The 72,089-nt window shown below is 44.2% G+C and overlaps 2 protein-coding genes across 2 annotated transcripts; one reads left to right on the forward strand and one right to left on the reverse strand.

Moving 5' to 3' along the window:
- The first annotated feature begins 15,435 nt into the window (after positions 1-15,435).
- On the forward strand, positions 15,436-17,104 carry ttc36 (tetratricopeptide repeat domain 36). Its single transcript, XM_084466636.1, has 3 exons — positions 15,436-15,677; positions 15,927-16,115; positions 16,622-17,104. Exons 1-3 carry the CDS (start codon positions 15,569-15,571, stop codon positions 16,885-16,887), a joined length of 564 nt encoding a protein of 187 aa, XP_084322762.1. The 5' UTR covers positions 15,436-15,568; the 3' UTR covers positions 16,888-17,104.
- A 132-nt stretch (positions 17,105-17,236) lies between these two features.
- Positions 17,237-56,674, reverse strand: LOC311341540 (F-box only protein 40; the record flags this gene model as incomplete). Its single annotated transcript, XM_084466368.1, has 3 exons — positions 17,237-18,349; positions 19,773-21,735; positions 56,547-56,674. The coding sequence occupies 3 exons, from the start codon at positions 56,672-56,674 to the stop codon at positions 18,161-18,163; spliced, it is 2,280 nt and encodes a 759-aa protein (XP_084322494.1). The 3' UTR covers positions 17,237-18,160.
- Between the last annotated feature and the right edge of the window lie 15,415 nt (positions 56,675-72,089).

Consider the following 72,089-nt stretch of genomic DNA (forward strand, 5'->3'; position numbering starts at 1 on the left):
CCATTCCCTATTGGCTACCAATACCGAACCTTCATCCCCCATTGGTTACTACCGCCATCCCCTCCATTCCCTATTGGCTACCAACACCGAACCTGCATCCCCATTGGTTACCACCGCCAACCCCTCCATTTCCTATTGGCTACCAACATCAAACCTGCTTTCCTCCTGCAAGATCATTTTCACAAACATTTGGCGACAAGGATGAGATGGCTGACCCTATCCACTGATGTTTCGAGAGCCACAAGTTAAACTGAGCATGACTAGAGTGTAGTACTCTAGAGGTACTCAACCTCCTTCTATAGTCTGAGTTTTAGAGAATGAGAACACCTGGAAGCTGACAGAGGCCTCAGTGGATACATACGCCATCTTGAATCAAAGAGGTGTATTTTGTGGATGGCAAAGAAAAGGAGTTATAGTCTGGGTAATAACTTTGTTATCATAGACTTCTAAATCCAAGTCTGGGACTTGGTCTAAGTTAGGGACTTAGTAGGCCAAGCTAGTTGACATAGCTGGGTAAAGTGTATATTTCAAATGCCTCTCTGAAAAAGCACCAGTTTTCTTCTGTTTATTTCAGTTGTTGAATTAATCAGCTGCCCTGTATAAGTAGGATATGAGGAAAGTAGAACAGCAAAGAAAAAGTTGATTTTGGTAAAGGAAAAGGGAAGCAATGTTGGGGAACTGAAAAATGGGTAGAATGGGTAGGTGTCTCAGAAGTTGGAAAATCTGTGGTGAGTAACCAATTTTTCTAGTAGCAGCTGAATTTGAAAAAATAAAATGCTTTGCTATAACAACAAATATCAAATATTTCAGTCCCACAAGATAATTTCCTCTACACAACCCCCCATCTTCATTGTCTACACACGCCAACCCCTCCCCCGTATTCAGTACTAGTTCATCATTCAGGGTGTGATGGACACCATTATTGCTGATTTGCTCTGAGTGTACACAACACAGTGAAATGTTTGTGGGCGGCTGAAGGGTGCTGGTTTAAACCTACCTGTGGCATCCAGTGAGCAAGCTGTCCTTACCTCTACCTGCTCGTCAATGGCCTGTATCGTAATTCAACATACGTCTCTCAAGATAAATAACACCTGCTAAATGACTGAATAGTTAATAGTTTACATATGAGACAACGAACCGAAAGCAAGGGTCGGGTCGACGTTTCTTTCGCTTGTCCTGAGGCCAACAAATAATAATTATTTGGTGTGCAAGCACTTTTTAACGTATTGCTGTGAAGCGCTTCACTTGTGCAGTTTGCCTCTGCACCATCCGACACTGCAAGATGCAGGTAGCAGGCAAAGGGGTTTAAGATTTACCCCCCCCCCCCCCCCCATCCCCCCACACCCACTGCCATGAAGTGTGCATGTGGGAGTCATGGAAAAAATTTATTCAAGCCTTTGTGCCGTGCATGGGAGCCACAGTAATGGCTGTCACTGCCCGGGATGCTTCAGCAAACCGAGGACAACATTTTCTGTCTCACTTGCTGCGGTTATATAACCCTGCAGGAGTCCACAGATGAGAGGAGATCACGTGGGACCGCTGATGTAGTGCTTTATTCAGAGGCCCGAGCCGAGGAGCACAGACTCAGTGAGTTAGAAACCCTCATGTTGACGCTAATCCAGCCTGGCTCTTCAGGAGATATTATAGTATATTATATTATAGATAGTCTTATATCTCTTGTGGCACCCTTTGGGAATGGTGAAAATAGGGTAGGGGTAAAAACCCACCTAACCAAAAACCACAAAGCACAGAAGGATAAACAAATAAAAAAAATGGAGGTTACCACGGCGACGTGGCGATGATGTTTCCCCCGAGGGGGCGTGGTCTGACCTTGATTTAGTGTCCCTGAGATGCCGCTCAGGGGGTCTCATATGGTGTCCCCGCTGTGGTGTTGCATAATAACCGCCACTTTTAGTTCTCAGTGTGAGACACTGCGTTACTACATTGGTAAGCTCACCCTCCTCTCTTTTAGATGTCTTTCAATGATTGTCCTTTAAATGTCTTTAAAATGTGATTCATGCCTATGTAAAGCACACTGAATGGTCTTTCCATTTGAAGTGTGCTACATAAATAAATGTGCCGTCTTGCCTTTAAGAGATGCAGATGCTGTAGAAATTACATGGAGGGATTTATTTATAACCTTTCTGGTTGCATTAATCAGAGATAGAGAAAGTCAAGCAATGTCAATGGAAACTCTTGGAGACCCGAGAAAGATAGCTGGAGCGTTTTCATTGGACCATTACTATAGCTTCTGCAGAAGGGGCACGTCGACAGTGGGGCCCAAGGAAGCTCATGGCTCCAGAGATGTTTTTATTGGCCCTCCCTGTACAACCTTACTAAATCTTCCATATAAATTAAATAGGCGGACAATCCAAAGTAGTACAATTTATCCACACCGCTTTGTGAAGTCTCGGTGTCTGGTCTTTGGTCCTTCTAGTGTCTCTTCTGATCTGGGGTGGGGGGGGGTCCTCCAGAAAGGTCTCAATGGTTAACCAAGCTGAGGATACTAAACTATAGTGTACTGCATGTGATAAGATGTACAGATGTATACTCACATATGCTACTTGAAGTAGTCTGGTTAATGCCTCTCTTAGACATGCTCTGGTCGGATGGTCACCTCCTGCCAGGAGTTAGTTCTCCAATTTACAACAACTCATAATTCGGACACTTATTTTCCAACGTGATTTACAGGTGAGGCTGAGAAAAAAAAATCAAAGCTTCCAATCAATATTGGAGCAACAACAACAACACATCCAATTCTTTGTGCTGCACAAGCATGTTTCTAAAGAACGACTGGACAATAGGCTTTAGGTCATGAAAACTTAAACTGTAACTTATTATCAAGAAACCCTCAGTGATCCTATTAAAAAATATATCAGCATGATATTCAATTCTAGTCACATACCGTAAGTGGGGAAGAGGGGGATTTTTGTGCTCTTCAACCTAAGACCAAAGGACTCGGTTGGATAAACAGGACTAAATGTAAGAAAATTGAATGCAGAATATTATTAGCGGAACCAATACTGCACAATAAAATCCCTAAAATATACATGAATGGATGATTAAATGTGTGCTGCTCCATGCAATACTGTCAACCACTTCTCTCGGTTATGCCTAAGTACACTACACACACTATAGGAGAGATCAATTAGATTGTCTGATCAAAGCTTCACTGACTCTACTGGAATCTGCTCATTATCCAACTTCCTTCGTTATTCTGTTATATAATATGAGCAAGACTATGAACAAAACATTCAATAGAAAAGGGTTGGTTTCTGTACATTTTGAAACGCTGTTTGTTAGGGAAATGTGAAAACACAAAATATTGAATCAGTGCAGAAATACAAAACAAACAAATCCTCTACAATAAACCATGTTCTGCTTGGCTGCTGTTTTTAAAAAAATGTTTGTTTACAAAACATACCCAGCATTCTACTTTGTCTGACAGCTCAGAGCTCAGTATTTGGAAGCACTGAAGTGCTAGTTTTTGCAAAGAATCAAAGCAATACACTTCGGAAATGGTTCGGGCATATGTTTGGTGAAGTTACAGAAGGGATATGTCCAGCGGCCCCTAACAATATTAGGGAATATATCAACTGTTATTGTTGAGATTTTTACCTATCACCAACTCAAATACGGCTTTGACAGCAAATTGTATCTCAGATGGCATCCCTATACAAGATAAAACCCAGGATGACTTTCTCTTAACCAAGCCTAAGTACCGTCTCAAATTATACTCTTTTGGGACAGCGAGGGCTTCGCTGTACAGCAAATAGATAGGTTTTATCCCAACATTGTTTAGTCTGTTCTTCCTTAAATTGGCAGATAACATTTTCTTATTGTCATGGTAGACAGACGGTGACATTTTGCACCGCCACAAACTTTGAACATAACAGCCGTCTCCTATTAGGGTGAAATTAATTCTGCTTTGATTATGTACTTATAAATCAATGAAAGGGTCAGGGCCTGACGTTGCCCCCGGGGTGCAAATTGGAAGGCCAGTGTAGGAGCATCTGGTCCCAGGTCAAACTTGTGGTTATTCGGGATCAAACTCATCACCTTTCGGCTTGGAGTTGAACACGATAGCCACAGCACTATCCTGCCTCCACCTATCTCTGTTGTCACTGTTTTCTCCATAAAAGCAAGTCATTATGTTACCTCAATGTTGGCCTGGAGGAAAGACAAGGAGATTAAACAGTTATGTGGTCAGTGTGTGTGTGTTTGTGTGCGTGTTTGTGTGTGTTTGTGAGTGTGGGTGCCCGGGGCTGGTAGTAATGATCAGTAGAGAAGCCCATTAGAAGAGATGGTTGAGGGGCAGTAGAGACTGTCTTCTTCTAAAGGTTAGCCTCAATCCTGCGCCTGACAGCAACCAAAAAACAGTCTCGGGAAGGGGGAGTGCAAGCGTTCCGAGTTCCGGAATGCTACACCACACCCGGCAAGCCTTGGTTCACATCAACGTTGAAGATCAACGTTGGAATGCAACACATTACTTTCTGTTGGTGAATATGGAGTAGTATTAAAAAGTGATGGCGGGTCAGAGCAAATCTCTCTGGTCTTCAACCGCATCCTCGCCTTATCTGTTATGGTGGAAAAACGTGTGCGCAAGGTTTGCAAATAGATTGATTTGGGTTCAAGTTCTACTGCAAAAAACGGTCGGTTTGGGGTCTAAGGAAAGTTCCACAACTGAACCAGGTTGGTTTGGGTTCTTTGGAAAGCTGTCCTATAGAACCAGGTTGGTTTTTTGGGTCCATGGATAGTTATACTGTAGAACCAGAGGGTTCCGGGTTCTATTGGAAGATCTTCAGCTCATCTTCCTAATTTATCTCAATGTTTCATTAGGCAAGGTGGCTTGCCACCATATTGCGGATGACTTATGCAACCTGTTACCGTGACTACCATGTTTAACGTTGTGTTTAACGTTGTGTTTAACAGCGGCTTAATCTCCCCATCCCTCCGTGAGGGATGGGGAGAATGCGATTACTAATCACTAACAATTTGCATGAGTTGTACACGCGTGGATGTATAAGTGCGTGCGTGCGTGTGCATCACATGCCAACCCTGGGCGACTGCAATATGAAAGCCTGAAGAGTATAATAATACAGCCATAATGAGCAGTCCATGGTATCCGTCCCTCTCGCCTGCCGACACCCTGTTGTTGTTTAGCATGCATCGAAGCTGAGCCATCTTATTGTCTGGTGCCCCCCCACCTCCCCCAGCGCCCTACCCACCCTGGCCATGGTCTGACAACGCTTTCTCTGGCTGGTAACTGTGTCACATTATACGGGGTTGGGTGGTGTGGTGGGAGTTTACCAAACTAAGTGTTGATTTGACACAAAAAACATCTCCCCCCGATAAATCAACACAACCCTCCCCACCCAAATGTCCCTGCCAACTTTCATAAATGGTGGATCAATTATAATTGATTTCATACTCCAGAGCATTTATTAAAGTGACATCCATTTATGCACGTGCTTACTTGTTTTGCCAACAGACAGTGGGTCCCAGCGGCTGAGACAGAAGGAGAGCGAGACTGGGGTGTGTGTGTGTGTGTGTGTGTGTGTGTGTGTGTGTGTGTGTGTGTGTGTGTGTGTGTGTGTGTGTGTGTGTGTGTGTGTGTGTGTGTGTGCGTCTTTGTGAATGAGAGAGAGAGAAAGACAGAGAAAGACAGAGAGAGAATAGGTTGACTCTAGGACACTTTGTAAAGAGGTATCACTTTCAGAATTTCATTCAATTTAAATTAAATTGCCAGACTGTCAAAGCAAATTTGACACAAGCAAAGAGCCAGCGCTACCTTTTAGCATTCTCATTGGTCCGCCAAAATTGTACGGCAGATGTGGGACATTTTGTTTTTGACAGGAAATGGATTTCCCTGAAGAAGAAAATTAATTATTTCCAGGGTGCCGTCTTACCCCCTATTGGTAACACCTGGCAAGCCACACCAAAATCAGCCAATCACGGCAGCAGAGGACCAGCATCGGCCAGCGCATTCACGAGCACGCCAACATGCTGAAAGGCATGATAGGAGCAGGTAGTTCCTATTGCATGCATGGGTATGTGTGCGTTTTTTTTTTTTTATATATATTAGGTATTAAGAGATTCATTTGGGATTATGTATGAACTGGTGTACCACCTGCATGATGTTTATTGTCAAACATCATGCACGTGGAGAACAATAATACTAATTGTAACAATACCCCTTTGGCATTAACGCATGTGTCACAATGATGTGTGATACTTGTTCAAACACTGATATGAGTGATGCCACAGAACAGAATTGTGTTATGCAGAGGCAAATTGTACAAACGTCACCCAGAGGAGAACAAAGGACCAAATGACCTTCACCTAGCCTGATTCTGGAATCAGACCCTTCCTGAATATGAACTGGATTCATTCTTGCTGTTTTTGGAATCATAGTGAACCTATTCTCACACATAGTAACTATGAGCCTGGCTCATCTAAATAAATGATACACAGAAAGACAGAGACTGAAATACAGAAATAATCACCAGATGTGTATGCTATGTAAAGTGTTATCGAAAAGGTTTGGCTTAAGTATTTATTAACTCATGCCTTTGGTTTGTAGTTAGTTTTGCCTCCTAGTTAATATGAATCTCTGGGAGCTAATGTATATGTGCCTGGCCCGTTAAGGGCTTTCCTGGTGTGCTAAAGGCTCATTTGGGCTGATTCATTAGAGAAGGTTGCTTCCTGTGACCTCCACTCGGAGTCTAGTGAAACAACAACGCATATTTATTTACATATTCCCATGTGGAGCAGTGATCTGGAAAGCCACAGTTCCAGATGGAAAAAGTGCACACTGAAACCCTCTGCCACGTGCCAATGTGTAGCCTTTAAAAGAAAGTATATGTATACTGTATATGTGTTTTTGTGTGATGTACATCACTATTAATACCATATAACCTAACTCAGTACCCAACAGGACAAAGCGTGCATTTGGAAGCCTAGCCGCAAATGATTTAGTATGAAAAGAAGAAGAAAAATGGGAATCAACATCCAAGCAACGGCAGAGGTATAAATTGTTGATGTTTGTTGAGGTGCTCAGGGCTTCAGAAGAGTCATGTTTTATTTAGTCCTCACGAGGAAGACTAGCCCGTGGTGCCCCGCCTGCCACCAAAGCTCGGCTGTCTCTGAGCTCCATCCCTTGGTCGGCGCGGCAACTGCATCAACAAACACGACAGTTTGGATGTTTGTACTGGGAATGTGTTTGGGGCAGGGTGGGGGAAACGGTGTTTAGGCGCTAAACTGTCATTCAGGCCTCGATTTGACGTTTATTTGTCGCCATTTCCCCCTGTATTCCGCGCTTGCCAGGTGCCCGTTCCCCACCCTGTCATACGTGTGAGCAATTTGAACGTTTGTCGCCCCGTGAAGATACGATTCTCTATGCAAAACGGACACATCAGAGATTGTGTGTGAAAACATTTAAAGGCGCGTATCACCGCGGCGGGCTGCACAGCCGGTGGGAGCGGCGGTGGTAATCTGCGAGCCTATTGGGTGATTAGATCCCGGCAACACACCGAGGGACTTTTCATTTTCCAAATGAGTTATCCCGCCTGCACAAACGATGTAGCCGCATGACGTCGAGTGTTAAATAAGCTCAGGAGCGGGGCCATCCATTCTACTTTGCAGGCTGCATTGTAATGCCTGCTCCACTGTAGAGAGAGAGAAAAATATATTGTATTTCACATCCAGTGCAGGTAAACGTTCTCTGGGGGATATTCGTGTGTGCTCATTTAACTTTCTAATATAGGGTTTTTTAAAGACATGCAGATAGCTTCTCTCAAAGGCCAGATAGCAGGCCCTCGAGTGTATCCGTGCGTGTGAACAGTGCACTCTGAAACATTCATGAGCGAGGCCACGCGTGGAGAGCAACGCCCGGCTTCTGGGGATGAATGCGAGCGCAGCCGTCCTTTATATATATTGTCGTTTTCTTATCGTAGTCAACCCGGTAATAACCATCTCATGTTTAAAATGCAGCTGTGCCTATACACACATATCCTTTATATAGATATATCGTATGTATCTGACCCTCTACAGTAGGCTATATATATATATATCTATGTGTCTATCCATCTAAATACAGTGCAATTTATCTATCGAAACAAGTCTATCTGCCAGTCGCTCTACAGTCTATATATATATATATACTGTATGTGTTTGCATGCTATTCTGTCTGAAGCACTGTGAATTTATGATAAGGGTTCTCAAGAAGAGCTCTCCATTCATTACCCTGTTCCAAAGTTACCGTGGCAACCTCTTTCAGGAAACGAGATGCAACATCCCTGATTACTGGGATGGGTTCACTGTAGGAGAAATGTCATTTTTAGAATAGCTAAATTAAATGTTTACGTTTCAAATCCAAGTGAACTGTTTAACTAATACTTACTCTGTTTAACTATGTCACTAATGTGTTATCTGTCTGACTAACTTGCATTGTAAGCAAAATAACTATCTAGCGAATGAGCTAGAAAGCACTGACTAGCTACTGTATCTGTCCAACTAACTTACTTGCTGTCTTTGACTAACTCCTTAGCTATCCTTCTCTTCCTCTTGGGATCCATCTTAAATAACTACTGCTATGAATACAAGTTAAAATACAACTAGCTACTAGCTACTGCAAGTAGTAATACAACCAACTAACGGTAATGCATGGGTCCAACTCACAGATGGTGAACTCAATACAAAATTAAATACTGGCCTCTTCTGGTGTAGGCCCATAGTATCAAAAAAATACACTTGTTGTTTTATGTTGTTAGTTTTGTGCTAAAAATCCCAAATTGTCAAGGCATTAAAAATTCCTTTACAATTAAAAACGTGTAAATGGTCAGACTCAATGCTATCTCAGCAAAACATTTTTCTAATGAGAATATAACTTTATGTATGCCTTGAGACATTTACAAGACTCAAGGCATAATTCATTTAAGGAATCTAAATTTTGCATAATATAAAGACATTTGAAGATTAGGCTGTATCATTTAAGAGCATTATAGGCTACATCACAATATTGCATTGTCTAAGCAAGCAGAGTGAACATTTGAATACACAAGTGTAACAACTATCCATTCATCCAAACAACTATCGTCATCCAATCAACCATCTATTCATCCAAGCCCTAAACAATGAGTGGATTACACAAAGCTGCATGCCTTTGGTGGGAACTCTTTGAAATTGTAATTTAACTGGAATATTCATTGATTGTAAGGTGCTGTTACGAAGGTTGTTAGAACCTGTTTTCATCAAATTACTCGAGATTTTGAGCCTCAAACAACGGTAACATGCCATTGGTGATCATGTCCCGGTTGCCTGGGCAGTTTCTTGTTTTATAGATGTGGTGTTGTGGTTGCTGAAGAACAAACCATTTTAATTCATCTTCCTTTGCTCAGGTGAGCCATAAATCATCCACGGTTCATAATGACAGTTCTGGCTACGCTCCGCTACATTACTTTAGGAAAACATTACAGCTTCTTAATGGACAGCGTATACCGCTCCTCGTGAAAACTGCTATTCTGTCTGTCTGTATTCTGTCTAGTTCCTTCTCCATGCGTCATTTGACACAATCATAGTGTATTTTCTGCAGCTTGAAAATAAAGTTGTTAAATTTCTTTGGGTGAATGCATTTTTGGGCAGGTGAGTGTGTGACTGATTGATGAGTGTGTGAGTGTGTCTGTGTGTTGTACAGGCAGCAGGTATGCCAACGCACACGCTACAAGGTTTTTAATAGGATTTCTATGCTCTGCGGGCTCTCTGCCGTGGCAGGATGAAGCTCCAGTCACTTAGCGCTCCTTCACAGAGCGGATTGTTTATCTGTTCCTTTGTTTGTTTAACCTCTGGCTGCCTCGGCCGAACGCCCCCCCGAAACCCTGCTGCTGCTCGCTCTCTCTCTCTCTCTCTCTCTCTCTCTCTCTCTCTCTCTCTCTCTCTCTCTCTCTCTCTCTCTCTCTCTCTCTCTCTCTCTCTCTCTCTCTCTCTCTCTCTCTCTCTCTCTCTCTCTCTCTCTCTCTCTCTCTCTCTAATCCGGCGATTGAACCCACACGCAGCATGCGATAGTCCCACGCCATGGTAACGGCCCATGTATTGACACACGTGCTGCGTGTTTACCTCTGCGGGATTGAAGGGGAGTTTAGGGTTTGATGGCGACGGAACCAGCAACTGTCGCGGAGTACGTAAAAATACAGATACGACCTCACCGTCAAGGCCCCCCTCCAACGGATGGGATGGTGTTACGGAAAATCAATATGTTGTTGGTTTTTCACTATTTTTTAGATTTGCTTTCCGATGTTGTATCATCTATCCCAACTGTCCCATATTAGAGTAACTGTTGGTGAATACATAGTAGTCATAACCTCCGGTCCTAACTGCCAGACACTCAAAAATAGAGTTTGCGAGTTTTGGCAAAGACGCAGGGGCCTCTTAACCTGACTCTCACCAGATGAATTTTGTTCCGCCTAGCTCAACTCATGATGAGTGGAGCTAGGTAAAACCTCTCTCCTTTTATGTAAGGACAATTGCATTGTGGGGAGGGGGTGTAACTATGATAAAAGGCTATATGAAACTGTATTCAGGGCTCGCACTGCTATAGACTGGTGTATGCATACATTAAATAAGTTATTTCCTCAACTTTTGTGTGCATTTTGAGATTTTTAAGTCCAAGACGCAATCTCATAAAGGGATTGCCTCAACAATTTTGGGGGCTTGTTTGGGAAATTCTACAAAATCGTACTCCAAGACACGTTAACCGTGCACAGCTGGAGACCCAGAGCTCTACCTCACCACCAGCTGTAACCAGCTTTTTTAAATATAAAAAATATTTAGGTAATAGTATAAGTTTGGTACTCGTTAAAGGCCTATGAAAAGTATTCGCTCAGGGCCAACAAGGTTGATCAATTGTATTGGTTAGATTGATCAAATAAGCTAAGTCCAAGTTAAGGAGTTGGTCTTAGTTTGGAACTTAGTTAGATCAATCATTGTGGTGATGAATTGAAAACCAAAAGTAATTAGGCAGGGATGAATTAATAACATAAATTAGTGAGAGAAAATGAATGCTATGATTAATAGTGTGTACGGATCTAAAATAAGAAATAATTCCGGAAAAATAGAAGTGAGGGGACCATTACCATGGTAATGTTGGAGAAACACGGTGAAAGGCACAGGAGGGTTTTTACAATAGGTTTTACTGAAATGGGTTTTTGTTTGAAAGAGTTGAAAGAGTTAAGAGAAAAGGTTGTAGAGTGCATGGCTCTTTAATCTCAACGTCACCCAAGATATAGACGCGGATCTGGACTGCACTGGCGGGCCGCGTGCGAACGCTCCACCGGCCTCAACCACCTCCACCGCATGACCACTCTCCAGCCGCCTCTCCATCGATCAACCCACTAAACAGACTCGGAAATCCAATAAGACATACCAACCCAGGGCTGCAACGGGGTCTACCAATCTCAGGCAGGAATAACTACACCAAGATGTTACCTCACTGGACAGTCTGGATTAGGGTTTGTCAAGATTGGTAAAGAGACATTGCATTGGTTGGTGTACTGCCGGACTCGGCGGGATTGTGAGTCGCGCCAGCCATGCAGATCGAAGCGATGACCAAGAGACTTTAACTCGCTCAACTAGAGAACCTGGAGAACCCCAATCTGTCCCGTCAGGGACTAAGGGGAGGCGGCCCGTCAAGAGGGAAATGCATGTGCCGTGGAGGGGACCCACAGGGCAGGAGCAACCAAAGAGCAGGGGTCGGGCACGCAGAAAGGCCTGCTTCCGTTGAGGCGCCGCGGATGGCTGGATCAAAGGTTTTTGCCAAATAGAGGAGAAAGACAATGTAACGAGCGGCTGGCAGTTCAAACCAACCCGCGGTGTGACGGTGCATCTTCCAAGAGGCAGAGGTGGATAGGGGCATCCGTAGGGACGATGGATCAGATCCAAGGAGGCTATGAGCGACATAACACACACACAGCACACGCTACAAACACTTGAAAATGTAGGCTTTGCATCAAAATGTACATCCAATCAGGTGGCCGGGGTGGCCCTGGCCACCCCCTGGCTCCGCCACTGGTGACGGGGTCAGTTGGGGTCAGGCCATGGCCATGTGTGATGCCTTGGAGTGGCCGTGCTAAATTTGAATGGTGGTTGGTTATTCAAAATACCCTTGTGGAATCCAAATCAACATATTGATTCTCCTCAACACTCCCCCCTTTGATGTTAGGAGAATTGCACTGCAGGGAGAGGAGGTGAAGCTGTTAAAAGGCTAATAACCTGGGTTGTTTTGGTTGTTTTCAACAACTATTGTGTGCATTTTTGCATTCAGAAGTCTCATCTATCCTAGATGTCTCATAAAGGAATTTCCCAGACAGGAATGCTATACAACAATAGCAAGGATGGAAAAGTGAGAGGAAGAGAACCAGAGAGAGAGACAGAGATCAATAAGGGTGAGAGAGAGAGAGACAGAAAAAGATGAGGGAGAGAGAGCAGGGACGGCAAAGAAAGGGGGGAGGAAGGGAGAGGGGGGAGAACAGAAAGAGAGAGAATCCCAGGAGACACAGAGCCAGTGTGAGGGAAAAGAAAGCGAGGTCACCAAACGGAAACGTACTCAGAAATGATCATGTGAAAAAGTCTTCCACACTAGGGAATATTTTATATTTATTATAATAATTATATTTCCTATCTTGGATTATTAAACTCATTCATGCATTCCGGAAAGCCTATGCCCGACTATTTATTCCTCCTCGGGGTTATAAATGTATGAAAAGGGAAATATCATAAATCGTGGAATTCTCTTTGCGCTGGTATTGTACTCTTTATTTGTTTTAAGAAGATTCCTAGGGAGGCCTTCGGAGAAACCTCGATTCATCACGCAGAGAAACACTTTCAAACTTCCTCACCTCCGAAGGGACCATATCTATTGTGTGTGGCCCCCATTCATTAACCCATTAAGAGGTCAGTAAATCTCCGTCAGGTTTAATGTAGAGCTATAGAAAACCCTGTGTACACTGTAACCGCTTAGCAGAAACACATTAAGTGTCTGCTCTCTGTGTGTTTCAGTGTCCAGTATATCAGTGCCTCTAACACCAAGGTCGACCTGCTTGATTATCTGCTAATTTCCCTGTTGGTCAGCAGCATCGCAAACTGCACCCCCCCCCCCACATTCCGCCATCCATTCTTCCGGATGATTTCCAGGCCTGTGCGCGCTGGCAATGTGTTTCCCCCATTGACATAATCAGGTCGAGTGCTGCAGCAGATGCACTGACATTTGCAGCAATAGGAGGCTGCTAATCCTCACACAATTGCTTATCCACTTTTCGCTCCATAGGGGAGTGCGCCACGGCACCACTGGGGACACACTGGGCTGCTGTCCGTCGACATGATGGACTGGACTGGACCCCACTCTTTACCTCTTCTTACCCTGTGGGACGTGAATAAGAGCCCCAGCCGCCGGGCGAGTGGGAGACGAGCCGGGCTGACAGATTTGCCGTGACGCGGGTGGAAGTGGTGTGAGCTCCCTCAAGTGGCCAACTGTGGAACTTCTCCCTATCTCGATTAACACTGTCTAAGGTTTGCTATGAGGGAACGGTATATGGACAAGATAAGGGAAGAATATAGATGGCTGGATATAGGAAATATATTGGTTAACAAGGTAAAAGATAATTTGTTTTACATAATTCCTCCTGCGGCTTCAATTGGAGACGCAACTTAAACTGCATTTCTATCCCACCATTATCAGCCCGTCTTCACTCCAAGACCACAATTCATTCCTTACAGCATCACACCATTAGGACAGTGCTGATTCACTTACAGTCATAGATCTGATTGTTGGTGCATGATTGCTCAATGGTCCAGTAAACAACTCTTGCATTTGTATTCTGTGTGTGTCTCCTCTCACAGCCCAATGTTGGGAACAAGTTAAACATCAAGAGGAGGCTCATTGTGTTCATTGGTCATCGTGAAGCCTCTGAGACCCTTCTGTTTGAGTGTGGGGTTTGAGTCCCCAAAAACACCTATTATTCAGATTTGATGAACTATGGATCTTCCCAGCAGCAGTCCTACCTCTCGCTTAATCTGTTGTATCAAAAGGCCCATAGCATTTTCAGGACTTCCAGTGGAATGAACAGAAGACGAAGTATAGGGCTTTCAAAAAAGCAAGGAAAAACATTTTCATCTTCCTGACTGTCGCTGCACATTTATTTCCCAACGTTGGACGTCGCTTTCCTGAGCCAAGTGACAGATTCAACCGCTGTAGTGTACCCTTGTGAAACCTTTCAAAGGTGTTTCTGTTCAGTTTTTTTTCCATTCGTCACACGTCGTCGTGACGGGCTTGGCGTCTTCCGGATGTCTGTTTCCCTCACTGCTTTCATACAAACCCACCTAGCCCTTGTACCGGTACTCATGGAAGCGATACAAAGCGCTGTACACTACCTTGTCAGTATGGCACCACAGTAAACATAGTATCACATAGTATCGCACCATAATATCACATAGTACCACGGAATATACCACGATCACGTCATTAACTTACAGCTCTACTCGTATTTCAAAACAAGGTGCTACCATCATTCAACCTCTGTGCCCTTTCCCTGATGTAAAACTGCTTTCATTCCCCCCGTGTGATATGGATTTCCTGGCTATACATCAGCACATCAAGGGTTATTTATAGGATAACAGAGCCTGGTATGTAAAATACACCAGGAAGACGACAACGCAGCAGCCTTTTCACAGGTGCCATGGAGAGGCGACCTTGAATTGCAAATGCAAGTGAACAGTGCGGAATGACAGAGGTATATGGTAATGTCCCGCGGCAGATGCAGAACAGAGGACACCTCCAAAGGATAGAGCCAGAGATTACCATGAGACAGAGATTAACATGGCCTCTGCGCTCCTAATTCCCCACATTCAGCAAATTGTTGGAGAATGGGAATAGAAAATAATGAAGGGGAAGCAGTCTCTCTCTCTCTCTCTCTCTCTCTCTCTCTCTCTCTCTCTCTCTCTCTCTCTCTCTCTCTCTCTCTCTCTCTCTCTCTCTCTCTCTCTCTCTCTCTCTCTCTCTCTCTCTCTCTCTCTCTCTCTCTCTCTCTCTCCTTTTCACTTACCTCCTCCCCCTCTCCCTTGCTCCCCGGCCTCTTTTTCACTGTCACCCCCCCCTTCATCTCACTCTCTCCCTCGCCTTCTCTCCTTCTACACCCCTCTCCCTTCATCCACCTCTCCCTTGCTTCCTCTTTTTTACCATTATGCTCTCTCTCTCTCTCTCTCTCTCTCTCTCTCTCTCTCTCTCTCTCTCTCTCTCTCTCTCTCTCTCTCTCTCAGCTTGTGCTGTGGTAGATCTTTAGCCTAGCCTAGCACTGTTATGCCTGTTACACTGTGTTGCTGAGTTAACCAAACACAGATGTCCTACTGCAGAAAGATCTCAAAGTTCACTCCAGTTTCCACCCCCAGCTCCCATTGGCTGGCTGGCTGGCAAAAAAAGGAAACAGCCTGTGTACTGAGAAGCGAGGAGCCTCCACATAGTTGTAAGAATTCCTCGCCTTTTATTCGCCTCTCCTCTCTGCTCCCCAGACGCTGGCGCGAGATGGCTTCAGAACATGACAGAGCGGTCCTCCAGGCTATCTTCCACCCGGGCAGCCCGCTCGGAGACACCGGCCCGGCCCTGAACTCCGAGGAGGAACTAACAGACGACGGTGAGACACCTCTTCCCATTTGAAGGGTGCATTCGGCTATTAAACGTTACCCGGGACGCTGTTAAAACCCTGTTATCATCCCGGGCCAGATTGGAACCGGGCCCAACTCTAAATTTTATCCCTGATTCGATTTTGATACAGAAGAGAATCCTAAAGTGTTAATCTGGGGGAAGATGTTGCCACCTGGCTTTACTTTGTGTGCGTTTTCTCATGCGTCTTACCGTCTGCCTGTTTATCTCGCTCCGGCAGACTGGGGCTTTGACGCGGCGCGGCTCACTGAGGTGAAGGTGCTGGAGGCGCAGGGAGTCAAGTCAGCCGAGGGGGGGGACCTGCAGGCCGCTCTTCATCACTTCAGCAGGGCCATCCTCATCATCCCCGAGCGGCCCTCCGCCTACAACAACCGAGCCCAGGCCCTGCGTCTCCAGGGCGACACAGCAGGTAAATCAATCTCCCCAACAACACCCAATAATACGGGAATAGACAGACTGGATGAACGGTCGGACAGTTACAGATAAGCAGACGATCACAGATGAACGGAGAGACATGATGCACAGGTACTGTTACATTCCGTTTCGCTGGCTGCCATTTGTTGGTATGTGCCTTCTATGTGTTTTCTTAACCCCCTGGGGAAGGTCGAGGAGAAAGGGTTCAGACTGATAAGGCATGGCTACGACCCCACCTTGATGACATCCTGAGGAGGTTCATCGATAGTTAAACATCTGGTTAACCATTACTATAGTTGTATTGGGGGGCAGAGCTGGTCTCCCCCCCCCCCCAACAACCAGCGGACGTACACCCCACCCCCCTCCCCCCGCCAACAATGCGCGTAAGGCCCCCAAAAGCTTAGCACCGGCTCTGGGTCTCATCATCCTGACAACACCGTATCCTTGCTTTTGCCAATGCATTGGACCTCTCCTGTGTGACCGTACCTCTCTCTCCTACAGGTGCGTTGGCGGACCTGGACCGCGCCATCTCCCTGAGCGGAGGCGTGGGACGCACGGCGTGCCAGGCACTCGTTCAGCGGGGACTGCTGCTCAGATTAGCGCAGCGCGACGAGGACGCCAGGGCAGACTTCGAGAAGGCGGCTGCTCTCGGCAGCGAGTTCGCCCGACAGCAAGCCGTGGCGCTTAATCCGTACGCCGCCCTGTGCAACCGCATGCTAACAGAGGTGATCAACAAGCTCCGCCACCCAGAATTGTCCCAGACTTAAGTTGTTTGTTACTTAATGTGACGTGAATGAAATTGTAAACGGTTGCTGGTGGTTACTTACTTCCATGTTACTTTACCTGATGGCTGAATTATTTAACATTGGCCCACTGAACAAATGTGTTGAGCTAATAGGCTAACGTTACGTCTGTGAGTGTTTACGTTGCAGCGTGGCACACTGTCACACTTTGTTGAATTAAAAACCAGATTGTTTTTTTTTACTAATTGTTTTATTTACGTGTGGCTACAGTGGTGTATTTTTCTATATATTATCTATCTTCGAAATTTTACCCGTATATATTTTTCAGTAAATTATGGAGGGCTATAAAAATCTTGTCACGAATCTTGTCACGAACTCACTCAACACAAATGTTCAGTGAGTTCAATGAGACATTTTTAACGAGTCATCGTTTTAAGTCGAACTCACTCAAAATACTTGAATAGAGAATGTCTGACATGACTCAGCATATTATCCATGTGTGTGTGTGTGTGTGTGTGTGTGTGTGTGTGTGTGTGTGTGTGTGTGTGTGTGTGTGTGTGTGTGTGTGTGTGTGTGTGTGTGTGTGTGTGTGTGTGTGTGTGTGTGTGTGTGTGTGTGTGTGCATGACAACTCACGTCACACTACGTTTTAAATTCGTTAATCTACCTTTATTCCACTAGATGTCGCTGCTGGTGTTTCATATCGGTACCACATGTAAACAATATGATGGTCAAAAGTGTCTCTCATCCTTCCTTCAAGACTTTTTTTTTTGACCAAAACCATGAAAGTAAGGTACAAAAAATGTAATAATTCTGTAGCTACCTATTCAACTACTCTGGAAGAATGAAGATGTTCAGCAACATATATTATATAAAAAGTATTTAATCTTTTGACACTAGAAAAAGACAACATAAAGGTCAAAAGAATTTTATTCGGCACATTCTTTACTACAGAGTTATACATCGGCCTAAATATAAACATAACCCCCCTCTTGAACAATGAACTCTATAGCCAAAATCTTAAAAATTTGACATACGACAGAAGTGATATTTCTAAATTCTATATCAATTTCATTCAGAATAGTTTTTTGTGATTTTCACTTGCAGAGTGCTGCAAGTGACCTACAGTGTTGTGATGTGATTCTCCCCATGTGAAACTCTGTGCCACTTCCGGGTCAACTCTACTAAGTTATTCAGGACACACCGCTGATGATAGTGGTTAACAATCTTAATTTAAGCAGGCCGTGCATTTCAGTGTATCGTCAACCCCAGGGGGCCCCCAGGCTGATCCGCCAGTTTTATAGTTTTGTCTGGTTTTTTCCCGCCGTATTTATCTGCACGACCTCCTGCAGACAGGCTAAAGCCACTGGGTCCAATCGCTTCTCTGTCTCGTAGAAGCGGCAGGATCTCAGGTGTTCTGACATGTGCGGCCCACTGTGGAAACGCCATCCGTCCACGGTAGAAAACCCGCTGCTGAACTCCCACGCCTGAGGAAAGCATTGAATCATGTTCAGAAATTGTTTTATTGCCAGGTAAGTTTGCACCTACCAGGATATTCATGCAATAAAATAAAACCGAGGTTAAATAAATAATGTTGAATAAAAATATTAGGGTTAGGGTTAGATCTATAATATAAAGGGTGCAGGTTTACAAATGACAATAATAATAGACAAAGATTTGGTGATGCAATCGTATGGCATGGTTTATGAGTATTCTCTTGTATTGATCCTCAAATATTATCAATAGTTATTCAGACAAACTGGGTATCACAATCCGTCGATTAGCTTTATCTTCTTTAGCTGTGGACAACAATACCACTTAAAAGACAGTTTAAAGGCCAAAGCCTATTGAATTTTGAATCTGGTCAACACCTTTCTAAATATATACCCTGGTATACACAGTATTTTGTACACATGAGGGCGGGTGAGGATAAAGCCAGTGGAACTACAAGCATCCTGAGTGGACCTGGATGACCTCATCTGGCTGGTGCTGGCTTTGTTCCTCCTCGCTGCTATTACCCCTCTGGTTTAATGGGCTTGAGGGTTGTCTCGTGACAACACATGACATTGGGTCATTCAACCAGCAGCCACTTCTGTTCTGCATTACGCTTATTGTTCTTCTGTTGTATCACTTAACCTTGTTTTGCTTTGATATTTACTGCAGTGGCATTTGTTTTGGGTCGTTGTTTCTTTGTTGTTGCATATTGCTTTATTGATATCAAGGTTTGTCGAGTTGAAGTCAAAGGTGTCTTTCAAAGGGAATAACTAATATCTTACAGACAACAAAGACTTCACAGTAGTCCATAGACTTGTAAACAATGTATTTAAAACATCCTGATAATGTAAAAATAAGGCGCCCTTGGGGGTCGTCAGATCGATTCAGTGTCAGGGGAACGCTAAGCAGTGGCACACTCCCAACAGCCATCTGGTGATGGCAGGCTGTCTGTCACCCTTTCTACTGTGAGTGGGGGAGGCATGGTGCTGCAGAGAGAGATTGTTTACACTGCTACAGCTGTCAGCTGGGATGCTCTGCGATGCAGGCATCCAGCGCTACTCGTGTTGTTGCCAGATACACTGCTTCACTGCTTCTAGACGCCTGTCACAGTGTAAACTCTGTCTGACAAACACCTTTGTTAATGTTGCTGTTTTAAAATAAACATATACTGGTGTTACTGGGTCACTCATTTGGGACTCATGTTTGTTAGGTAAGACTGTGCTACAAATTAACACTGTGGTGTAACTAAAGCCAAAGGATGATTAATATTAAGGGTATTAATATTAAGGTGTAGTGGAGAATGAGGTTAGGTTTAGATTGGGTTAAGTGGAAAGGATTATAGGTTATGCAGAGTTGACCCCTTAACTACTTAACACACTAGCATTAATTAACCCCCACTTCCTGGAGAATACTTGCTTTCTTGTGGCACTTCCAGGAGGATCCCCCATGGGAGTAGGTATTCTTCTCCCACTTGAGGATCACCATCCCCCGCTCGACGAGCATCGTCTCGCATACCCCCCTCATCAGCCGCGACACCCTCGACAGCTGGGCCAATGAGAAGCCGTCCAGGGAGCCCGCCACCCGGACCAGGATCTCAAAGGGCAGCCTGCTCAGGGGGTCCAGGTTCCGCACTCGCTTCCTCAAGGGACTTTCGCTCTTTCTTCCGTCCAGGAGGGAGGGGTGGCACATCGGCTGGAGGGAGAGCGAGCCCAGGTCCGGGTGATACCTGATCCTGGCGGGGCAGTGGCCAGAAGGCCGGATCCTTTCCTGGGTGAAGGTGCAGCCGAGGTAGGCGAGGGGGCACCGCTGTTCAAACCATCCGTTGATACAAGACTGCATGTCTGTGTGAACGTTCCTGAAATGGGAGCGGTATTCATCGCGTCGAAAAAAGTGTCCACAGATGAAACTGAACACGGAGGTGGACTTGTTGTGTCTCCTGGTGACTGCTTCTGCTTGGAGGTGCATGTAGATTGCGCCGTTGGGCTCGTCTGCCACAACATCTGCAAGCAATGCGTCCGTCTTAAATGGCGCAGAGTCAAATTTGTATGTCTGCGTTCCAATATCCACGTACAGGCCGTCTTCTCCAGCACTTTCTGAGATGAGGTGTCCCCGGAGTTCGTGTTCCAATGAGCACAACAACGTCGACGTCACCTCATCGCTCCTGGGCAGGTTTTCCACCGGGACTCCTAAATCTGAGGTGTCCACTTGTTGGACGCTCTTGGCCTTGCAGGAGGAGTCAGTCAGATGGTGACGCTTGGCCCTGTAGCTCGTCGGCACGTTGAATGTGCGAACTGTTTGAACTTCAATGGGCTCCAGCTTTCCGTAAACAAAATCCTTCTCCCTAGGGGTACAGGCGGCCATCTGACCAAAGTTGATGAGCATTCCCCCGTTGTGAACCATATACATGTTGTACTCCGCAACGTTGAACTCCTGACTCACCTTCTCAAGGACGCCATCTTGCCATGGTGCAAGGCCAGTGGGGCCGTTTGCATTCAGAGCGACCGCAGCCTCCTCACCATCCCGGATCGAACCAGCTCCTCCTGATTGGCTCTTTGGGGAATCCTTGACTACCTTGCCGCCATCAGAACTGCTTTGTTCTTCCAGGTTTACTACAGTTTGCCCGCAGGCCTGCATCTCCTTGCTAAACATACTTTCCTGAATCCCTTCTAATTTCCTATTCCTGGCGATAGCCTCCCTTTCCTCCTGGCTGGTTACTTCATCATCTTCCATCCTGCAGTCATTCACACTCATTTCACCCAAATCCCCTACTCCCCCAGATCCAGCCGCGAGGCTGCTTGCCCCGGCTGCCATATCTTCACGTCCTGCTTCTATCACCTCCATTAACTCAGGGAAAATGTTCTTCATCTTGATGGACCTGAACAGCAGCTCCTGGTCCCTGAGGGCCATAGCAACATCAAGGGGTAGCTCTTTGTTATCATCACTGCCTTCAGGGCCCCGTGATAGCTGGCTGTAGAGGACCGCATCCCCGTCCGTGATTGGCCAGCGGTTCCATTCCTGAGAACAAGCGACAACGCTAGCAGGGCAGACCTCAAGGTGAGGGGCCAGTCTGTGGCGAGGCATGGTGACGGGGCAGCCATAATGGGCATTGAGGCAGGGAACCTCCTGGTTTGGACAGAGGACAGCATGCTCTTCGGCCTTGCACCCATGCATGCAGGCCCCACATCCCCTGTTGCAGCTGAGGAGGCTGCAGCAGACGAAGGGCTCCAGTGGGACCCGGCAGTGGAGGTCGAAGCATTTGTCACAGTGTGGGTGCCCGGAGATGGGTGGCCCTGAGAACATTCTGTCCTTCACGGAGAATAATAACGTCTCAACTGAATGTACCTGGACAAATGAATGATAACGTCTCCACTTAATGTACCTTCACAGTGAATATGTCTCAACAGAATAACGAGTCTATGAATAAAAATCTCTTTCGAATCAAATTCTAAAAAATATACACAAATAAATAAACACCACTTCCGCTAAAACAAAAGTATACGTTAAAGCATTTAAGGTCTATGGTCATACTAACATTTCATTGTATTTGGCTGTATTGGATGTTTAAATGAATATGTAGAAAGAAAAAGGCTTACCTGTGTGACTTCGATGAGATGTAAACATCTGCCAAGAACTTAAATTAAAATGACAGTGTTACTTGCCTTTTAACACTATAAAAACCTGCTAATGTGGACTTTGACCTATATGTCACTCTGTTTGTGCGTTTGTCAGTTAGGTCCTGTTATCGCCTCCTTCTCGACCCTCTGAGTAACCCCTGCCCTGTGTCTAGGGCTTATTAATAGGCAACAGAAAGAGAGAGAGAGAGATAGAGAGAGAGAGAGATAGAGAGAGAGAGAGATTGAGAGAGAGAGAGAGAGAGAGATTGGAGAGGAAGTGATAAAGGAGAGTAACTGGAGAGAGAGAGAGAGAGAGAGATATAAAAGCCGCCGGGGCCATGAGGGTCAGCCTCTATTGTCACCAAGCCATTAGAGGACAGCTTCGAGTTACAGTCCTCCAGACCACTGTACAAACGCCAGGACTCAGTAACAAAAGGACAACACCACAAGGGCTATTAATATATACCTGACTGTATGTTTCCAGCTATTGTGTTTGTGTTTGTGTGTGTGTGTATGTCCATGGTATATTGGCCTATCTCATTAACCCCTTATCATTTTTTATGTGCAATTTTATACATTTAGCATCTTTCTGCGGACACAAGCCAGAAAAATGCATTCCACCACTTGATGTCAGCAGAGGCATTTTAGTTGTTATACGATAAACGCGTTGTTATCCTACAGGGGGCAGTAAGTGACCTACTGAGGGAAGAATACCAGGTGGGGTGAATTTGAGTGACTTTGTGGTAAGCTGTAATTACATTATTATGGATGTGTATTCTTTTTGCAGGATTGAATGTTAGTTGATAGTTGTTGGTCGTTTGGTCAATTAGTTGGTTCGGTAGTCAGTTGTTCGGTGAGCTAGGTAGTTAATTGCTTAGTTATTAGGCAGTAAGTTAGGTAGTTAGAGGTTCAGTAAGTCAGATACTTGGTTAGTTAGTTAGTTAGTTAGTCAGTTAGTTAGTTGATGTAACCAGGGCTTTTTTTAATCTATGCAGTGTTATCTAGTGATTGGGTCTTTCATTATGATCCAGATGTTTTCATTTACTCCCACTGCACTACAGCCCATGCTTCACTCAATACTACACTCTTTTATTTAAATTAACAGAGAAATGAATGTTGCTTATCTTAATGTGGTGTTACTGTGCAAAGGTAACAGCTAGGTTTGAGACACAATCACTTTAAAGCAGGCGTAGAGATTGAAAGAGCACTTGAAAATAATATTATCCTATATCCCTCCTACAAAATGTGCTTATGTATTTCCCATTAATGTAATGTGAATGGTCTTGTTGTTTTCCAATTGCGATGATGCACTATCATCTATAGTATCCCTATAAATGCATAGACTGCATTGTACACTGTATATTCACTGTGCATAGCAGCAATAAAGGCATACCTGCTATAGGCTTATACATCTTGTTTTATGTTGTGTGCCAGTAGGACCGCCTTTATGTATCCAAGAAGCCAACTTGTTCTCTGAAGATGAAAAAATAGACATTTATAAAGCAAGTTTTGACAAAACAACTGAAGGCCACAAACTCGTGGTGTAATATCTTCCATCTCCCTGACAACCTTCATCCTGCTCCCGCTATGCCTAAGTATCCTTGAGAAAGGTGCCTAAGTCTTACCTTCTTCCTTTCACACTGGAAAAGTGTCTTTCTGAAATTCTATTGTTAAGATGTTCGGGCAGGAATTCCGATGACATCTATATTTTTATATTTTTATTTTATGCAGGCAACAGGCTTAATATCTCAGTCCATCATCAGTTCAAAGAGTTCAAAGTTTTCCTTCAAGATTTGTGTTTCAAAATGAATGTAACAAATAACGTTTTTTGGTTGTTTTCCCAGTATGGACGCATATCAGACTGAGGCCTATATATCAAATAAAATCCAACTTTATTTATGAATCACATTTGATACAACCAAATGCAACCCAATGTGCTGTACATTAAAATATACCAAATAAGACCAAATAAAAGAAGATGTATAAGACCAAAATGGAGAAAGAGACGTATGACATTAAGCTAAGAAAAGGCAATAAAGAAGGCCTGTCTCGATTAACAGGAGTGATCTGTCAGATCTATGGCGCTAGAGTGAATCTGATATTTGGGTGAGTCTATGTTTGTGGAACACACATGACTTTGCCTAAGGCATCTAAGCGTACCATGTTCTTATTCCTTGCGGATCCGGCCACTGGCCTACCCTCTCATTATGGTCGGGCCTGAGGAAAGATTGCAAAAAGTTTTCTTGAACCTTAAACTTAAAGGGGTAGTTCAGGATTTTGGACATCAGGTCTTATTTCCAAGTGAGCCAGTGTGTTATTTATCATTGGAGACCGTTTTCAACACTTTTCATTCAGTTCTTCTAGTTGCAGAAATTGCTGGTGCTAGGCTAGCGCAACTCGAGGGGAACTGCTAGCCTGCCAATAAAAACAGAAACCCTTTAAAGGAAGCAACAAGCAAATAAATACAAGAACAAGAAATTCAGGCAGAGAGGAAAAGTTGACAGCCTTAAAACCCAGTCGCTTGCATCCCAGAGCTGTCACCGTAAACGATGGATTATTTAAAATTCATGAAAGTAATAAAAGAGCTTGTTGTAAAGCTGAAAGGAAAAAAGGTGCAGTTGATGGCCTTTATGAGTTATGTGGCATGTGTTCCTGTGGTAGAAAATGTTAATATGTATTTTTAGAGGGCTTTCTTTTGTGTGTGTGTGTGTGTGTGTGTGTGTGTGTGTGAGAGAGAGTCCAGGTGTCTGTGTGTGTACGTGCCCAGGTGTGTGAGAGCACATGTGTGTTAAAAGTACATATGCTGCTCATCTTCAGGAACATAACACACACACACACACTATAATACACATGAAAACCCACAACACGAGACCACCATCCACAGCTGTGGTCAGAGGTACGGACCAGAATGAAAAACATGACCTTGATTACAAACACTAAGTTATCCTCGGGAAGACTTCACCGGTAAAGTCATTTTTTCTCAAGGATTTATGCTAGCTGACACCGGGTGATATTCTGGGCCTGATCCGTCTAGTCATAACATGACTTGACCTGGCTCCAATCAGCCTCTCACTGATTCGTCCGGGTCCGTCCTTAGACGTACCTGCTGCTGCTCGTGTTTAGACACCGACGCGGACGTTGGCTGACCGCCGTGGGCCTGCAGACTTCATTAGTCGTGGGCGAGTGTTGGTGACACCGGGGGGCCTCTCGGTATCAGATAAGTCTCGGCGTGGCGGGGGTGCAGATTGGCGGCAAGACGGACACACCGGGAGGAAGTGGCTCTCGTATGTGAAGCCCGTCGCCATCTCCCTGTGCTAATTACGCCCGCGCGCCACTGGGGATGTCTGATAGCGAGCCGACACAATAGGGTGTATGCAGATGGGTTTATTTTCCCCACCAGGGACTGTAATAATATTACCTTTCAGAGTCCCAGTGGCTTCATTGTGTGCGGCGGTGTTGGAGGAAGAAAGGGAGGCTGGCAGAACGCCACCACGCGGGAACGATGGAGATGATTTGGTCCGCGGAAGTAAGTCCTTGTATGTTTGTTTGTGTTTTGTCTGTCACTGTGTGTGTGTATCCTTGTGTGTCATTGTGTTTTTGTGTGTCACTGCCATTGTCTCCTTGTGGGTATGTGTATCTCTGAGTCTGTATATGTGTTCATGAGTAAATTGGTGTGTTTGTCTGTGTGGGTGTGAATGTTTTTGTGTGTGTGTTCTATATGTATATATATGTGTATCTATATTTACATATGTGTGTGTGGGTATCTGTATGTGTGTATGATATCCGTGTGCTTGTCCGAACATTTGTGTGTGTGTGTGTGTGTGTGTGTGTGTGTGTGTGTGTGTGAGAGAGAGCAGTAGATAAGGAGATGTAGAAAAGAGTGTTTATTTGACGGTTGACTCGCTATGAGCCAGATGTAAATAATGTGACATTGAATAATTAAATCTAGACATTTAGTGCTATTTATAAAATTGCCCTTATGTACAGACTAATGATATTGATATTCTCTTATTCTCAGCACGGATAACACCGTGAACATCTTTTTATTCCCCTCGAAAAGAAATTGGATTAAAACAGTGCATGGCTCCATGCCACCCCGATCTATTTACATATTCCCTTCACAGAAATCCATCTTGATCTTTGAGGGCTCCCCCCCCCCCCCCCCATATTATATTTACTATATTTTTCATGTGCATGGAAGGTCGCTCGCCGGACAGATTATGAGCATAACCGAATGTATTACTCTGACCTATGACATCACAGGCACCACTTCTCTCCCCTCGCTCAAACCCAGAGCGCTGCGAGTCAGGATGTTCCCCGGCGCCGCCCTGGGGATCCAAAATGCACGCCTAGCACGGCTCTCCAATTACCGGGGCGCCGATGTTTACCCCTGAAGATGTCCCAAGTTCACGCGGCATTACCCCGTCCTGATTTTCAGCTTGCTCTCCCGGAGCTGATTCTCCCAGCTACCAGGGCGCTCGCTTTCGCTCTGTACTTCCTCGGGACTTCTCGCCACGCACCGCCGGGGAGCGGTAAAGGGGGGGGGTGTGTGTGGAGGAGGAGGGTGGAGGGTGGAGGGGGGAGGGGGGGGGGGGGGGGGGTTGGATGGGCGTGGTTTTTGCTCCACGTCTCCAGGGGGAACCGCCACTCTCACGCTCCATTACCTTCTGCGTCCCCAAACGGAGGGAGAATAATGTATTCGGGGGGGCCCGCCGCCACGCGTCTAAACAGAAGCGGTTCGTCCTCTGCGTCGGGCCCGCCGCACAGCCGGCGCCGCCGATGACCTCACGGCTGACGGAGCACGTGGCGGTTAAATGGACAGGAAGGAAGAGCGGTTTATAAACACAGCACGCTATCATAGGGTGACATCCCCCCCCCCCCACCGCTGTACTCTTTAAACATGAAATATGAACATGGCTGGGTTTGCTACTAAAGAAGCTGAGGAAATTGTGTTTACCTTTGCATGTCAAAATGGACAGGGGGTTGTTTGTGTTTGTTGTGCACATCTGCACGCAGGGGGAGTGTAAGGGGAAGGGAAGGGTGCTTGACTCCCTGGCAGAAAGCTTCTGGGTTCCAACCCGTGTGTCTACCGGTTCCGTAATGACGTCTTCAAATCTAAAAGAGGGATTCACTGTAGGTTGATTTTATATTTATGCATCTAGGTTAAAAACAACACCAGTGCTTTATATTTAGTGCGGAAGACGGTAGAATAAATGCAAAACGAAACGCAAACACATTTGTCGTCTGCAGTACTGAAGAAGGTGCGCTTGTGTCAGGACAGGATGCAAGGTGGGCGGGCGGGGCTGTGTGGAGAGGCTGGTGCCACTGCGTATCATTGAGCATGTAGATGTCACTGAGCACCAAGAGACCCGGGGGAAATCAGGGAGCTGTCTCCTTGGGACGGCCAGCCATGTCCTCCTAAATGGGACGATTCACAGAGCAAATGATCAGGTCACTGCTGCACTATTGATTACCATTACCAGATGTCTGATTCCCCTTCTGGAGGATCAAACCGTCACTGCATGCACATATACATTAACACGGATTGATATACACACACGCACAAAACAACACACAAACACACAGATATGCACACTCACACACACACACACATATATGCACGCTAACACACACAAACACACACACACACACACACACACACAGATAATGCATGCTAACACACACACACACAAACGTGGACACACACACATATGGGTGCACACGGAGACACACACACATAGAAACAGATGCAATCAGACTCTCGTGGAGGTAAAGTGAGCACGATTTGGTTTAGTTAATATGCTGACATAACTGCATGTATATGATGCAATCAAATAGACTCTTATCATCAATGTTTTTGTATGCATATGTACCTTAAAGCCCAGATTGCAAAGCTGATCGAGTAATTTTTCCTCAGTCATATGTAGTTATTGAGACCTAATCCTCAATTCCTATCTAATCTTTCTCTAGGAGCTCCACAGGGAGATATACGTTGGCCTGTAATTGCCATTTGGCGCTGATCATTTATTTCACTTAGTAATATAATAGTGGAGCTGGATGGTGTAGAAGTGGATATCAGGCTTGATTCCCAGTGGAAAGTTACTGGATTTGATCCCCAATCTCTAGAAATCTTTTAGTCCTCCTTCCAAATTGCCTCAACCCCTACCTGCTCCCTACTGGTCTGTATCTGAACTCAGTCCCTTGCACTAATCAAATTTGCATTTAGGGCATTTAGCAGACGCTTTTATCCAAAGCAACTTACAACGGTTCATACAAATATTCACACACTGACGGCGGAGGCAACCATGCAAGGTGATGGGCTTGTCGGGAGCATTATCATTAGGTGTCTCGCTCAGGGACACCTCGACATTCAGCGAGAAGGGATGGAACGAGTTACCTTCTGGTTAAGTCAACCTGCTCTCCCTCCTGCGCTAAGCCAACCCACTCACATCTCCAAAATGAAAAATTGTAGAAGAAGTGATAGTGAGTAGATAAGGCAAGGCTAATTTCCTCATGCAATTCAAAGACGTGCACCCAAGACGGGTTTAAAGCGCGTAGCAGCGACACATGATGCATGTACTGCAGGGGCCTCATGGTCTTGGCGAGCTTATCCTCCAGCACGCTTTACTGGCAGGCATTATGTCTGAAGGCCCTGTGGGGTGTTTATTGAAGTCCTGACCCCGTCCTCTGCTCATTAAATTGATTCATGGGTACAATAAGTAGGGCACAGGCAGCAGGTGTGTGCGTGGGGGTGTGTGTGCGCAAGTGCGCACCGTGCACAGACATCCATCACCTTGATCAGGTGTCTTCTTCTTCCAACTTCATTTTCCTACTCTCACAAGACCCCTGTGGTGAATGCTGGCATGAGGCCCCCAGTACACACACACACACACACACACACACACACACACACACACACACACAGACTTTCTCGTGAACATTCACAGGTGCGTCACACACAAATCCACACACACACTCTCGTGAACACTCAGAGATGCAACACTCAAAAGTACACTCACACCCACACACACTTAGACAAGATACAGATAACCCACAAAAAACCCACACACATGAATATGCATTCATACACACACACACACAGGTGCACCACACATGCACATGCAAAGACATGCACGCTCCCACACACAGACAATATACAGTTAACATGCAACACACACACACACACACTCTGTATCTAGCCTCATGATGATGAATTGAACAGAAGTCCAGGCCAAGTGCCAATTGGGGTTAAATTAAATTCCGTAATGCGATCATTCATGTTCAAGTAGACCGTCAGACGCCTCCTCCCTGGCAGCCAGCATGCAAACAGAAACCAGGTGTCGAGGAAATGTGGTCTGATGCCTAACCCTTGCTTACAGAACAGGATCTCAGAGCAAGGAACCATCTCCGGCATTCATTCAGAGACTGAGTGAAGGCTGAGCGTACAGCTGTAAGGCGTGGGATTATTTAGGAGCAGGCTATGTCAGGATGGAGAACGTGTACAGGTGAGTCACAGTGCACTTCCATTAACAACCTCGGGGGAGAGAGTGTAAGACGAAACACTCGACAGAACGTTAATTGAAAAGATGAAAAAGTGACCTTGACAGAAGTTTTATGAGTCGTAAGAGAAAATGAACGAGGTCAGGCGGTAGAATTTCCAATGGCGACAGATTTCTAGAACTGGATGAGTGCTGTAAGGAATTAAAAAGAGTTGAACTCAAGGTTAACGCACACACACATGCACACCACACACACACACACACATATTTTTCCATGATAAAATTATATGAATGGGAGAGGACATCATTGAACAGCAATTGCAACACACTCTAGGATAACGAGAATTACGATTCTTCTCCGAAACCGTGGCAACATCGGTTCATGTGAAGTGTAATGCCTTGCTAAATGGCCTCATCTCATGGCAATCCCTCTATGTCTATCAATTTGTCTTTCTATCTATTTGTACTATCTATCTGTACGTGACCTATCCATGCCTGACTCTATATGATATATATTGAAGATTAGATAAGAAAAGATGCTCTCAGGCCTCTTGTATGATCTTGCAAAGAAAATGCATATAGAAATAGCATTGATCTATTTACTCATCCAAAGCGGTGCTATTATTGTCATAGAACAGCAGAAGGGGTCAACTATCTTGCTAAAATGCCTTCAGCTAGATATTCTGTTGACTTTGACTCAAGGCCCACTTCAACATCTTAAGAAATACCACAAACATTGTTTTTATGAACCAAATGTAGAGACGGGGCCAGGTGCATTACCCTCATACCACAGGTTAGCAATCAGGACCTAAATAGTTGCAAGGTCGACTGTGGTAACGTCAAAAGTGATAACGTTCCACTTTGGTAATGTTTAAAGGGATAAAGTTTGACTCTGGTAATGTTTAAAGTGATAAAGTTTGACTCTGGTAAGGTTTAAAGTGACAGTTTGACTGTGGTAATGTTTAAAGTGATAATGTTTGACTGTGGTAATGTGAAAACTGATCATTTGACTGTGGTAAGGTTAAAAGTGATAAAGTTTAAAGTGATAAAGTTTGACTGTGGTAATGTTTAAAGTGATAACGTTTGACTGTGGTAATGTTTAAAGTGATAAAGTTTGGCTGTGGTAATGATTAAAGTGATAGTTTGATTGGGGCGCTCACAGAGCCATTCAGAAGAGACTCTATTGACCCGTGGGTGTGGTGTGAGTTTGGCCCCTCACATCACTGATTAGAGGTTTTGTAGAAGATCTGGCTTCCCCCACCCCTCAGGGGACACTGACAAAGTATACCACTATAATGATGTTGGTTGAGGACATTTGAAGTGAATGCTGTTAGTGATGTCTGATGCGTTTAACAAATGTTTTGCTTCACTTTTGTTATTATTATTATACTTTTCCTTTTACTTCAGACTGCATTTTTTTTAACTCAAACATTTTATAAAATCATCGAGAACCGTGCTCTCCAGTCCACACCTTGGATATTGATCGTCTTTGTTGTAAGTTGGCGATGTTTCGGCAAACTTCAAAGACATTTAAAGATTTTTCAACAGAAAATGTAATGATTTCCATTGACAGGACAAGCTGTGTGAGCGACGGTTTAAAGGACACAAAATCAATTCATTCCCTTATAAGTAGGATTTCTTAAAATAGAGAGCTTAAACTGTTGTAGCATAATGCTCAGCGGCTTAAAGTGGCCTTTTATTCCACTGTTGGCCTGACACTGATGATGTTTTGTAATGTATTTTGACCACAGAGGTAGAACAAACATATATAAACCATTTTGTATTCTGTTCAATATGTCTGATATTGTGTCCAAATAGCAGCATACGCTATTAAGTGTCTTTTATCAGCTTTAAAGAGGAATGTTAGGACAATTTGAGGATACAAATGGATGTTCACAACTATTGTGAAGCTCTCACTCCCTTCTCAACTCATCCATTACTCACCATTTCGATTCATTCGACCCTTCGCAAGTTTGCATTGTTGGAAGACCGAATGTATGTCCACAGAGAAGGTTCTGGAATACACGTGTGATGTAAGGGGAGGAGTCAGCGAAATCCTATCTCGATTTACGTGCTGCACTCGCTCAACACGTCGTGGAAAAGAGCTGATCTTCTTTATTTGATGTTATTTCCACATATAAGCACAGGTGCATTTACGATATATTTCCATTACAAGGCATAATGGTTGGATTCGTAGCTATATCATATACATAAAGAGTTGTGGTAATTCTGTTCCTCGCTCCTCACTTTACCTTCAAAGTCAAAAGTCAAAGTCACTTTATTTCGTCTCCCTGGGGAGAAATTTGTCTTAGGGTAGGGAAATTTCTGCATCAATAACAGTAAAAACATACAACATACCACATGCAACAAAGGCATCCAGCCAACAGACCATATAAGTAAGATGGTAAAAGTACAAAAAGTAAAAAAAAATACAGTAAACATTTTGATTACTGTGCAAATTGCCATCCATGTGCTTGTGCAAAAGAGCAATCCCATTCAACAGTCATTCTGTTCATTAATTCTTGTTCTACCGTACCGTTCTACTGTAATTCTACCTTACATGCCTTACTCATTCATGCTTACATAATCATCCATTCATCCAGTTCATTTTATATATTCATTTATCCATTCACAACTTCCCATGTGTTCAATTCTAAATAAATATACATTCATTTTTACATTTCTTCCATGTTTTTGTAACACCTGAAGGCAACAGTTATACATTTCAAAGTGTGTTTGACGCTTCTTATTCGCTATGTTTTCATACCATGAACAACAACAAAGGAGTGAAACGCAACTAACGACACGTTGCTAAAGACAACATCTGTTGGTAATGTAAATACAAACTCATGAAATGCAAAAAGCGTACAAAGTGTACAACCTTCAATCTTAAGCCTTGTCATAAATTAAACATCGAAATGCATTACTGAATCGTGTGGTGAGAACTTCAAAAGATTTGGTGTTTGTGTGTGCATGAAAGTGTGTGTGTGTGTGTGTGTGTGTGTGTGTGTGTGTGTGTGTGTGTGTGTGTGTGTGTGTGTGTGTGTGTGTGTAAAAAGGTTGTCCACTCTTTCTGGCGGCTCGTTCTTCATGCCAGGAAGTAAGGCATAAATGTCCACGTGGCCATTACAGTTATTGATAGCTCTGATGGCCGCCATTATACACGCTGTTCAGGGCATATGCTCTAACCCCCGCACTCCCAAGTCTGGGACCCTTTCAGAGGTCTCTGCCAAGGACAAACTTCCAAGACCTCAGTCTTGTTTACACTGAGCCAATCAAATGCCTTGATTCCAATGCAAAGGGACAGGTGCGTACAAAGTTGGCCTTCATTGCAGCAGCTAGGATCATAAAAAAAAAGCCATATGGAATATCAATGTGGAGACGTCATCAGTTGGCAAATCAATATCTGTGAAAGAGAATGATAAAGCTATGTGGTACAAATGGGCTGAGAATACAGCAAAAGACTGATGGGAACATACACAAGCACAATAAATGAGCTCTCGGAGACCTCAGCAGCTGCTGGAGTTATCTTTTGAGGGGTTCACTTTAGCAGTGCTGCTGGTAAAAAAGCTCACACAAAGCTATGTCATAATTCACAGTATTACAATATAATACTAGTATTACTGTAAATGCAACCCCATCCGCTACTACTGCTTTTACTATTATATATTGAAAAATAGTTATATTATATAGTTAACCAACTGCAATCCTTGGCAAGGACTTTACCAGAATGCAGTGAACCCGAACCCTAAAGATGAAAAAAAAAAAAAAAAAAAAAAAGAATGGGTCCTTCATTTCTGAAAAAAATAATTCTATCCTATTCTATCTATCCTATTTCATTTTAGATGAAACAATGCAATTTCAAGATTAACAAACGAAGGGTGAATTGAAATGGTGATGTGTGTTCAAACTGTGATGAAACTGGAACCAGGACTGTCCATATTGCAGATTTAAAAACAGAATGCTGCCACACTCTTTGTTTACCTCCATGAGAAGATGGCCGCCACACTCTATGTTTACCTGACGGCAATGTGCATAATGGCGCTTGATGATGATTTGCGACACCACAAATATATCAACCCTATCATGATCCAGTAGGCAAATGCATGCAAATTATCCAAATGTGTGCTGTTGGGGAAGGTTGTCTGATGTTTGTATAGTTACAGTACAGCCTGGTGTTTTCAGCTAGAGTAAAGATGTACAGGTAAGACATGTATTTTAAACAGTTTGTCGAGGAAACACCATGTTTGGAGAGGAGCTTAAACGATACAGCTGCTACAGCGCCCTGAGTATTCAATTTATTTTTCTATTTGTTTGAACAAATTGAGTTCCTGTGACTGACGCTCTTGAGGTGAGGGAGGAATGAATACATGGTCCACCTGTGTTACCCCTCCCAGATGGCTGGTTCCACACAGTAAATATTTCTTTAACATGCAATTTTACCAGCATTTCTTATTTTAAACATGCATGTATTTATACTACAAGTAACGCATCCAACTGGCTTTGAAAGGGTTTCTGAAATAGGCCATCGACCTGCTTGGAATGTCCACTTGTGTCTGAAACCCGATCACACAAAGACGGCTTATTTTTTTGGTAGCCACCTGGATGTGTTTTCTCTTCCATGAAACGTATCTGTAAATAGCAGCTTTGATCATTTCTTCCAGCACAACAGCTAAGAAAACATTTGACACACTCGGTGTATATGCTGGATTGAATAGATAAGCAGAGAACTGGCTCAATGACATTAGCTCTAAAACATGTCTACAGCAAAAAGTTTTATATCACAGCCACACAAGACAAAAGTAACACACACACAAAGACAGGATACAGGATCTGATATTTGGAACACGGGCACATTCCCCCTCTGTATACTGTCTTCAAGTGGATTTTGTTTTGTTGATTGGTTCTAGCTAACGGTCCGTGGTGATGATACGGTTTTGGTTTTAATGAACTGGTGCACTCTGTCAGAGGCAAAAACAAGTTTTGTTTTGAATAGATCCTTGTTCCGTTGGTCCAGTTTTGGTGACAACAATTTATACTAGCCTTAGTTTTCACCTTTCCTCTGGAATCGTCCCTTTTTACTTCTTGGTGGTTTTCAACAAGCCGGCTACAATTAGCTCAGCCCTGTTCAGGGGCTTTTTTGAGAAGCCAAAGGGATACTCTGCAAGACTACATGTATATGGAGGGTTCTGTGGAACGCTGTGATGCACTTTGGAAATAACAGACGTTTCCTTCATGGACGCCAAGACTTCTCTCGCTTGAAACCCCCCCTCCCCCACCAACAGGCAGCGGGGCGACCCCCAGCCAGCGGGAGGGGCTAGGAGGAAAGAGGGCATCAGCAGCCTGTCGTAGGGAGGGAGGATGGGAGGGAGGGAAAAGGATGAGAGGGTTGGAGATCTGGCTGGGCATCGCGGCAGGTTGTCCTCAGGATCCATGGGAGTTTAATTGGTATTTTAGCTGGTGGGGCCTGGGGTAAGGGGGACCAGGTGGAGTCATTATGAAGTCCATTCTTCTGCCGACACTCCTTCAGACAGACATTCAGCGCCCTGTTCTCAGCAGCGCACCCGGGAACAAAGATAGGGGAGGACGATGACAAAGCCATGCGAGGAAACCCTGTGCACTCTGTACACAGCCGCGGTGGCCTGATGGACCTGTCCATTGACGGGCCAAGTTTTAAGATGGGGCCACCGAGTGTTTCCATGGTGATGCTGCAGCGTGAAGGAAGAGCGGGCGGCAAGCCTGCTTGGTCTTGATTTTGTGTTGGTTGAAGACCAACAGGTGACCACCGTCTGCACCGTCTAGCTAGGCAACATTCCTCACTTCATTGATTATTTAGCGGTAATCAATCAATAAATGACCCAACCATATGTCATTCAACCATTAAATCAAACAACCAATTAACCAATCAATTCATCATCGTTATGTCAACATCCTAAAGAAAAATGTCTGACATCAAGATATACATACGCATTTTGGTTAACATCAATGCTTTTTAGACTCGGAGGTCCATATCTTTATTGAAGGATTCATACAGATCAGAATAAAGTCAACCTTACCCGATTATGTTCATATTTAAATTTCAATCACCACTTCTTTTTAAAGCAAAACATGTCTGTACCGCACATGGACGTACATTTACATTTAGAACTTAAAACACAGTTATCCAATTGCACTACATTCAATTTGATGGAGATACGATTCTTGGCTCGCTGTGGGGAAGAGATATGGAGTAAGGGGCTCAGCGCTAAGCTCTGGAGCACGGTGTAGAACGGATTAGTGGATCGGCTGTCGACGGCAGCACCCGGGCCCTTTATACATCGCTTCTATTAATGGCTACACTGTGATGGCTGAGGACAGGAAAGATTTATTCTTTTCAATAAGGGGGTCCTCACACAATAGGAGGTGTACGCAGGGACCTTACTACACCATGAATCAAACGCAACACAGACACGGGCCCCGTCCATTAAAGTCATACAGATGTAGAAGGAGCTGTAACATGGAATAATGCTCACCCCCAGCAGGGCAGATCTCCAATCTGCTCTGTCTTTCTTGTAGGCAGGTTTTAATAACTGGTCACATGGCATAGCTAATGGCTGCAGCTTCTCTATGTTGTGGGGTTTACACCAAGCATGGGATCCTTTGATCTTTTCTTCTTTAAACCTTAATATTAGCATTATTTGCTTATGAGATGAAACTCAAAACAATCATGCCCTCCTTCATAAAAATGAGTTTATTTGTATTATTTTGATGAAATACTCACTTAGAGCTTGAGTATACGGCAAGGAATCAATCTAGAGGTATTATTTAATATGATATGCTTGTGGTAAACAACAATATGATAAGTGGTTGTATTTTATCTAATATACTCGATATCTCTTCTGTACCTGTTAGGATACTCTAGTGGTAGTACTTGGTCTGATATGACTCACATACTTAGGATATGAGTTATATACTCAGTATAACGATAAGATCGTTGCGTGGTCACATTTGCAGTCCATTTGCGGTGTGATGCTTGCCAAAAAGACCTCATTTTATCTCTCCCTGCCAACAGAAGCTAACACTCTATTTTCTGGTTCAGTGGACTGAAAGCGAGTGCTTCAATGCTGTTTGCCAATGTAATACAGAGCCGATTCTTATACAAACACAATTAAGAACTTATTTTGGTTCAGTTCCACATTCAATTTGAGCTCTGTTTGATTCTGATGAATAAGGGCTTGGTTTAGTTCTGTTGTGGTTTAAACGTAGGCTTGGTTTGGTTCTGTTGTGCATTCAATAAGAGCTCTCTTCAGTTTTGTTGTGCATTCAATTAGAACTGTTTATTTATTGTGTAATTAAACAGGCCCCTTTTTAGTTGTGTTGCGCATACAATTTGGTTTTGCTCTGTTGGTTCTGCTGTACGTTATATTGCCTCAGCCACACAGGGACGCCTCATTAATGTGTTCTGAAAAGGTAGCAGTCGTCGCACTGCCCCATAGGCTCCATCTGAGATAAGCCAAAACTAAAAGACACATAATTTCAAACATGATTCATTAGCCCTGGTGGCTAATAGCGAGCAGGCCCGCTATCTCATTTATGCCAAACACCCACGACATTATCACACCTTGCGAAGCACAGTGAAGGAAGAAGACAGAAATTGCAATAAAAAATGAAGAATAGAAACACATGGATTAGCAGTGTTCTCTCTATCTCCCTCTGTTCATCTACCACTCTCACATTCCCCCCCCGACCACAGACACGCATCCCACTCATCTGCACACATGATACAATCTCTAGAATAATGGGAATTTGATTTGGCCCTGGTACTCATGCACTTCTCCAGTCTGGGCTCTCATGCGCGTTGAGATCTGCGTGGCATGGCTCCTCCGGCCCCCCGCGGGTCCGCTTTGAAGCCCCCCGCAGTAGGAGGCAACATAGATACATTTATCGATCGCTGGGCACCACAAGTATCACTCCTGCTGTGTTGCCTTCCCTTCCTCTCCTGCTCTCCTTCCCTCTATTGCACCCTTCTTCACTCATCTACTTTCCTTTCTCTCCTCCTCTTCCTTCCATCTTTTTTATTCTCTTGTCTTTCCGTTTTGCACTTCCCTTTATCTCCCTATTTCTCTCTCCCTTTATATCTCTCCCCTCCTCCTCTTATAGTGCGATTTTGACAAATATTCCAGCAGAGCCAGGCTGAGAGCAACAAGTGAAAAAGAAAGAAATAAAAATTCTCTGTCAGAGTGGAGAAATGATCGTCATGGCAATGAGCTGTGTCCCTTCCTTTGCCATCAACCATGTGACGTGTTTACCTCCCCTGTCAGTGTGTTCATCGCTAGTTTGATGTGGTAATGCATTATTTTTGTACAATATATACATCTACAATGTTATATTATATAATGACACAGCCGGTTTGTGCTCCTCCTTATAAACCTCATGAGACCATCCAGATATTCATGTTTCTGTTTCTCTATAGATATCAGTCACGCCCTTGGGCAGTAGTGTTTTCAAAATATGGGCACAGCCTTACATTGTTCAAAAAACTTTGGCCGATCAGAGTGATACTTTTGCTCTCTTCACTCTTGCCGAATCTGGTTGGAAGTAAAGCAAAATGATACTCTGATCTGAGAAAAGCCTTCTGTGCAGATTTATGTTAGTAGTTTCAGTCTGATCCATTCCCTGCTGAACCAAGCAATTACTATGTTGAACAACTTCTACCACCCCTGTTAATTATTATTAGATTAGAAAATAAAGTATTTTTTTTCCTCTATTAATTCGTAAATGGGTCAACATAGTGCACATATATTAATTAATTGTTGCATATGATTTTTGCAGTTTTGCAGTTTCAGTCACTCAAAATAGACTCAGGTAAACAGTGTGTATACTTCCTATAAGATAGCCACCACTAACAGTCGTATCCTAGGTGCCTGAATTGTGTGCAGTCTGGGTTGGCAAAACAACATAATCAGCCCTATTACCGTGAAGTCACACAACAGACCTATTTGCGTTTCGACCCCAAACTCTGATGTAATGGCTCAATATTCTGCTCCCGGTTGAGACGTGAGTGGGTTGCATGGGGCTCTCTTTGACATATGGCCAATCTCAAGCCAAATGTTAGCATATAGATGCTTTCAAGGAGATGGGAAGACACAGATGATGTGAGGCATGGGGTAGGGTCTCTTCAGACCCCTCTGTTTCTGTTGGATCCAACCTGTAGAACTCTTCTTTTGAACTCAACTGTTGGTGGTACTCACCTGGTGTTAGTACTCGCCTGGTGTTAGTACTCACCTGGTCATTGAACTCACCTGTTGATGGAACTCAGCTGGTCATAGAACTCACCTGCTGGTAGAACTCAACTGGTAGAACTCAACTGGTCATAGAACTCACCTGGTAGTAGTACTCAACTGGTGTTAGTACTCACCTGGTCGTTGAACTCACCTGGTCGTAGTACTCACCTGTTGGTAATACTCACCTGTTGGTAGAACTCACCTGGTGAGTATTACCAACAGGTGAGTGTTGGTAATACTCACCTGTTGGTAGAACTCAACTGGTAATATAACTTACCTGTAGAACTATTTGTGTGTTTTGCTTGTCAATTGCATGTCAACTGTGGCCCCCATCGGCCTCCTAACCATCCCTGGAAGGAGGGATCCCTCACTCTGCGTTCCTTCTCAAGATTTCTTCCTCCTTGTGAGTTGGGGGGGGGGGGGTTAGGGCGGTGTCATGAATATATATGACCTGTTATACCCCTTGAGACTGTACCTGTGATTAAGGGCTATACAAATAAAATTGAATTGACTAGAACTCAACTGTTAGAACTCACCTGTAGAAGTCCCATGTTAATATAACTTACCTTGTAGCACTCACCTGTTAGTAAAACTCACCTGTAGAACTAAAACTCAACTGTTATAACTCACCTGGTGGACCTCACCTGGTTGAACTCACCTGACATTCCCCAACTCACACCAGTCACCAATTAAACCTTCCCTATAGAAATTCCCTGTTAGAACCCACCTGGTAAGAACATACCTGGTAAAACCCAGGTCTTGATCTCAAATCACACCGGTCACTTCTTAGAACTCACCTGGTAAATTTGTCCAATAAAATTCCGGAAGGTTATTACTGGCCGTTAACGTACCACAATATGCTCAACCACACCCATGGATCTCAAACCACAACGTATAATCATTTAAATGTGTCACTTCTTAAAGAAACTCAGGCCAGCTGCACCCGTCTGTGTGTGCACAATCAAGGGTACTCGAGATGGCGTTGAGCAGGCCGCAGGAAGGCAGCGTCAGACGGCAGTGCAGACGCTTCACTCATCCTTCTGTCACGTAATGGAGTACAGTGAGGAAGGATCGGTCTGCTGCTTTCAAGTCCTGGCCACGAGAGACGGAACAAGTGCTTGTGAAATGAACTCCCCGCCATTTGATAAATCATTCATGCAGACCGACCGATGCATTTAGCGGGAGAGCACTCTGTCTGCGGACCCCCCGCGGCTCTGCCTCGCTTGTTTAGTAGCATTCTTGGAGAGCTTAATTATTTTGTTTACAGCGGGTCCTCCTTAGAACCACGCAAAAAGCAAACATCTGGCCCACAGGGTGCATGGGTGTGTGTGTGTGGGGCGGTCCTCGTTCATGTCTAAAGTAATGCTGGGGAAAAGGGGAGGTGTGGGTGTACGAACACATCCGGCATTATAGAAGTAGGAAGGAAAGGAAAGAGATATTGATTCATGGCCTGCTGTCTCTTCTGTGCACTCATCTATCATCACTCCTTCCCTGAGCGCCCAGCTGCCTCCCCCAGAGAGAGAGAGAGGTAGGTAAAGAGAGATCGGTTTCCTCTGTGGGTAGCTAACCTTACACGCTCCGCACATCTGAGTAACAAGCTGGGATGCTCGGCTCGAGACAACAGCGCCGCTCCCCAGACCAAGTCATGCAGCATGCGGGCTGTCGCAGCCTGAGACATGCCGCGACAGGATATCAATAACCTCCACAGTGCTCTCCAAAGGTGGCCCAGGATGATAACTGCTGACATGGCTTCACAATGGCGGCCGCTCCCATTAGCATGGTTACCATTGTCATAATGTGAAGGCTAGAGTTTTTTTTGGTTTTTCTGCCTGCACCTAAAAAGGTTGATGTGATTGGATCTTTCGGTCGCCGTGGCTTTTATTTTGAAATAGTAGCCCGAAGCTGCGGGGAACAGAACAATGCCACTTCCAAAGAACAGGCTGACATTTTCCCACACAGATTTCTTTAGTACAAGCTGATCTGAGTCCTTGAAATAAGTGCCAGCTTCTCCATTATTCATAAAACAGAAGTGACAATTAGCTTATACCGGCGTGGTTTTGCCTCTTCCTATACTAGTTTGATGCTAATTAGCACCAGCCACACCGTAGGAGGCCAATAATATAATTGCTTGACTTTATCACTACAGTGCGAGCAAATTTACTTAATTTACTTAAAGGATGTTATTCTGTCAAATTCTAATAAACTCCTCCAAAGGCATACTGCTTTAACTGCTTGGTGCGTTTACTGAAAGAAACATATATTGTGTTATTCTTTCACTCTGGTTAAGAGAAATCAGAGAGATCTGAGATTACAAGAATATTCAAATCTTTGCTCTGTGCCAATCAATGTCCAAGAAGTTGGCACAGACTTAAGCGTCACTAAAACAATTTGATTTCCCTATATATAAAAAAGGGTAAAATTAGACTCTTTCCTTTGTTTCAGTGGCGTAACATCTTATACATGCCTGTAATCCCCTGGCGGTTCCCGGGTACTTGAGGTGGAATTGCCCTAAAGCGAGTTATCGATCAGGGCTGGAATGGGAGCGCTCAACCAATGCCATCCTCCCCCTATTACAGACCCCATCGGTGGGCCGCGGGTCTCCTGACCTTCAGACTCCCAGGGTAAACCTCCAGAAAGTTCTGTCTCCTCTCCAACAGCTCTATCAGCGCTCATCGACCAGCAAGATAATCCTGTCCTCTTCCTCCCCTGCCAGCACCGCAGAAAGCCGGCACCAATTTATTCAAAGGAGGGGGGGGATAGGAGTGAGTGATTTTGGTTTAGAGTCGTCTCTCGTGTCTCTGCTCCTATACCAGAGTGATAGAGACGACGTGGAGCCCCCACTCTTCATCTGAATGTCCCTCTGGTGGAATGGCACGGGCCTCCATGCTCAGTCACAATCATCTGGTTGGAAAACAAGTCGAATAAAAAACGAGGTGTATTCACACACAAGAATGCAATCACATGCTGTCAGCGGAGTGAATAGAGGAGCTACAATGCTTCCACCTCCTGGTTCCTTCGATGGGAGGGGGGAGAAGGGGGGGTGGGGGCTGATGTCTAGATGCTATTAAGCAACAAACATTTTTACAAGCAAACAAGCGTCGGGTTAAAACTACAACTCATGTTCCCGAAATTGGCCGAACAACATTGCATCTATATGTAGTGCTGTTGTGCATGTAGCAATATTAACTCAGTAAGACTTCCAGAGACTGGAGTCTAAAAGGCAATTTTTCCCATTACAATGCTTTCAAAGGAAATGCTCGAAGGCTAATCTTTCTGACTAATCCGAGAGACGACTGTGGAATGTGAATGAATGCTGTAGATGATGATTCTCTCTCTTTACCGTTATCCATCCTTCCTTCCTTACACACCTACTAGGGGTGTAACAATACTCTCATTCGTACCAAAATTTTTCAGTACGGGTCTAACGGTTCGATGCGCGTTTCATTTCGGTACGTACCAAAAAATGTCATGATGTTTTGTGTTGAGGACCACAATGGAAATAAGTCCTGGACTTGATTGTGTTTTTATCCTCAATTGTATTTTATGTATTTTCAGTGTTAGGCATTTGTTTGATACAATTTATTAAATCAAATCAAAATCCATTTGTTTAATAAAAAATAAAATAATAAAAACTGCTGTACCGAAAAACATACCGAACCGTGACTTAAAAACCGAGGTACGTACCGAATCGTGACTTTTGTGTATCGTTACACCCCTAATACCTATACCTACCTACCTTGCTTTAATTCCCCACCTAACTACCAGAAACTGTTTACCCAAGTGAGCTAAACTGTCTATCCCCCGCTCTCTTATTTTCTAATGCCTTAGAAGTGCTTGTGCATTCAACACATATTTCACTCCTTACCATGCCTGTAAGTAGGAATTCCACTCTCTGCCTTTCTCCTTAAGGTTTCTTACCTCTTGTTTTGGCAAGTACTTTTCCGTGCCCTTCAGAGGGCTTGGGGTTAGCTGGTGTCGTCAACACTTATTTTTACTTGAATTGACTTGACCTTCCAAGCAGTGAGCGGTTTCTGGTCCCATCTGCATTCTGCTAGTCTTAGCCCTGGGCCCTAAGAAGTCTACTGTGTGATATATATATATATACTGAACAACCCCTTATATTTGCCCAGCTACACTTAACCTAGCCTAACCAAAGGCGACATATCTTGAGAACTAGCTTGAAATACACTAGATGGAAATACTTTCAAATATACTTTCGACTTCCAGACAGCTCTTTGTCTGTGAGGTAATAGCTAGGAGGGGGTGTGGCTCTGGGGACCTGATTAGCAGGCAGGTGAGTTTGCAGCAGGCGTTGTCAATTTACAAATCACTGATCTCCCATGAAGAATCAATCCAACATTAGAGTCATTTGATTTTAGAGTCATGGTTGATTGTATTTGAACCGCAGCACCTCAGGCTGTCGACTCGGCATCAGTCTCGTCATTCACAATAAATAAAGGCCAGGCTTTTAGACAACTGCACATGTTTGAGTATATGTCTGAGGTTTTATTCACATGCATAGACTCACAATGCAAATGTTATTTCATGGTGAGTGCGTCCCTCTGTCTGAAGAAGAATGATCTTGTTACCTTTGTTGGGTGGCTTTCCCCAACAAAACCCCAGGCAGCAACTCACTATTGTCTTGCAGGACGCAGTTTACGGCGTGTGAAAACGGCGTGTGTGTGTGTGTGTGTGTGTGTGTGTGTGTGTGTGTGTGTGTGTGTGTGTGTGTGTGTGTGTGTGTGTGTGTGTGTGTGTGTGTGTGTGTGTGTGTGTGTGTGCGCGCGCACATTCTTCATTGGCTGATGTATTCCCATTGGATTACATCATGTAATATAAAGGGTAAGCCAACTCTCTAATTTTTGTGTTTAACAGCCACACAGAAATACACACGTGTGTCTCTCCGCGTGTATACTCTCCTTTTGGTGTGTGTGTGTGTGTGTGTGTGTGTGTGTGTGTGTGTGTGTGTGTGTGTGTGTGTGTGTGTGTGTGTGTGTGTGTGTGTGTGTGTGTGTGTGTGTGCGCACGCACGTCCTTCATGTACAATTTAGCCAGCCTCTGTAATAAATCCTGTTTTCACACACGTTGAGCGCTGAACCATTTCCTTCCCTCCTACAGTATGGGAGCGCTGTGGAACTCTTGTTAAAGTGTGTGTCGAGGGTTCCTTTGTGTGTTAATCTGCAGTCTGCAGGCTGGCTCCCACTGGGACCCCATGCAGAAACATGGGAACGTGTTGGTATGTTAGCACTCTTATAGGAACGGCTAGGAATGTCTTCCCTTTGTTAACTATTTGTCTACCAAGGGCCATGGGCAATTAGAAAGATGTTTGTGAAACCCAAGCTATTGTTATTTGCCATTTCACCTTCTTTAACCAAAATGTAAGATTGACGTTGGCATTATTGCCTTTTATCTAATATTATTATTATTATTATTATTATTATTATTAATAGCTAATGGTGCTCATGTTCGCAATGATGTTAAAGGCAATGGTGTTCATGTTAACAAAGGTATTAACTTATATATTATTTAATTCCCAAATCCCTATACCTGCATGCAATATATTTATATTTATTACTGCATTGACATTTTAATTAATGGTTTATTAATATACCATTTATTTGTGTGTATGTATGTATGTATATATATATATATATATATATATATATATATCAATGGTTGTTGACCTATCCTAGCTCCAAGCCTCGGTGCAGTGCATCCTGCCTCGTAGCTCACACTCATCTCCTCACCTTGCTCATCGCGTCTCCCCAGCTGACGCTGCCTCCTGCCTCCTAGCTCATCCCGAGCACCGCGTCTCCTAGCTCCTAGGTGACGAAGGGCATGTGTCTGCAACCCGCGCGCTCCAAATCTCCCGCCGCGGGCGCGACCTTCCCTCTCGCTCGCTGCTTAACCCAATCAATTACTGTTCAGAGCAGACGGCGAGGGGCCTGGGCGCCGGCCGCCGCGACCTTGTCAGCGACCCCCGAGGAGGCGCTGAGTAATTCCCTCTGAGACCCTCGAACACGGCCGGCCGTCCGTCCGCGCGGCGGCGGCGGAGGTAAAGCACAACACACACCGGCACCGCCGCGGTGCGCATTTTACGTGCCGCCCCTAGCACCAATAGGAAGCGTTGCGCTGCAGCGCCGTTGAGATTATGTTTTGAAAGCAGCAGATCAACCAACATAGTAGGCTATAGGCCTACAATAACTTTATACCAGTTGTTTTCTGACTACATATATGGCCCTGATGCCCATGATCCTCTGTTTGTGCTTACAATGAGTCACATTAATTCATAGTTACTTTATGTTATTATTTTAACTTTTTTTTAAATTTATATTGTTTCTTGTGCATCTGTTTCTGATTGTAGGCTATATATGTTTTGTACGGTGCCCTTGAGAGCCTTGAAAAGCGCCTTTAAATAAAATGTATTATAATTATTATTATTATTATGTAGGCTACTGTCGGGCACTTTGTTTACGGTTTAGTCACTTTATTTACTGTCATTGCTCATTCTTTTTGCATTGTGGAATTATTCATCTACTGCATCAACAATCCCTGTATGTACAGGACCTTGTATTAAGCCGGGTTGTACAAAACAGCTTTAAAAAAAGCGCCTTTTCAGGGGAGGCAACGCCATGCAATAGGACAGTGGCGTGAAGGACCGTGGGGCGCCACGCTGGTGTGGAGCAGTACGTAGGAAATAATGGGGGCGATTGGTTTGATGCGCACTGTTCGCCGCCGTTGTATTTGGGGCGCCCCCTAAAGTTATGGTAGCCTACCATATATGGGCAGTGGTGGTTTTAGGCACGGGCGAAGCGGGCAGCCGCTGGGGCGGCATTACAGGGGGGGCGGCACGAGCACACAAGAAAAAAAATGATCCCCCCCCCCCCGTCAATAACTCCGCCAGCCCGTAATCGCGCGTCCCACCCCCGCGCCCCCGTCAACAACTTTGGGGGGGGGGGGGACTGGGTCTCGCCCGGGGCGCAATTCAATGTAGAACCGCTACTGTATATGGGCCTGATGCCCATGATCCTCTGTTTGTGCTTACAATGATAGTCACTTTAATTCATAGTCACTTTATGTACTGTCGGGCACTTTGTTTTCAGTTTAGTCACTTTATTTACTGTCATTGCTCATTCTTTTTGCATTGTGGAATTATTCATCTACTGCCTCAACAATCTCCATATGTAAAGGACCTTGTATCAAGCCGGGATGTATAAAACTTTTAAAAAGTGCTTTTTCAAGAAGAATAAGTCCCGCCTCCGAGGCTCTGGTTCCCTCGATCAAACGTCTATGGGAAATAACATGGGGTTTTTGAATGATTGTACATAACAAACTCTGTAGGTGGCGAAGAAGTAAAAGCTGCGTCACGTTTTGAACTACACACTTTTTCCATCTAGTTTTGACTGGGTTTTTGGATTGTCGGTGCCGTTGAAGTAAACAATTATTAATTTTACTTTAACGGCACCGATTCATTCATCAATTCATAACCAGCTGTCATTTATACCGGGGCGATGGGTACTGACAGCTACCCCCCCCCCCCTCCCCCACACACACACTCAGAATTCTTTATGTGTATTGTAACGACTGCCTTGGGGCTTAACACAAAATTGTCAATTTCCTCCGCCTTAGCTGTCAAGAGCTGTAATCCACAAGGAAAATGCATAGAAAGGATCATGTATTTAAATTGTACTAACATAAAACGGTATGAACGCAACTACTTCAAATCACAGCACTAAAGCAAGAACCTGCATATTGTTTGCTGAGATGGGAGTGGCCACCATGCCAACTGGTCCACTCTCACCGCCCCTTGACACACACACACACACACACACACACACACACACACACACACACACACACACACACACACACACATCTGATAACCCATCATCCAATTAGTCCTCACAGAACGTTAGGCAAACCAGGGAAAGAACAGGACTGAGGGAATAAATTGGTACCGACCAACAAAACACAAGCCCACAAACTGCTGTGGCTGGTGACCACGAGTGGTGATAAAGAGATGGATGTAGCATCTGTGACATCACCCATTGGCTAACAAGCGACAGTGTTGAGGTTGTAGATTTGTCTTCTATGGAGTGTCCCCATTCTTGGGTCTCTTTGCCACCAGCTGCGGAATGATCCATATTTGTCATATTGAGAACAGGACTTCAATGCTCGCCCCCACACCACTCTATGGCTCAGTCATTAATATTCAACCCTTACTATCCTTTTACTTAAATGTAATCGTCAACCATGGAAAATGCATAATACGAGAAGATGGACTAGCCATGGAGATTCTAACTGAACGACAAAAAACTAGCTTGTGTTTCAAGAATTAAATTACTATTTGTTACCGCTGACTTGGAATGATGACTGTTCCTTCTGCAAACCACTGCAAGCCCCCCTAAAGGCCGCTAGCGGTACTCCATGCTAGTCTCTTCCACATGAGCATCACAAAAAGACTGTAATGGCTGCAGCTCGGAGTTTAACTGCAATGTGTCTCAAACCGAACCAAAGAGAGGAGAAAAGCAGAGGGAAGCAGCACTATTGTTGTAGAGAGACTCATCTCTGTAACTCCGCCATGGGAGATCCAAACGTTTCGGAGTGCAGACTGCACACTGCGCTGTCTCAACCTGTTCTTGTGAACACATCAAAAGCTGCCCCGTACAGTCTGTAGTCACATGTCGTGGGCAGGGACTTCTGAAAGCCGACGCAAGTGTTTAACGCAAGAGGAATTCCGCCTGGCTGTTGTTTTTATCACACATAGCACAATACATTTCCTCAAAACTTTTGAAAGTGGAATACCTTTCAGCCCTCTGAGTAAGAGAGAAATGCTAGCAAGTAGTGTTGCTTTCGTCAACGAAAATGATGACTAAATATTGTTGTCAACAAACCTTTATCACGTGAGGAAAACAAGACGAGACGCAACGAAAATGCTGGTCATGTGACGATAACGATAATTAAATATATAATGCAATATTGCTGACGAATAAAAACAAGACTAAATGTGGTTTACAAAATAAAAAATATGCTAAAATGTGTCTTCATTTTCATTGACCAAAACAAGGCAAGACGAAATGTTACAACGTTGTTTAGTCTCGTTTAGTCGCTGGGCAACGTCACTTCCTCAATCCCCACTCGCGGGGATTTAGAGTCAGAAGATGCAGCTGCGGTGGGTTCATAGATATATATACTAACTAGATATCACCTGAGCTGCGCTGTTCAGTGGAACATGTACGTCAATGCCGCCACCATCTTGCCGCAGGGTAACCACCCACCTGAATGAATGAATGTCGATGGGACAGAAGTCCTTTCCCAGTCTAAATCACTCTAAATCAAAATCGGGGCAAACGTGTGTTTGTGGTAATGCTAGTAAAAAATAAATTTAAAATACTGCCCCATCGACGTTCATTCATTCAAGTGGGTGGTTACCCTGCGGCAAGATGGCGGCATTGTTGACGCATGCTTAGATGCCGAATGCGATATCTAGTGAGTATATATATCTATGCGGTGGGTTAATGTCAATTTAAGAAAAAAAAGTTAAACAGAGAAAGACTGTCAGACTGTCATGTGATGCTATTTTATGTATTTATTTTATTTAAATGTATGTGTGTACTTCTAGCATATTTGGTTGGTAAAATAAATATGTTGTAAATTCAAATCAGAGCATCTTCTGTGTATGGAATGGATGTATTCTTGAGTCTATAAGGTAACAATAATATAATAATGAGATAACCTTGTTTGAATTGTAAAATGGGTTTGGCTAAATACAATCTTTGACTAAAACTAGACTAAAATATCATCAGTTTTCATCGACTAAAACTAGACAAAAATAGTCATGGACAATTCTGACTAAAATAAGACTAAAATGCTCAGACTTTTAGTCGACTGAAACTTGACACGACTAAAAGGATTATGAATGTGACAAACTAATAAAAACTAAAATGATAGCTTCACATAAAGACTAGACTAAAACTAAAAGTAAAACAGGCCGCCTAAAACAACGTTACTAGCAAGTGGAGTTAATTTGATGTGTGCTTCTTTAGGAGGAGGGGGGGAAGAAAAAAACTGAAACCAGATGGTTGGAAGAGGGCTGAACTGGTACCACTTCATCACTGTCAGAACCCATTCCTGCGCTTGGAACTTTAAACACGATGTGAAGCAGCGTTGGGAGGTGATCTGTATTCCGTTTGTGGCTCCTCAAGCAGAGTAGGGCGGCAGAACCAAACGAGACGTGATTCGATCACGCAGGACTTTCAGTCATAAAAATGTAACCACCACTGTTTACTTTCAAAGTTGATCCATTCTCATCCGTGCTGTGATTGGCTTGATAGTCGGGCCCCTGACGCCCCTCTCAGAATCTGTGAATCAAACCCCGGGAAGTGGTTTTGAGGAAATGCAACTTTGATTGGATTCGAATGAAGTATATGTAAAACACTGATGTGTTTACTGAACGTTTTTTAGTAGCGTTTTTCATTTCTTTAAAAAGTGCAATTATGAGTCTAGCGAAAATAGATAACATTTCTCCTCAAAATACCTGTCATAACAAAAAATGCTAGAAAGGTTGACACCGCTGTAGGTTAATGAACATTTGTGTGTCGTCTTGGATGACTCTTCTTTGAATTTTTCGCAGATTGATCGCATTAATAGCAAACACAATGTCCACGGGACATTTAACGTCACATTTATAATGTCAGCTACTAGGGAATGGGGACATCCAGGATGTTGATGGTTTGATACGCTTATATCTTAGTACATCCATTGGCTTTACGTAGGAGAACCCGCTGTATCGTCGACTCCTTCCAGACCATTAGTGACAGATTCGATGACGCCTAAATAAAAGCATAACTCAATTTCAGAAAATAAAAAAACTGAAAATAAATAGGCGCTGAAATCCCCCCTAAACAAGTCTAATATAGCTGTCTCTTTCTCATTTGTGAATGTTGGAGCTCTTCCAACTACATCTTCAGTATATATAGGCTACACATTTCATGTAAGACACAAAATAATATCACTGTATACTAGCTATCTCAGCAGTATACTCTTCACACTGAGCACATGTGTTCACATACAAAACACACTAGAGGTCAACTTTGGTCTCATTCAATATGCTTGACATGCTATGACAGATAAGTGAACATTTTGCCAGTTGAGTTTGAGCAGGTGTTGCCTGAGTGAGACTAATTGGTGATTAGAGTTTGCTATTTGAAGGCCAGTGTTTTCCACGTGAACAAGCAGGGCTTAATTATGAAAGTTGTGCTAAATCATGAGATTCTGTGTAGAGTTGTGCAAAAATGGCATTTAGAAGGGCTGTTTGAGTGAAAACAAAGGAATTGTGCTGATAGTTTTGCAAAACTATTCTTCGTTGTTGACATATGAGCTGCAGGTTTTCACCAATGTGGGCATAGTGCCAGTATTAGTGTGTAAACAATTGAGAAAAGCTGTAATACCCCTGAAGTTTCTACAATGCTCAGACGGCTCAGGGAATAGAATCCCCTTGGATACCTGTAGCATATCATAGCCTAGCTTAACCTAGCTTAGCCGTAGCGCTATCCCAGAGCGATGCGGTCAGCTCGAGATCTGCCAGTATGCGACGATAATGCTGATGCAGCTAAGAGACGTGGGTCGGGGGTCCCGAAGTTGATCTGGGGGGACTGTGGCCTGAAAGTCACCCTGGATGAGTGTCGCCATGGGAGGGGGGGGGGGGGACCGTGGCGACAAGGCTGTAATTAAAGTGTCTGAGAGTTCACCAGAGTATTAATGCGGAGAGAGAGAGAGAGAGAGAGAGAGAGAGAGAGAGAGAGAGAGAGAGAGAGAGAGAGAGAGAGAGAGAGAGAGAGAGAGAGAGAGAGAGAGAGAGAGAGAGAGAGAGAGAGAGAGAGAGAGAGGCAGGCAAACTAAACTATATAATACCATGCTATATTATACACTACTATATACCAAAGTATACCATACCGGTAGTTTGGTATTGTGCTGGTATTAGTAATGTAAAGAGTATTATGCAGGTATTAGTATTAGCAGAGAGAATGGTAGTATTTGTAGTATGATATATGATGGTCTACAACTGCTGACCAGTTGTAGACTAGTATAACCAGTAGTGGCAAAAGTAGCAGTAGTATAAATGTGTATTATGCAGTGTTCGACTCGTTCTGTACTGACCTGTTTTAGACTAGTATTAGTAGTAGTAGTACTGGTATTAGAACTAATGTAAATGCTTCAGCGTGCAGCTCGCTCTGTGATGACCTGTTTTAGATTCATGCCTGTCCTCAGGGGGCTGGCCTGTACACATCTAACATCTGGCTACTTTGGGAGTGGGGGGTGCTCAAGGGCACCTCTAAAGAGTCTCTCTCAGGGTGGAGGAATTTCAACTTGCAACTCTCCCAGTCTCCTAGTTGGGCTGTCGGTATTCCCTGTCAGACATAATGGTATGAGGCAGCTTTTTAAACCCACTTTTTTTTGCCACTCGTGGCATATAGGCTATAACTATTAGAGTATAATTACATTCACAAAAGACTCAATTTTAAACGGAGGCTCCGTGTGTGAATACGGTGTGTGTGTGTCTGTGCGTGTGAGTGTGTGTGTGAGTGTGTGTGAGTGGGACTCAGACGGCTGCTTGTGTATGCATGAAATTCTGCCTCCAGAGCAGCCTATTACCTCCCTGTGTCCTGCTTAAGCGCTGCGAGGGTGAAGTGTTGGCGTCTATCAGATTATACGTTTCCAAAAGCCTCCATACACTGCCCTGCCTGAGGGGAACTCTCATACGGAATTGACTGGATGTTTCAATTGAGTCACTTTCCGATGTAAAATTGGCAAACGGCAAATAGATTCTCAGCAAGAGAGAATGTCAAATTAATATGAAAATTGTGGTGCATGGATACCGGTTGCCCGGATTTTTGTTTAACATGTTGTTGGTAAGAGAAAGGGAAACAACTGTTGCTTGTTTGCGTATGACAATGCTACAATACATGTATATGACATGCAGTGTCTGAGCTTCTGTGTCCTTACTAACTGCCATCCGCTGACTGCAAACTGATCTTTAGTTTCTATGGAAATGGACAGTAGGCCATTAAATAGTTGAGCTGACTTCTGTATAGATTTGCAACTCAGTAAGAAATGCAGAATTGGAAAAAGACAGCGTTCAATATGATGGATTGAAATTGACAACAGTTTCCATGCTCTCCCATCTCTTTAATGAATGCCTGCACACACACACACGCACGCACGCACGCACACACACAAAGGACACATACGTTCACACACACACACACGCAAAGATACAGAAACACGAAAACACAAGCTACCGTGGATGTAGCCTCAAGCATAGTGTGTCTCTGTGCCAGAACTTAGCATCTCCTCATCTCCTCCTCATTATTGCCAAATCAATGTTTATCTTAATAGCTTTAAGAGTACCTCAGTGTGACAATTAAACCAAACTTAATCAAGTCCTGCAAATGAAACATCAAATTGAATAAAGAAAATATGTGAGTGTTTCATTACCGTCACTGCTTGCCACAGCTTGAAACATAAAATGTACTGATTAATGAAGCTCTGTTGTTCTTGTCTGAAGAATTACCAATTGTGAGCATATGTAGAGGTAAAATGTTAAGGCTTAAATATTATTTTACACAGAATCATCGCTGTAGGTACGCCATGGGCATCGAGGTCACTCAAGACTTCGGTCATTTCTTACAGCTCTCAAAACATGTATTTCCCGCTATGTGTTGGTTTACACTAGCACACTAGCGGAGTTAACGTTTTAGCAGGATTCTTAGCACAGCCTGAATCACAAGAGGAGAACCATTGAAGGAAATTTAAACCCTGAACCAACCTATCGATGATCAAAAGTGATGTAGTGGTCGGCATAATAGTGAGCTGGTCCTAATCTCAATTTAAATGCACAACTTTTTTAAATCGTAAGATTGCATGTGTACATGGTTACAGGTAGTTTTTATGTAACATGTGCCAGAAGTCAGACATGCATTTCTTAATTGTTGAAAGTGGGCACGGACAGGCTCAAGCAAGGGTGTTTGAATGTACTTCAGGACCAGCACCCACATAGAGCCCCACAGTGTGCTTATTGGGGGACTTAAACGCAGAAGCATAACTTGGCCTTAAGTCGACAGAACATAACCTGACCACAGATGGCTCTGGTCACCTTCTCCCGTCTCCAGGGGCGAATGAGGACACAACAACTACACAGCACTGACCCACCCTGTACAAATACTCCCTGGTCTTTACACACACACACGCACGCACGCACACACACGCGCACGTGCGCGCCATACTAACGTTCTAACTTCCCTTCTTCCTGTGAAGTTTGGACGTGCGCAAGGTTTGTTTCCAACCCATCCGTCACTGTCACCTCCTAATGACTTCTTCATTAGCCTCCTCAAAACACACATCCCATAATAAGACTGGATGAAAGCCGGTTCGGACACACACGCACACACATACACGTACAATCTGCAGTTCTGCAGGAATTATAGACATTATTAATCAATTTAAATCAATTTTACCCGGAGTGGAACAGATCCCAGATGCAAGATAAGTTAATGGATGTGGTGTGCGTGTGTGTCTGTGTATGTGTGCAGGACTCTGTGTCCTGTCCTGTGTGTGTGTGTGTGTGTGTGTGTGTGTGTGTGTGTGTGTGTGTGTGTGTGTGTGTGTGTGTGTGTGTGTGTGTGTGTGTGTGTGTGTGTGTGTGTGTGTGTGTGTGTGTGTGCATGCTAGCATAGTGTTTTTCTGCCTACCTGTTGTGCGTGGGCGAGGGGGGTTAGCGAGTTGCTAATTAAATGCTAATGATTACAGGCAGACAGATATGGGAGATGGATGGCTTCGCTAATAGAAAGCTAACTGGATATTGAATAGCTAGTTTGATAGCTATTAGCAAAGTAGCTACTTACAGTAGCTTGGCAGATAGCAATATAGAAGAATAAGCTACATAAGGGAGGAGAGATACAGTAGATGTACAGGCAAATAGATTGATCAATCCATCCATCATTGATATAGACAGACGATGATAGATAGAAATAGTGATGTAGACGGCAGATAGATAGTAAGACAGCTAAAGATACAAATAGACAGAGAGACATATAAATAGATAGATATAAACATAGACAGATAGCTAGACAGATAAATAGATTGTTCCTAGATAGACAGATAGACAAATGGGTGAATAGACAGACAAATATATCATTCCTAGATAGACAGACAGGTAGATAAATAGACAGACAAATAGATTGTTCCTACGCAGGCAGACAGACAGACAGATATATAGGTAGAATAGACGGGGAGACAGAGACAGGGTTGACTCATATTTCTGACGCTAAGTGGATCTTCACAGGAAGTTAAACATGCAGTGATGGACGCCACAGGAAGCCGCTGCCAGGCACTGTTTGATGTTGGGTGAGATCTAAGCAGAGATATTTCTGTGATCAAGGGGTCCTACCGCCCCCCCCCCCCCCCCAACGGCCCCCCGGGGCTAGCGAGTGAGAACATGTGTCCAGCTGTTGGCCCCTATGTCGTCAGACTCTGAAGTCATGCCCAGAGTGGGCTTGGCCAAGATGCCCCCCCCCCCCCCTTCCTGGGTTACTGGCTGTCAGGAGTATGAGACGTAGCACCCTGCAGCACCCATGGGTTTTGGGAATTGACTCATCTCAGATCTCACAAGCTTTCACATCCCTTTCTGATCATTCTGTTTTTCCATTTATAATTTCTTTGCATTAATTTGTACATATGTATTTGTATTCATTTGTACATATGTATTTGTATTAATGTTTTACTGTTATTTACACCATTCATCTATTTTATACAATAACTGTCCTGTACTCTGCTGTGACACCCAGAGTTTCTGTCTGTTAATGAAGTAACTTTTTTTCATTTTATTAAACCAATTAGAGCAGATTATGATTAGATGATGGCCCTTTCAGTGTGAATTATACTCCATGTGACAAGGACGGATGGCTCCATCCTCTAAATAATTGCCCAAAGGTATACAAATACACATAATTAAATGGTTTGTGCAGTGACCCAGCAATCGTATTGGCAAACCAACAATCTCATCCAAAAGCCCTTTGCATGAATATTAAACAAACTAAATGTGATTTCAGAAGCCCGTCTACTTCAGTGGTCTTTGTAAATGTCCAAGACTTCCCAGCCATCAAGGATAAAAATCAGGCTGCGGTCAGAGTATTTGTTTTGCTCTGGCCTCTTCAGTGTGTGTGTGTATGTGTGTGTGTGTTTTTTTTGTGTGTGTAACACTGAAATATAGATATCTACTTCCCTCGTGGGGTTCGGGTCCCCGGCACGCCGACACTTAGAACAAAAGCAATCTTGCAAAAAGAAAGGGAACCAGGCCGGTCGGAACTGGCGGACTGATGCACTCCCGGCCCTGGGAAACAAGCAAACAAAAAAGACAATAAGAAGTTAAATGACTTTTGCCTCTCACTTTCAGCACAGACTTGTGTCCTTGTCAGTTGCTCTCTTGTTAGTGAATTCCAGTTGCTCTCCAGCGAGTAATATGTGTGTGTGTGTCTGTTACCCAGAAATATCCTTACAAAATACAAAAAAAATAAAAAGTTTCAAAGAACAAGGACTTGTGTCTGCTATACTTTTTGCCGTCCGCATAACCCTGATTCCACTCATCTGCCGTTCATCACTTCAGCGGAACCATACGGGTCGCGGTGGGTGCAGCAGCATACCCTCTCTTTAGCGACACAGTGATTACACCACATGTGGCTAATCCTGCGCTGAATCAATCACCGTGCGGGTGATCAAGGTGGAGGGTGGTCGGATGTGTTGCGTGCCCGTCCTTATTATGCTGAAGTAGAGAGCAGAGCCCCCTGGGGAGCAGGGACCAGATGGAGATAAGGTGCCTGTCACCACCGACGGTACTGCTAATGAATTACTTCGGCAACAAATTGGGAGACCACATGTAGGGGGTGGGGGACGGGGGGGGGATGGGGAGAGTCACCCCCACACATACAGACGGAACGGTAGTGCTTTGCTAGCACCCCCCCACCCACACACACACACACACACTCACACACTGAATGGGAAGCATTTTATTTTTAGCATCGTCACTGTATTTGTTGAGAACACACACGTCCAATTTGAATATCTCCATCTATCGCTATGTAATATATGTGTAATATACTGTAATACACATGTATGTAATACACACCTGGTATATAGGTGGACATGGTTACACGGTCACACGGTCAGGTGTATTTATCTACACTGTACTTATTTAGAGTTAGATGAACAAAGAACATTAGAGAGTGTTAGAGAGAACATGAGAGAGGGAGAACATGTGGTGGATGTCGGGTAAATGTCCTGTATCTGCCAATGACAGCCCGTCCCCGGGTCATTAGGGGAGGAAGGCCGGGAGGACTGCTTGGAAATACTTAATCCAAAACAGAAGGCCACACAAAATGACTACCAAAGGGTATCTGAATGAGACGCCTGACTCTGTATTAAATGGGATATAATAAAACACAAAACATAAAAGACGGACCTTTCCAATTACAGAGCCCTACCACTGTCCTCCTACCAACCCTTTGCTATGACCAGACCAGCTATTCCTGTATCCCACTGATTTGTTATGACATTACTCTAATGGTATTTCTCTGGTGACAGTCATTGCTGGGGGATGTGATTACGTGTGGTAATTATGATTGTTATTTCCAATCACCGCATGGCGGTGGTGGGCAGTAGCGTGTTGTTTGAGCTGGGCAGAGAAGCAACAGCAATAGTGGGGCCACGGTAGATTCCAGTCTGCGCAGCGGGCAGAGCTGTTGGTCCTTTCGTCCACACCTGAAGCCCAGCACCAGGTCTTTCAGCGGGAGCAGCAGCAGTGGAGGCTTATTCTCTGCTCCAGCGCCCTGCGTCCCGTCAGCGGAGGCACACAACCTCCTGTGGTGGTCGCCCAGACAACCGGACATAAAGAGCAGCGAGGAGAAAACCAAACAAGCAGAATGGGTTTTTGGCACTTTGGGTTTGGTTGTGACTTTGTTCTGAGCACAATCGCCCAACCGCAATATGCTTCCACTTTTACACAAATAAGAGTCCCCTCCAAATGTGTTTTTGCAGCTTGTGTGTTGTGACATTGTACGACAGCGTGAGACGTCTACAGGCCGGGCTGACCTTTGCTTGTAGAAGTATTCCTAGATGTTGTTGATTTTTTTTGTCGATTTTTTTGTACTCTGAGATAATTGAATGTTAAATCTAGCGCAAAGTAGGGTGAAGATAATCTATTCAGTTCCCCAGAATCCCCAGAGTTTGACTTTAAAATCTTGGAGAGAATTTTTTCTTTTCTATGCTGAGCTTTAACTTTACCTGGAACACATCCATAAAAGACACACAAGTTAGAGATTTTTTTTGTATTTACTAAAAACAATTCCAACTATGTTTTTCTAAAGAGGTTCATGCGTTTGAGTATTGTACCTGGAATGCATTGAAATTAGAGTCAAAAGCTTTACCGAAATAGAAGTTGGAGCAAGACGTGTGTGAAGTCTTGTTAGGCGATTGGAAAGCAGTGTAGCAAAGAGGGACTCTTGAAGCATGTAATGAAGATAAATTAAGTTTTTTTGAGTTGAGTTATTTTCCTATTGGACCGGACCCCGTTCCACTGCCATTTTTTTGGGCTATTCTGGGAAGACGGTATTCAGTAGGCTGGATCTGAGACGCACACATGTCCCCAGATGTCACAAAGATGGTGGTGTCACTGGTTGCACACACCAACACAACATTACACTCTCAAACACACACACACACACACACACACACACACACACACACACACACACACACACACACAAACTCTCCAACACATAAACAAACAGACACACACTACACAACACAATCTCACAAACACAGCACCCACGAAGCCCATCGCACATTGGAAGACTTCTGAATGGTGTGATTGTTCAGAGATGGTTGAATGCCATGCTGGTAATAATGATTTGGCCCGTACCTCAGCCTCAATGCCAACTGTTGTGTAAGGACCCCGAGCGCTAGCTGTCTTTCTTGGGTTTGCTGTTGATTAAGCACTACCCCTTTGGAAAGTGACTCAATTTGCATCAATATCACCCCCCAGAAGAATGAGGCGAACAACCTGTTTACACTGTTACGCATGGTTAAGGGCTTTGCTGTTTTCAAGAGGCTAAATGCAAATGTTCCTATGAACTCAGAAATAATAATAAGGCTGAAAAGGGTTGCAAAATGCTAGTGACAGGTGGTGGGCTGGTGACAACCTTATGGCTGTGAACCGTACAGCTTACGAGACCTAGACCGCACCATCACCAAGTCTATTGGAAGGCTTGTATTTCAATGTCATTTTAATTAGGTACATTAGAAAGTAATGTGTCTGGCTGTAGGTGAGGCTTCATCTTGAATTATACTGTTGCGCGGCCACCGTTGGTCTCGACACCGGTGACTCGTTTATGGTTCTGTGTCTCATTCTGGTCTGCTATATAAAGTGCCAAAAATGCCAGTCAGATATTTTATAAGGTGAAACTAAGGTTGCATAAAAAAATGAACATATATGTAAGCCTCCTCCACAAGTCTATCATCCTGTTGCCTTGACATGTCGTTTCTATACATTTCTGGAGAGGCAGGCCGTGTGGGTGGGTGGGCCGTGGGTGTAGACACCTATAGGCCTATATAGGGTGTCTACCAAACAAGGCATTTTAGCCTTGGGGGCCTGAAACCCATGGGGACAATAGGTGAGAACATGCCAATGTATCCTTGTAGCTCGACATAACCTTCATGTCATGTTTTCCCTCAGTGAAAGTTTTGGCAGCGGCCAGGCTTGGATCCTGATATAATGAAATTCATCAGGGTCTCTTAGCGTTCCTCTGCGTAGCGCTGCTCTGCTCTGTGTAGTGCGTCTCTACGTAGTGCTGCTCTGTGTAGCGTTGCTCTATGTATTTTAACTAATTTCTCCTACGGGGGGATTAATAAAGTTGTATGGTATGGTATCGTATGTAGCGCTGCTCTATGTAGCGCTGCTCTGCGTAGCGCAACACATCACTGCATAGCGCTGTTCTGAGTGTAGCGTTCTGCGTGTAGCACTCTGCGTGGCACTGCTCTGCGTGTAGCGTTCTGCGCGTAGTGCTTTGTGCGTAGCATTCTGCGTAGCGCTGCTCTGCGTGTAGCGCTCCGCGTAGCATTCTGCCCTGCGCTCTGCGTTTAGCGCTTTGCATGTAGCCCCTGTGTGTAGCGCTCTGCCTTCTTCTACGTCACGCTTGTACCTCACATTAAAAGGTTCTCTAACAGCCTCCTGACACGGCGATTAGGAACAAAGCCCCCCGTTAGATAGGCCGCTACGCTGCCATCATTTGATAAATATATCTGTGTACCATGTGTGTGGGTATGTGTGTAAACAGTACTGGAGAATCACGGCCTGCCAATGAGGCTTGAATTCAAAACACACCCTTGAACTACAAAGATAATTGAAGCTGAAACTCATCTGAGACCAAGCCATGACTCACCCCCCACCACCCTTTTCACTTTCGGAAGTTAACCACATCTCCCCACTCCACTCCACCGTGGAGAGGGGGGGTGGGGGGGCAGGAGTGCTGGGCCACACAGCAGCAGGAACAGCACAGCGTTTGAGACGACATCAACCGCCCTGCCCCGTCTCCCTTCTCCATTATACCGTTTTACAACGCAAATCACAACATGTTCTCAAATTCGATCGATTCCCACCAGGGCGGATTAGAAAGGGGAGCTTTGAAGGCTGCTCCTGCAGAATGCTGGACGTCTGAGCGGAGATAAGGACCAGCAGTCTGCCGCGGATCAATGGGAGTGGAGGAGCCCTCAGACATGGGCTACTGTTTAATTAATGATGGGGGGTTGGAGATAAGCTGTTAGCCCCCGTATTGCCGTTCAAACACTCAAAGCAGAGGGTGGGAATATGAGCTATGTAATTGATATGTGGAACAAGGGGCCAACTAAGCGATATTCCCTAGACCAGTGCCATTACAGTCGAGTGAAATTGGACCTCTGTGCCACTGCATGACCCAGGCGGGGGTGCTTTCTCATTTCACCTTAAAGAGGCATGATGTAACTCTGCACACTAGCGGCCTCTCATGGCCAGAGAGCAGCACATGAGAGAACTGGATCCACAATAGCAACAATGTCTTACAGACATTTTATAGTGGTTCCTTTTTATTTGTTATTTTACTAATAAAAAAAAGGTAAAATTGGTTGTCCCCTTCACTCAATATTAGTTTTGAAGTCACCTCCTCTCATTGTATTTTCTTGCCATTGGTCGGCTCAGACAACATTTAATGAGAGCATGGTTCCCTGGATCCATCGAGTCTTGGATGGATTGCTTATATCCGGCAAACATTTATTAATCTTTTTAAACAAAGACAAAAATGTGCAGTAAAAAGTAACAGTGTTGCTTTAAAACGAAAAACAGATTTATTGTCTATTTAGAGGAGTACCAGAGTGCGAGGCCGACTGGACGGATCAGATAACTGATGCAAGAGTGCCCTTATTGGATTGGACAGGAAGATAGTTTCACACATGTTCTACAACTAAAGCATACACGCATGCAAACTCGTTGAACCAGGTGAGTGACAGAAAAGCAATGTCTAAAGAAAACAGCCAACCATAAAAATGCTATTAAATACATTGCATGTAGACGAAAAATACATGGAAATAGTTAAGTGTTATTTGAGATGGCCACTTATTTAATGTTATAGAAGAGCTACCTAACTAGAGCTTTAGAACAACAAAAGAGAAAAAAAAAAAGACGGCCACAAACTGACAAATTAGTGAGTCACTCAAACTGAGTCCCCTCGGTACAAAGACAAAATAAAAAAGACCTACTCATTTCTTTCTTTATTGTGACAGAACTATGCGAGCCCCCTCTCTCGTTCCTCCATTTCTTCGTTGCCTTGGACCGAGCGAACCTGTCCTGAATAGTTGACGCTTCGCTGTCACTGCACGAAAATAACTTTGAACGTTCCTACTTTCGCCACGCCCATTCCATCGTCGTAGTCCTCTCCTCTGCCACGCCCACCACCGCCTCCCGCCACAGAGAGCGCATTGAGTCGCGTCGCCTCTCCAGTCAGGGGAGAGAAACGTGGTGTGAATGCACCTTCACCGCCGATGCATTCGGTTTCCTCGACGGCGCACGGCAGCGACACAAACAAGCCATTCAAAGTGTGATTGATTCTTACGAGGAAAGAGCTGGAGACTTCCACCGGCAATATATCTTGGTCGAAGCTTGAGTTTTTCTTTTTTTTATTTTCTTAGGATGTAGGCTACTGTTGTCGACTCGCGTTTCCCATCTAGAGAGACTGGATCCTGGGTAGGATTAACATTAAATTCCGCTGTGGTACTCAGAGAACACTTGGCCAATCGGTCTCCAAAGTGAATCACAGCTACTTCGCTTTTAATCTCAGAGATTTTTCTTCTACCAGTAAGTACAATGATCTTCACTTTCCTGTGTGTGTGTGTGTGTGTGTGTGTGTGTGTGTGTGTGTGTGTGTGTGTGTGTGTGTGTGTGTGTGTGTGTGTGTGTGTGTGCGCGCGTGCGTTTGTGTATTGTTTGAAGATAAGCGAGCAGCTCAGTAAAGGGATGCTGTGTGTGGGATGCACAGTGAAGTTGATAATTAGAGAAATAAAACTCACAAGTTATTTCATCTCAAAATACACATCGTGATAACCTATTCGATACAGCAGGATTAGCTTTCATGGTTATATTGTCCAGAAGCACGTTGAATCGTGTGTGTGTGTGTGTGTGTGTGTGTGTGTGTGTGTGTGTGTGTGTGTGTGTGTGTGTGTGTGTGTGTGTGTCGAGCAGGCTGTATTCCCACTGACAGCGTCTCCATGCGTATGGATGCGCCGCGCGTCTGGCCGCCTCGCTGCTTCTCCACAGCGTTACGGAGTACTTGGCAGGTGCTTCTCAAAGAGGGGCTCTTGCCGTCCCGTTCAGTCCACCCCCAATATGGAGGCAGACCGAAAAACAGTTTTCTGAAATATATATTTGTGATGGGAAAAAATGGAACAACGTTCAATGTGTCAATTTATATCCCAGCCAGGCTAATAGCATATATCATATACAATATATACAAAACAAAAAACACAAGAGTCTACGCAACCTGTGGTTAAATTAACGCTTTGAATTAAGTGATACCTGTAGGCATACTGTCCGTTAAAGTATCTTGTTGCGATTAGTAGGCCTATATCACCTTATAGTATTTGAACTTCGGCGCCCAACAACTCAAACGGTTCCTCTGATCGAATTAACCAGAAGGAAAACACTCAGTTAGAAGTCATTATTTTGCTCTTCGTTTGGTCTGTTAGTGTTGAACGGATTGTGCTGTCGTGGCGGGCAGACTTGTTGGATTTCAGCAGTGTTTATTAAGGACATGGGTTGGACAGCAGCACTGGGATGATATAGGTTTATTACATTTATAACTGTCTAGCCTACCGAGGCAGTGTTTCTATGAATTAATCTTTAACATTTTTAGAAGAGCTTCCCCAACCACTGCATATTAGGCCTATTTATAAATTATACAATGTATTTGTTGACACCAGCTGTCCATTTAAAAAGGGCATTTGGATAGTTAATCACTTCTGATTAATCGTGTTAAATACAGATAGCTGAGTATTTCACCCACTTTTCTATACAGTAGGATACACGGCATGTGTATGCTTTCTAATGAAACAGACAGCATCTGAGCAGATCCCTACATTTAACAATATAATTTAGGACTGTGTGTGTGTGTGTGTGTGTGTGTACACGTGCGTGTTTGTGTAAGTGCTGGTGCGCTTGTGTTAAGTGTGTGCCAATTTGCCGTGGTGTGTGTGTGTGTGTGTCCTCTCTATTGTTAACGAGGTCGTGCTGGTAGCCTACAGTAGGCCTACTCTCTGAATGCCCGCTTTTCCATAGTGTGTATCACAAACGGTTATTAAAGAGATCTCTACTCCCCGCGACCAGCTTGGGATTCTGGTGTCTCATTAATATGTAGAGGCTGAATCAGCAGAAACCCAAACTGTTCATCCGTGCTACGCGTGTTTTAGGGGACATGTCGTTTTTTTCCCATGCAGTCGCTCTAGCGACGGGCCTGCTGTAAAACATCACGAACGTAGTTGATGAAGCGGCATAGCGTGTCGCCAAGGAGCGTCCGAGTCTTCCAGACAGACGGATGGTTTGGTGCAGGGAGAGCGGTTCTTTCTCGGTCTTCTCAGTCGTTGCTGGTCCAGCACTTCCCCTACACAGGCAGGTCTGCCTGCCCTCCCAACTAAAGACCTTGTCACTCACCGGATCTACTGGCTGTTTTATACACGTTTTCGGTCGTGTGACAGAATTGATGTGAAGGTCAGAGTGCCGCTCAGCAGTGGCGTGGGACATAAGCACCGCAGGGGGTCAAGTTACTCATAAAAACGTAGCAATGAAACGTGTGAACGTGGAGCAGTGTTCCATTCAAAATCATTCATTTTTTTCTGACATCCTCTGAGGACGGATTTTTGATTGACTTTCAGAATAAAAAAAACAAATTATGCTGACTCATTTCCGTTGACCTAAAACGTGTTTCAAAGTGACTTCATTTGGTTGCGGTTTTTGTATCACGACGAACCCCCAGCACTAATTCCGTGGGCTGGGCCCTAATTGAAACGAGCCACACCTGCACATCGAGGGACTAGAAGGAAACAGAATGACCAGCTGGGCGTGTTTCAGCTGGCATGGTGATTGTGGTGGTGGTGGTGACTGCTTATCCTTACCCTCTGTGTGCTGTAAATCCATTATTAGCTTGCACAACACCACTCCAATTGTTTGGTTTGGTTGAGGCACAGGTGTGGGATGAAATGCAAATAAGTGAATTAATCTGCAGCAGGAATGGTGGAGAAATGGGATATTTCTCGAAGCGAGCAGCCACCATCCCTTTGCGTTTTGGATATTGTTACTGACATGGTTCGATAAGAATGCATTTTGGCTGTGGCTAATTGAAGGTGACAAGAAGGGCTGACTGCAAAGGCCTTGGGACTTAAATTAGAGGGGGGGGGGGGTATAGAATCTCAGCAATGTGAAAAACAAAATATCCTAAGTCGGACCATTTGACAAAAGCAAAAATGTTATTTTTTTGTTTTATATGAATGTTTAGAAAAAAATCCTGTGTGTGTCTTTGTAGTAAGGACATTGGGTTAACCATGAGAGGGAGAGAGAATCTGGCTAGGAATCAGACCTGGGCCTCTACACGGTGTGTACTGCACACGTGCAGGTTGAGCCTGTCGGACCGTCCACGGCCTTTAAGGTTTTCCAGATTAAACGCAGAGCTCTGTGCTCGCCTCAGTAGGTATAAACCCTCTCTCCGTCTCCATCTCCCTCCCCTGGCTCCCTGGCAGTAGTGGTGGTTGTAGCTGCTGCCTCTCAGGGCAAACACCCACGCATGTTAAATCTCCCAGCAGCCGTCAGTCGCCCTAGCCCCGGCCCTCTGCCCTCTGTGGTCCGCTAATGACCGGCGTCTGCCGCTGTGGACTAGCACGCCAAGCTCTTTTCAACGACCCAGACCTGCCCTGTGCGTGGTTACTCGATGGGGGAGGAAGCTACGTGGTCTGCTAAGAGTCTCGAGACCTTCACAAATCGCCAAAGGCTTAACTCGTCCAGGAATTCCTGGGCGCTCGCCTCGTCCGTTGCTGGCTGTGTGCTGTGATGTTTACACACGACTTGTTGACTTGCGCTGGCTGATGAGCATTTCATAAGGGATAAAAATAAGTCTGAATATGTGCGTTGGCTTCCCACGGCTCACTGCTTTCGAAAAGCGAGTCGTGCCGCATTTGAATTTTGCGGTTGCTCCGATATCGATTGTGTTCTGTGATTATTCACTTCCTTACTGGGTAATTTTGGATTCTGAATAAACACCTAAATATTAACCAGGTAAGGGGTTCAGAACTGGAACTTTTTCATGTAGGTAGACAATTGCAATTCATATCCACAAAATGTCATTCTTTTAGTTTTTTCACCCTTGAGACGCTCGGATCAACTGTGAACAGGCAGGGACCGGCCATCTGTGAGTTCCGGAGAAACACAGAGCGACTGGTTGTTCCAGGGTGGCCGACGGCCTGGCTCAGTCCCCGGCAATTTGAATTTAGTTAATTAATTTGAATTAATGAATTAATATTGAAAACTAATTTGGAGGCACGGACACTGCGTGCCGGCCTGACTCCCCCACAGGACCCGGTTCTTTTGGGTCCCAGTCCGTCCCTGACTGTCTATGTGTGTCCCGGTTGAGGCCAGCTGGCTTACTTTTACCCCATTCAACGCATCAATTGATGAAAGCACTGGTTACACCCTTCCCCTAGCCACTGCCCCTTCTGCTATGTTGGTCCGTTAGCCAGCAAGACGTTATTCCTTCAGAAGTCTTTCAGTTGTGTACGGTTTATTTCATTCATCATTTATAGAAAAATTGGATTTCTTCCTTTTGTGAAGCACTATGAATGGCCTTGTGTTTCAAGGGTGCTATATAAATAAACTTGCCTCGCCTTGCTTTACCCCTTTCCCCTAGCTGCCAGCCCTCTCTGCTGCCTCATTTGGAGGGGGGGGGGAGCAGACGCCGCTCTCGCTGTGTGGCGGGAAGAGAGGGTGTCCCTCAGGAGCCATCTGACAACTTCATTTATATAATTGCTTGGAAGCATCTGCCCAAGAAGGACGTACTTTTCACTGCATCCCCTCTTCCCCCATCCCCTCCTCCCCCGTCCCCTCCCCTATCCCCTAGCCTCACTTGTCACTGTGACCCATGGCCCGGGTTTCAAGTCCTGTGAGTCAGAAGATGCTTTCAGGCCAATTTGATGTTGTCATATTAGAGGATATGCAAACGCAAACAAGATGCACGCTATGGTTGTTTGCATCTCTGCAAACGTCCAGAGATGGATGACATGTATGTGTGGTAACGGCAGATTAAAATGTTTTTTTGTGGCTGGGCGCATAACCAATCGAGCGCTCGCTTACTCTTGAGAATAGTTAATACCGTTGGCTTGACAAGTTGGCAGGAGTAGGTGGTACTTGTAGTTTATCCTTGCTTACGATTGGGCGACAGGCCCAAAACATGTCATGATATATTTTGTAGGGATGCCTGGATTACGACGGATGATTTCGTTTTACACCACAATGGACTTGACAAGCACATAAAGGACAACAGCTAGTGATGGCTGAGAAATCCTATTAGAGTTACTTTGGATTTGGTCCTTTCAAAATGGACATTCTTTTCAATTGACAACAATGGGTTAGTTAATAGCTTCTACACGATTTATGAATATGAATGCTTTTTGTGAGAATATTTCTGAAATGATACACATTTACAACAATAGTTCTGCATTGCAAATTAATATAGAGAGAGAGAGAGAGAGAGAGAGAGAGAGAGAGAGAGAGAGAGAGAGAGAGAGAGAGAGAGAGAGAGAGAGAGAGAGAGAGAGAGAGAGAGAGAGAGAGAGAGAGAGAGAGAGAGAGAGAGAGAGAGAGAGAGAGAGAGAGAGAGAGAGAGAGAGAGAGAGAGATTACAACCAAATACTAATACATTCACTGAAAACATTTTTGGAATGATCCACAACAAAAGACCCACATTGCAAGCTATTAATGTATTTTGTGACTTTGACTCATTTAGCACAATATGGTAGATAGATACATAGCCTAGAAGCCTTAGCCTAACTATGTAGTGTCTTTATCATCTGGGCTGCTGTCGTCATTGTGTTAGCTTGTGCTAGCGTGACGCTAATCATATAGATACACCCCTAGGCTGTTTTCACTGGACTGCACCAGTGTTGGAATGCCTGGCAGGCTCTGTTAGAGACTGTTAATAAGATCACTGAATTGAAATATGTGTGCGTGTATGTGTGTGTGCCTGGAATGAGGAAATAATTTGGATTGGCTTCAAAGCTGCACCCTGATAAGAGTTGCGTTAAATATGATTAATGAATTACCAGGAACGCCAACCTCACAATCATATTTCCACAAGTTGTGCGTTCTCTTTTCTTCCGATTTGCCCATATTCAGCCCAGCCGGGATGATGATGTTATTGTGTGAGCAACTGTGATCGAGATTGTTAATGGTGGAGAGAAAAGCGATGGTCGTGGTGATGACGGCGATGTTGTGTGAGGGGAGATGATGACGTTGCCGGTGCCAGTGGTGATGGCCCAGGAGCCTTATCTAGGGGAGCTGTGACAGAGCACCACACTTTTCTGATTTCCTTTGTGAATGTGTGTGTCGTAATCTTCCCGACACGTGGAGCAAGCTGGTGCCGTAGAAAGATTAGAAAGATGAAGGTGTTCTAATGGGGCTCTGTGGAAACAGGGGGAGTCACATGGAGCCAGCCTCCCAGTCTGCATCTGCATCACACTGATTGCCCAGAGAGCAGAAGACAAAGGATTATCTTCCACCACAGAGCAGCGCTGTGCAGGTCAAACAGCTCGTTGTCCTCTTTGATGAAGTTCAACCAAATCATTTCATCAAACCCTTCAGTTTTTTGGGCGAGGTAACTGTTGTTCGGATCTTCCAAAGTTGGTGAACAGATAAACTGCACGTCCTTTTAAGATAATGGTGTTTTTTAGTTTGCTCTTTGTTTGAAAGAATTAATAGCAGCGTAACATAGTTATTAGGGAGATTAAAGCAGAAGTGGTATGACCTAATAATCAATCAATCAATCAATCAATCAATCAATCAAACACTTTATTTGTCCCCAAGGGGCAATTTAAAAAGGCATAAAGAGCAGCATTAGGACAAACAGGACATCAGACAACATAAAAACATTCACAAAGTGCTTCAGTTAAAAAATTCTAGCAGCTGTCAATTTCAAAGTGCTCTGTGCATCACGTTAAAGTGCTATGTGCATTCAGTCTGACGGGGGCTGGGCAAAGTTGTTGAGACAGGGAGGGGTCATTGTTCATAAGTTGGACTGCTGTAGGAACAAAGGTGGCCCTCCTCCTTTGTGTCCTGCAGCGCGGACAACGCAGTCTGCGTCCCGATGGGAGCCACTCGAACACAGGATGTAATGTGTGTGAGGAATCGTGTAGGATCCTGTGAGCGGTGCGGAGTGTTTGCTGGTCACAAAAGGCAGACAAAGCTCTAACAGGGTGTCCAATGATTTTAGAGCAGACTTTGGTGATGCTGAGTAAGCGTGTCCGGTCTTGCAGGCTGATGGAGTGAAACCATGAGATGAATGAGAATGTAAGTACGCTCTCAATGAAGGAGTGGTAGAAGGTCAGGAGAATATCTTTGTTCACATCAAACGATCTCAGCTTCCTGAGCAGGTATTGTCTCTGGTGGCACTTCTTGATGATCTCCTCGGTGTTGGAGGAAAACCTTAGAAGGCCATCGAATATTGTGCCCAGGTACCTGTATTCCTAACACATACAACGAATAAAAAACAGCTGCTCGATACGCCACCGGTCACCACACGAGCAGTGACCCGGAAGATGGGATGACTCTCTGCTCCATAATTCAGGGAACCATTTTTGGATATATTTTGGAAAGTTTTGTGATTATGACAATGACAGTGTCTTTGTCATAATCACTGTCTTGTGACAGTGTTTTTTCAGAAAATATTAAGTTATAATTACTTAAATACAAGGACACATAGATATAAACATAACTAAGGACATAAATATGAACATAATTCATATTTACATATTCAATTATTACAAGAAGTTTAATGAAACTAGGTGTTAGGCCTAGTTTAGTGTTTCGTAATTGGTATCCACTAAAAAGAAACAAGTTTGTGTGAATAAATGAAGTGTATTTATACAGTGGCCAGTCTACACTGTGTTGATTTGAATCCTTTACAGCGCTTTTTTTCCACAGTTAAATAACGCTGGCTGAGTTGATGTAAATTACACGCAGACAGATCCAAGCATCCAGCAACATGATTGGTTGAAACAAATATGAAGCATAATAAAGTGAAACTCTGTTAACCGAGATCTGAGCTTGACTGCCATCACAATATAGAATCGAAAGGGATGGGATGGAAATAAAAAGAGCTCGGAAATAAATGTGGCATTAGGATATTAAAGTGGACTAAAAAAAACAAAAGTGGTCCTGTGAATAATTTTTTTATATATAATTATTGAACTATATTGAGTCCTTTAATCATTTTAATTATTCTTTTGTGTATATCTATTACCTAATTTATTTATTTCATAGGCATATTTATTTATTTATGTATTTATTTATTTATTTAATACCTTAATTGGGATTCTATAGAAGAATGCATTTTTAATTAATTCAGCCTTAAATTTGTTGCAACAAAGCTGCAACATAATTTGTTACAGCTTTTCTTACAGGCCAGTTAAAATTGTGTCTGTAAGACATACAATAACACTTTAATTAGAGGCTTGCTTCTCTTATAATCACATTAAAATGAACATCATAAATGAACAAGATGTTTACGTCCTAATCATAGGATAAAGTGAGGGAATAAGTTCTGTTTTGTATAATGGACACTCCCAATCATCAAATTTTTTGTTTTTGATCATCCCTTTTTTGCTCATACAACTTCATCTTATTAAGTGGAATCCACCCACACAACAAACTTGTGTATTCTCACACACAATATTCTTACACTCAAATCTGACTTTAATTAAAAAGTCGTTGTTGCCCTTTGTATCAGTTTTGTACATAACTTTCTACATATCTTGTGTGAGAAGGACGTGTACATGTTTGTGTCAAAACCCCCTTTCAGTCATTTTCAGTCTATTATCTTTTATTGTTCCTCATAACTCTTTCTCTCTCCTAATTGCAGTAGACCTAATTGCAGTAGACAGACAGTTATTTGTCTTCCTCTGACCTAAGTAGACTCTACTTTACCACTTAACAATGTGGCAAATCAGGAAGATGGGAACAATGTTCAAACGGCCAATAAGGAACCCCGCTGAAGTCTGAACGCAGTGGAAGAGCTCTGAGCTCTGTGGGGGTCCGCAGTGCTTCATGGTGTGCACCAGCATCACCCAGGTGCACTGAGTGGGGTGGGGTGGGGGCTACTGCTAGCAAAAAAAAAAGAAGGGAACCACTCTTAAATGAAAGTCCAAGGTGGGTGTTCTTATTTTGGGGTCACCTCCTCCTCCTGCCGAGGGAGGGTCATACGTCGTCCATTACCCAGGCGATGATGTGTTTGTACGTTCCGCTCTGTGCGTCCGCCGTCCCCGGAGATGAAATGTGCGCATGGAGGAGGGGGGGGCGGGCGCGGTTATGCGACGGTCTGCACAGCTGTAGCCTGGCCTTCCCCTTTGCACCATGTGACAAACGCTGGATCCAGTCCGGGCGTACATGGCGCTGCCTTTGGTCGGCTGCTTTTATCCACAACTTACCGAGTGCTGTTGTACCGTGTGATGGGGTTGATGGCAGATAATAGTGGTTGTTCTAATGGGTCTTGTTTATTGAGGATCCAGTTCAGTGGGTTAATGGCACCACTCCTCGCACCCATCTCTGCGCCACACCTGGGACTCGAACCTGGGACAGGGAGGTGTTCCATTCGGCCACATTGTGCTCGTTTCAAGACGTAGGTAGTCACGCTAGGCCGACGTTCACAAACCTCGAGAGAAATACTTTACAATAGAATTGTATAAATAGGGTAGTGATTCTGGGTCGTATTAGGTTCAGTTGGCCTTGTCAGTGGATGCCCTTGTCGTCAGTTTAGAAGATGTGATGATCGTCTCACGCACATTGCAATGCAACTCACCTGCAGGCTTTCTTTATGCCTTTGATCGATCCACACCACATCTTCATCCTTCAGTCGCACAAGTAATTTCAAGAATGTGTTTCATGATGACGTTGCCTATATGTTTTTGGCCTTCTACGGACAACTATAAACTGACAGTAGGCTCCTGTCCCTTCTCTTTCTCTGAAGCTCTCACTCTCTCTCTTTATCACCCTCTCTGTCTGACTCTGTCTCTCTTTTTGCTCTCTCTCTTTCTCTCCCCCTTTATCACTCTGTCTCTCTCTCTCTCCCTATCTCTCTCTCTCTCCGTATGTGTGGATGGTGGGGAGAATCATGCCAAACCTGGACAAACGCTGTTTGAAGCCCAAACTCAAAACAGCACCAATGGTATAATATGCCAGGAAGCTCCCCCTTTTTTATCATCCCCCCCACACAATATGGTTACCATAGCAACATATGCCCTTTAGATATTTTGTTTTGTTGGAGTGAGACGGTAACGCTGTGTGGTATGAGAACGTCTCTCTGTGACAGAGCTAATAGTTGCCTTTATGGTATCCAACTGTCACTCATCCTGTCAGTCTGCCTCCTCCTCACCTGTTGTTGTTGTGGTGCTTGTTGTCCTTGTTGTTGTCACATTTCAACTCATTTATATTCTTTAGAGACCACGCAGCAGTTCCATCCTGTTATCTTCCTCCTCTCCAGCTCTAATGGCTGAGGTCCCCCGAAGAAGGATCAGAGGCTACAATGTTGTTTTTATCCTGTGCTCTCTCAACTCTATCCTCTGGCCAGCAAATCGGAAAAATGGACGGTCACCTTTTGTGCCGTAGACCGCCTTTATTGTTAAGAAAATGGGACACATTCTGCTGCTTTCACTGTAGGTCACTGATCCAGTGCATGAATTGTGATAGTTTGGATTCTTGAAATTGTATGAAATAAAATCCATGTTAAATCGATACGATTTATGCAAATGAGCCTAGGAAAATGTGTAGACATCGCTGTACCTACTGGTTGCTTGTCTTCCTCGCGGCAAAAGTCGCATGGCAGCCGATTGGATGTTATTCATGTCTGCCTTTTTGTTCTCTGGGTTCGTACAAAGGACTCTTCAATCACAAAGGCAATTATAGCTCAGATATTGTTGTGGTTTGTGTTAAGAGGCAAATTTCCACCATTGTTTGCGATCAGTTACAATGATGCATTAACAAACCATTCAGCGCTACCAAACCGGCTGCCATCGTAGCCATGCAATCATACACCGTAATCATAAAAGGCTAATTCATGAAGAACTGAGATAATGAAATGATATTGAGTAGGTCACTTCGTCGTAGATTGCGCATCAGACAGACCAGTTCTCTACATTTTATTCTACAAACACAAATGGCGTCGCCTCACCACACATGTCCACCACTGCCTATTGTCTGCAGGGGAAAACCTCTTCCTGCTCGAGTGGATGCCTTAATTACATTGAGCGTGGCTCCGGAGATCTATGAGAGAAGATCTTAAGGTAGTCACTTCATACTGTAGAGTCGATCATTATATCTCGTGCAGAGGGTCTACTCTGCACCTTGAGCGCTTTTGTTCTCAGTACACCGGTGCTGCATTGTTTTGCATGAATAGTGCACGGATTGAATCCAAGCTAAAGCCTTGACCCGTGTGAACAGTGTGCAGGAGGAATATTAACATAAGCACTAACCTC

Source organism: Micromesistius poutassou (genome assembly GCF_964030765.1).
Source record: "Micromesistius poutassou genome assembly, chromosome: 4".
Classification (NCBI taxonomy): domain Eukaryota; kingdom Metazoa; phylum Chordata; class Actinopteri; order Gadiformes; family Gadidae; genus Micromesistius; species Micromesistius poutassou.

Bases quoted from the DNA above. Each gene is read 5' to 3' on its own strand.
- ttc36 (XM_084466636.1), top strand. From the start codon at position 15,569: ATGGCTTCAGAACATGACAGAGCGGTCCTCCAGGCTATCTTCCACCCG. The intron at 15,678-15,926 runs GTGAGACACCTC...TCGCTCCGGCAG, and splicing joins GGAGGAACTAACAGACGACG to ACTGGGGCTTTGACGCGGCG. The intron at 16,116-16,621 runs GTAAATCAATCT...TCTCTCCTACAG, and splicing joins TCTCCAGGGCGACACAGCAG to GTGCGTTGGCGGACCTGGAC.